We start from the raw sequence: 72,089 nt of genomic DNA, 5'->3' as shown, positions 1-72,089 counted from the left end.
ATACGACAATCTGACAAGGGAGGGTCGGTGGTTGTCCTAGACAGGGACCTTTATGTATGGGAGGTTCTCACTATCCTGGGTGACACCTCCACATATAGGTCTCTTCCCTCGGACCCCACCAATATAGTTAGGACAAAACTACAGGACATCTTGGACACAGGACAGGAGGGAGGTTTTCTGACCACCAAACAATGCAAACACATGTTGCCCCCTTTTCCTAAAACTCCTGTATTTCATGCCCTACCAAAAACTCATAAGGGGGTGTTCCCTCCACCCCTTCGCCCGATAGTCTCGGGCATTGGCTCTCTACTGGAACCCCTATGCACTTGGCTGGATACTCTGCTACAGCCTTTGGCTACACGTAGCATAGGATTCATCCGTGATAGTAAGAGTCTCCTCTCTGCTCTGGACAAATTGCCACCCATACAAGATGCCACTTGGCTATCGTGTGATGTGGTGGCACTTTACCCCTCTTTGCCACACGACCTTTCCATCACAGCATTATCCTACCATCTGCATAAGTATGGGAACTATAGTAATGCTCTCTGTACGTTTATCCTGGAAGTCACACATTTCCTATTATCTAATAACTTTTTTCAATTTGGAGATGCTTTTTTCTTGCAGATTAGGGGCTGCCCCATGGGGGCTGCTTTCTCACCGTCGCTCGCCAACATCTACATGGCTTACTGGGAGGAGGTCGTCCTGTACAACGTCCACAACCCATACCGAGGATTTATCCTCTGGTATGGCAGGTACATCGACGACCTCCTCCTAGTGTGGGCGGGCGATGCTGAGAGAGCCAAGGATTTTGTTAACTACATCAATGGCAACACACTTAATCTTAAATTTACTTTTCAACACGAGACTCATTCCATTCCTTTCTTAGATGTGTTATTGTCCTGGGAGGGGGATAAAATCATTAGCACACTATATAGGAAACCTTCCGCAGGTAACGGGATACTTCATGCTCACAGCAGTCACCCGAAACACGTTACCAGAAATCTCCCCATTGGGGAATTCATAAGGACAATACGTAACTGCACCACTCAGCAAGCATATCTGGCTAGTGCCATGCAACTTACAGATAGACTACGTAACCGAGGTTATAGTGACCATAACATTAATCGAGCACGCAATATTGCCGAGAGCCACGACCGAACATACCATCTCACTGACAGATATAAAAAAACTGAACATGCAGCGGACGGCAAATCTCCACTAATCTTTTCCACCCCATTTAGCCCCCAGTTCAAGGACATACAGACTATCATCACTAAATATATACCCATTCTGTATCAAGATACACTGTGTGAACAAGCACTTATAGGAGGGGGTTAAATGTGTGGCTAAAAAGGGTCAAACCCTAGGAAATATCCTGTCACCATCCACACTTAAAACTGATCACCAGGTCGGAAAAAACAAGAATTGGCTTAATATGACCGGCTTTTTTAGATGTGCTGCCCCCAGATGTCCAATGTGTACATTCTCACTTAAAACCCATTCTTTTTCGTCACATACCACGGGAAGCTCTTATAACATCAAGAGCTTCATTAATTGTACTAGTACACACGTAGTGTATCTTGCGGAATGTTCTTCTTGCCATGTCCAATATGTAGGGTCCACCATCAGAAAACTAAAGGTTCGATTCTCTAAACATATGCGAGACATTCGCTCCACAACCGTGCCTTGGGGGACCAAATCCATGTCTGGTTTGTCCAGACACTTCCACCAATGTCACATGGGCGACACTAGTACCCTTAAAATAATAGCCATAGAAAAAGTGAATAAACCCACAAGAGGTGGAGATTGGGCCAAGCTCCTTAGAAAACGGGAAGCATACTGGATCCTAAACCTGGCCACACGTTTTCCCCAGGGTATGAATCTCAAAACGGATTTGTTTTATATTTTTTGATTTCCAGATACTTATTCTCTGACATCATCATCATGATCACAGTCATCTCCCCTTTTCTCCTTTTTATTCTCACTTTTTGGTCATTTTTTGTTACTCCTGTTATTTTTTCCATAGTACATTATAACGGATTGTTATGTATCTGCTTCTGTTACTATACAGCAATTATTTATATGTTACTTACTATTTACTCATTATTATGCATTCATACCTCTCCGGCGTTGACCTGTGAGGCGTTCTTCTCCCCTCCTCCCCCCTCCCCCTTTTCCTCTCTTTTTCCCTTCCCCCCCCCCCTCCTCCTTCTTCCCCCACCCGCCTTTTTCCTTTCCCCCGTCCATTTCCTCCCTTTCCCTTCCCCTCTCCCCTCCTCCCCCCCTCCCTTCCCTTCTCCCTTTGTGGGGGAGGAGCTAGTGGTACATGGTACATCCCACACACTATATAAGGTTTATCTTTGTAAACGGATATATTGCCATGATTAAGGAGGGTTGCCTCGACGCGTCGGCGCGATTTTAACTCTTTCTACGTTGGATTTGCATACACGGGACACGGCCCGCATCTATATCCACGTGCTCCATTCCTTTCCTGGAGACTCGTGTTTTTGCATGCACCTCTATTCAGGTGGGGTGAGCTGATTCCCATGTGTGTATTTCTATGGTGGGGGAAGGGCTGCTCCGTATTACCAGCGCTCTATGTGTGGCATCACTGGGTCAAAGAGCAGGGACAAGGACTTGGATAGCCCTGTAGTTCCTGACACAAATTTTGGTGGCAGAAGGCCCATGTCACCCCTTGTAAAATATGTAAAATTATATATTAATGAAAATGTCGGCACATCGTTTTTGGAAGCTATATTACAAAGTAATACAACTTTATTCATATAATGTGTTTAAAATATTGTTCTTTTTCTTTGTTCTTGACAAAATGTATTTCATGCTAGTATATTAACCCTTTTTTGTGAAAAATTATAACACTTCATAAAAAAAATTTAAATTGTACAAAACAAACAAACAAAATGATGATAATTAATAATAATAATAATAATAATAATAATAATAATATTTATTTGTATAGCGCCAACAGATTCCGCAGCGCTTATTTAAATATATAAATACAATACAGGTTATATTTTTATTAAATTATACAATGAATAAATTAAAATAAAATTAAAAATACAGAATTAGAGACCTGCTCTCAAGAGCGTACAGACTAGGATGACTGAGGGTGAGACAAGATGCAGCAAGGGCTTTATTTGTCAGTGTTCCAGTCATTGTACATAGAATCTCTAAGTGCCTATAGGAGATTGGGCGAGCCACTCAGACGCCACTTTCTGAGCTAAGGTAGCAGGTACAAAGTAGATGGTACCGGAGAGGTTATAGAGAGGATTCAGAAGGGACAGCCGAGAGGAAGACGAGATTAGGAAATGTTGTAAACGCTCCTGAAGAGATGAGTCTTCAGGGCACGCTGGAAACTGGGGATGTTGGAAATTAGTCTGAGCTCTTTGGGTAGGGAGTTCCAAAGAACTGGTGCAGCACGAGAGAAGTCTTGGACGCGGGAATGAGAGGTTCTGATTATGGAAGGTTAGTGTAAGGTCATTAGCAGAACGCAGAGCACGGGAAGGATGGTAGGTGGAGATGAGGGAGGAGATGTATGGAGGGGCCGAGTTGTGGAGAGCTTTATGGGTGAGGGTGAGGAGTTTGAACTGGGTTCTATATTTAATCGGTAACCAGTGCAGTGACTGGCACAGAGGGGAGACATCAGTATAACGGCTGGAGAGGAAGATGAGTCTGGCTGCTGCGTTCAGGATAGACTGGAGAGGGGAGAGCTTAGAGAGAGGAAGACCGATTAGTAGGGAGTTACAGTAGTCAAGACGGGAATGGATCAGGGCGACAGTCAGTGTCTGAGCGGTGTCAGTGGTGAGAAATGGGATGACAGGAGCATGCGAGAGCTTGGATATAGGGAGTAAAGGATAGATCGGAGTCTAGCATAACCCCTAGACAATGAGCCTGATGCACAGGAGTTATGCTAGTACCACAGACTGAGAGGGAGATGTCGGGTTTAAGTTTGTTAGAGGGAGGAAATACCAGAAGTTCAGTTTTAGAGAGATTAAGTTTGAGAAATAGAGAGGTCATAGTGTCAGAGAGAGCAGATAGGCAGTCACTAGTATTTTGCAGGAAGGCAGGAGTGATGTTACGGGAGGAGGTGTATAGCTGGGTGTCATCGGCATATAGATGGTATTGACGACCAAACCTGCTGATGGTCTGTCCGATGGGGGCTGTATAGAGGGAGAAGAGGAGGGGACCCAGGACTGATCCCTGGGGAACCCCAACAGTAAGAGGTAGGGGAAATGAAGTAGAGCCAGAGAAGGATACGCTGAAGGAGCGGTCAGAGAGGTAGGAAGAGAACCAGAAGAGAACAGAGTGCTTAAAAGTCCTGGTGGTCCACAGTGTCAAACGCTGCTGAGAGATCCAGGAGAATCAGCAAGGAGTAGTTTCCTTGTGACTTGGCCTTCAGGAGGTCGTTTGACACCTTGGTGAGAGCAGATTCGGTGGAGTGAAGGGGTCGGAAGCCGGACTGTAGAGGGTCAAGGAGAGCGTTAACAGAGAGATAGCGGGTTAGGTGAGAGTAGACAAGACGTTCCAGGAGTTTAGAGATGTAGGGGAGATTGGAGACAGGTCGATAGTTGGCTGCACAGGATGGATCTAGAGATCTTTTTTTTTTTGTAGCGGGGTGATTACAGAGTGTTTGAATGAGGAGGGAAAGATACCAGAGGAGTAGATATGATAACATATGTACTTTTTATCAGTATTTTTTTTTAATAAAAGTCTTTTTCCTTTTTAGGATGTTATAAAGCTTAGAAGTTTAGCAGCAAATTTTATCAATTTCACATAAAGTAGCAGTAGCCACAATAAGGTACACTAACAGGAGCAACAATCAGATAAACTAACAGTAGAGACGATTAGGTACTGCAACCGGTGACCACTATCAGATACACATACAGGTGACAATAGAAATAGAAATAGGGGACAGGGATGACAATCAGGTATAGCAATAGGGGGCAGAGGAGACAGAGGGGAAAGGGATGGCTATTAGATACAGCAATAGGAGACAGGGGGGACAATCCGCTAAAGCAACAGGAAAAAGGGGCAACAAGTAGATACAGCATAAGGGGGATAATTAGGGTAAGAGGGAGTTTATTTGCCTGACTGTGTGCTTACTTACTCTTCCATGGTCCCATATTCTAGAGCACAATGGAACCTTCCTACTAAAGAGTATGGCATGCACATAGGATGGATACACTATGATATTTCGTGTTTAATTGACCCCACTGTCAGGATTTTCTGAAAGGCTTCTTTCACTTCATTATTTCTCAGGCTATAGATCGCCGGATTTAGAATAGGAGTTAAAACTGCATAAATTAGAGAAACATATTTTATATGAGATAAAAAACTTTCTGTTTGTCCCATGTACATGGTCAAAAATGTAAGATAATATATCAGCACCACAGTGAGGTGGGAGGCGCAGGTGGAGAAAGCCTTGGACCTACCAGCAAGTGAACGGATTTTTAGTATAGAAATAATAATACAGACATAAGACACCACAATAAAGACAAATGGTGAAAATAATGTGAAAAATCCAATAGAAACTGTAGTTATCTTATAGAAGGAGAGGTCACCGCACGCCACCTCCAGAAGAGCCAAGATCTCACAGGCAAAATGGTTCAATGTGTTCTCTCTGCAGAATATAAGAGGTCTCACCATGGTCGGGACAGTAGATACAATGACACTTCCCGGCCACATAATAACAGTGATGGATCCACATAGCCTCCAACTCATAATGGTGGTGTAATGTAAGGGGGAGCATATAGCAATATACCGGTCATAGGCCATCACCGCCAGCAGGACGCATTCAGTTACTGCTAGAATTACACTAATATTCATCTGTATGAGACAACCGATGAGGGAAATCCTTCTAGTCTTTGATAATAGATCAAACAGCAACTTTGGTGTAGCGCAAGATGAACAACACAAATCCAGAAAAGAGAGATTACAGAGGAAATAATACATAGGAGTGTGTAACTTAGGGGTGAGGAGAACGGTGAAGATCAGGAAGCCGTTCCCCAGGATGGTCAGTATATAAAGGACAAAAATAATGAAAAACAGTAAAATACAAATCTGTAAGTTCTGAGAAAGCCCGATGAGGATGAAATAATTAAGAAGAGTTTGATTTTTTAACTCCATATTATAATACACAATATATTATCCGCAGGCCTGTCATATATACAAGAAATGGGATTGTTATAAAATGTACCTGGTGAAATTACTTACAAGTGAGTATTGTAAACCAAGCGTCTAGAATCAGACAAAGTAACATCGAAAAGATAAAAAAAAGAAATGCAAAGCCACTGGATCCTGGATTCGTGTTCCTCTCCTGTGCCTCACCACTGTCCTCTCTGCTCCTCTGCTGTAATCCATGCTGGTAATGGGTCTTCTCGTCTTTGTGTCTTCCGACAACTTCTTACTCCTTCTGGTTCCTACTGCAATGGTGCCACTAGAGTATGCACGTGGCCAACATATCTGGATTTATAGAGGCAGCTTGTCTCCACCTGCCCCTTCCTTGCCTGAGCATTGTTGCATTCTTGTATATCCTGACCTGTGCCTGTTCTCTGGATTGTGCTTTCTGCCTGACCCTTGTCTGCCACCTGCTTCTCCTGTTGCCAACCTGCATGGCCTCTGACTAGTTTTGAAGCCGTCTGCCCTGACCCTTTGCCCTTCTGACTCCGATTTCTATCTCGTCCCTTGTTCTGGGCTGACTCTCACGCTGACAACCTGGCCCACTGACCAGGATATATACAGTAGAGGTATTGGCAGTATTGCTGCACATTATACTGCTGTGGGATGATTGACACCTGAAGCCTTAACAACTCCGACCCCATCATCAAGTGGAGGAACAGAGAAGACTCAATCCATTGTCATCCTAACAATCATGAAGGTTGTCACAACGTCAATAAAAGCCTCCTGTGGTGTTCTATGATAATGCCCGTCATACCCCCCGTGTTCCCAAACAGATGAATCTTCTGCATTAGGATAAAAAAAATGTTTGAAAAGAATGTTTGACAAAAAACTTTTGAAGAAAGGTAATCCAACTAATATGTAAAAAAAAAAAGAAAAGACTTAACACTTTTAAAAGATGTGAATGGTGGTCGGTGGGTTACATGTTCATCTACTGTACGCAGCATTTATACTAGTTGGGTTCTATTAATTCATGAAGGTAACAACCGATCCCGACATGAGCGGCCAGAGAGCGGATCCTGCCTGCAGAGGAGGGTCGGTTCTGTCTTCCTTCTTTGTGTCTTTTATAAGATATTTTACCTGGTAAGAAATAACATTAGAGAGAAGTGCGGTTGTAATTTCCCCGGTGTCGAGGTCTCCAGGTGGACTCGGCCAACACTCCAGACACAACAATTATTACCGTATTAATAAACTAAGATCTACCTCTACATTTATCCAAATCATGTAGAATCTGACCACTGATCACTATAGTATAGAGAGAAGCGTCTGGCCCAGACTGTTTCCCGGCGAGATGTTTCAGCTCACAACACAAATGTCCCAGTGTTCACTTTCCAGGTTGAGTTGTGAAGATAAGTGGGATCTCCACCATAGAGGTAAAAGGTGCACGTGCACTGATCCCTATGACTAGAGATGAGCGAAGCTGCCGGAAGTTCGTTTTGCGAGTTTCACAAATTTTCATTTAAACTCATTAAGATTTGCGAATCAAGTCCTAGTGAATTTAATTTAAACAGCCAAACTATAGTAGCTACAGTGCTGGGACTATTACAGAAGGACTGATTTGTTAGAGCATGTTGTTGTAAAAGTGTAGAAAAGCAGAAAATAACAATAAAAAAAAAAAAAAGTCAATCAGCCAATTTCCGTCATTCCTTTCCTCTCTGTCCCTATATCACTCTGCTAGTCTCTCCCGGCTCTCTCCTCTTCTTCCTGGGCGGTGAAGTGTGACACCACTCCGCTGTGGTTGACCGAGATACAGCCAGACCTTAAGATGTTATATCGTGATGCCAGTGCCGGTTAGGCACACAGGGGTGCTGGCATTTCTGCTTTTATTTTGGAAGGCCGGTTGTACCTGTTTCCCCTGTGGACAGTGTCCTGCCGGGTTGCTACGGGGTCCCTTGGGATAAAATCACGGTTGACCAGAGCGTTGTAGTGACCCTCTTGGACTATCAGAACTGCCACCCACAGATAAGGGAAGTGTCTCAAGGCTGTAGTGTACAGTGTGTCTGTGTGGGGTGAAGAATCACAAAGTCTCTTTATCTTAAAGGGGTGCTCCAGCATGGGGGCACTTTCTGGGGGAACCGGGGAGGAGGTGGCTGAAATAAAAGACGTCCACTCACCTCCCCGGTTCCAGCGGCGGGTCACTCATCGCGGCGCTCCGGTCCCCAGTTCCCGTCCGCTTCCTGGTGTCTGACGCCGCCCGAGACGCTACGTCTCAGGGCCGCTCAGCCACTCAGTGAAGGAGGCGGGATCCGAGCGGACTTCAAACGGATCCCGCCTCCTTCACTGAGTGGCTGAGCGGCCCTGAGACGTAGCGTCTCGGGTGGCGTCAGATACCAGGAAGCGGCTGGGAACCGGGGACCGGAGCGCCGCGATGAGTGACCCGCCGTTGGAACCGGTGAGGTGAGTGGACGACTTTTATTTCAGCCACCTCCTCCCCGGTCGCTCCCTAAAAAGTGCCCCCACACTGGATAACCCCTTTAAATAAGCTTTATTTTACTTGAGAAGTACTTGTGTGCAGCAAGTTATACAGCTTTGTTTTGACAGTATAGGTTTCTCTTGAGAAAGCACTTGATAATACCTGCAGACGAATACTTGACAATACAGTAACCAGTAGTGATGAGCGAACGTGCTGGTCCGAGCTTGGTACTCGATCGAGTATTAGGGTACTCGATGGTACTCGTTACTCGGACGAGCATCTTGCGATACTCGAGAAAATCTCGTCATCCGTTTCCTGTAAGTTTGGGCGCTATTTCTCAGCCAATAAACATGCAGGAGACTCTTTGGTACATCCTGCGATCACGTGGGACCCATACATGTCGATAGCAGCGATTGGTTGGCCAGATCAGATGACTCTGCCATATAAAACTGGGCGGGGGCAGTGCTGGCTTCAGACGCATGCTGTGAGAGATCAGGGACAGAGCTGCTGCTGGTCAGGGAGAGCGTCAGTGTAGGATATAGCGTTCCAGTAGGCAGGGTATATACCAGCAATACAAACACACAGACCTTTTCAGGGCTTAAAAGCTTTTATTAATACTATTACTACAGACTGCTGGCTGGGAGTTGCAGTGCTGCTACCGCGATTTAACCAACACACTGTGGTGACCGGCTGCTGGCAGAAAGGGGACATTAGGTGTTGTATACACACCCCTAAAAAGTGCTAGTGGGTACTACACTGTATTGCTGTGATTTGTAGTACACCTGCATAGACCTTCACTGCTCATTGGACGGGGGTGTCAGAGAGTGTTTATAGGTCCAGCCACTACCACATTGTACTGTACAGCCCCCGCTAAACTAGTGGGTACTACACTGTATTGCTGTGATTTGTAGTACACCTGCATAGAACTTCACTGCTCATTGTAAGGGGGTGTCAGAGAGTGTTTATAGGTCCAGCCACTACCAGATTGTACCGTACAGCCCCCCAAAAAACTAGTGGGTCCTACACTGTATTGCTGGGATTTGTAGTACACCTGCATAGAACTTGAATAGAATGTTAACCCAACTGCTACAGTCAAATTGAAAGTCAAAATGGTGCTGGGGGTAGAAGGTTACTTGTTGGCTACTGCTGGGCCTTAACTGGCATCCATGTTGACTACTGGTGTGCCTGCCCTTGCCCCCTTGTTGCTGGGCCTTAACTGGCATCTATGTTGACTACTGGTGTGCCTGCCCTTGCCTCCATGTTGGCTGTCCACCAGGGGAAAGCAGCTCAACATGAAGATTCTTGTTATCTCCTCTCCTCCTCCTCTTCCTTCAATTCTCAGCCAACAGCCGAGTCTTCTTCCGCCATGCAGTGTCTGGCCTAATTATTGGGAGGCTCAATTGCTTCCTCACTCACTTTTAATGGTTCTCTGTGTGCTCAATGCCATGCAGTGTCTGGCCTAATTTTGGGGAGGCTCACTTCCTTCCTCACTCACTTTTAATTGTTCTCTGTGTGCTCACTGCCATGCTAGGTCTGGTATAATTTTTGGAAGGCTGACTGGCTACTACTTCTACCTTGTTCACTCTGTCCCCACCATCATGCTGTGTCAGGCTGAATTTTTGGGTGTTTCATGATATACTACCTCTGTTTTAATGGTTCCCTGTGTTCTCACTGCCATGCTGTATCAGGCTGAGTTTTTGGGTGGTCCCTATGCCTACCTCTGTTTTAACCAGGCTGTTGCACAGAATTAGGCATAATGGTGCCATTAGGCAGCCTCAGAGGCATGCATACATGCTGCCCCTGCTGTTTCCTGTCCATTTCCGTTGTGTTTCAATCAATTTCCGAGGTTGACAGGTTTTCACACCACCTTCCCTCTACCGAACTTGGGTGCCCTGCAAATATGCTCAAGTCTCCCATTGACTTCAATGGGGTTCGTTACTCGAAATGAGCACTCGAGTATCGGGAGATATTCGTTTCGAGTAACGCGCACCCGAGCATTTTAGTACTCGCTCATCACTAGTAACCAGATCTTTGATAGGAATGTAGTAGAAAGTACAGTCGTGTGAACTGAGTACTGTGTTAAAGAGATACAAAAAATCAGAGAAGCAGAAAAGAGGATGCCGTGAGAGTCTCAGCCCAAGTAGTACTGTGCTCTGCTGGGATGTTGGAGGATGAGGTAGAAGAATACTTAGAAGAAGAAGAAGAGAATACTTGTGCCCGTGTATTGAACTTTGGGTCTTCACACCACCTAATGCCCTACCAGTGTTGGCTGAACCGTCCTATGAGGGTGACACAAGGCCCCAGACCTTGTTACCTAGGATGAGAGGAATGCTGAGGATTTCCTGCTGACAACCGTGCTGCGAGATAGAGTTCCTAGGCCTTAGCAACTTTGCTCTATCCGGATTTGTTCCTAGCTTACTGCTGTCTGTGGATACTGTCCTGCTCTGTGACTCTCCTAGTCCACTGTGTGGGTTGAGGTTGTCTCTGACTTGTCATCTCCTGAGAGGGTATAACACTGCATAGTGTTGTGTAGCGTTAATGAGTAGAAACTGTTAGCTGTGTCTTGTCTTGCTTCCTACCCATACAGGGTTCTGGCTAAGACTGACCTTCAAGGAAGGGGGACCTAGCAGAGGGCCAGGGCCCAGAGAGGACCACTGTAGAGAGCTGTCTCGCTTGTGTCTTTCCTCTACAATGTCCAACACAAAAAAAGATATGCACTTCCTCTACCCATGTGACTTTCTTCCTCAGCGTATCTAAGGTGCGCTGTGAGTGGGTGAAGAGTGCAATAGAAGAAGTTAAGAGAGAGATGATAGGAGAGAGGAAGAGAGGATTTCTATAGGTTGACGAATCCATGTGACACACAAATAAACACTTACCCTTTACATATTTAAGCCATGCAGCATCTAAGTACAGCAACATCTAGTGGCTATCATTACCTTCATCACCACAAGTATACAATAAGTACAGACTTACAAAGGGTGTAACCAATAGCAACACCTGTGTTGGGACACCACACTGTGTTAGTCTCTCCCTGCTCTGCTGTAACTGCCTGCTGTCATCCTGCTCTCTCCTCCATACACAGCCAACTGGCCATCTCCGTTACCAAACCACCTTATATAGAGGGGGAGGGGGTGTGCTGACATCACAATGGGGCCTACAGCTGATTGGACGGATGGTAGGGATTATGGTTAATCCCTTCCACCTGCCCAGTGGCGCTCCAGACAGCATGTACGACCGCTTTTTTTTTTGCTAATTTTCTTAAAGGGGTTATCCAGCGCTACAAATACATGGCCATTTACTTCCAGAGACAGCCCCACTGCTGCTCAGTTCCATTGAAGTGAATGGACTTTAATTGCAAACCGCACCTGAACTGGATACAAGATTCGTGTTGTCTCTGAAAGAAAGTGGCCATGTTTTTGTAGCACTGGATAACCCCTTTAATGAATCATCAGGAATTCGCTTTGCTCATCTCTACTTATGACTCAGGAGCTCTCAGCATCCAGCAGAACTGGATATCTGTCCCTAAGATGTCTTAAGTCTTATGTTACCAAAAAACCTCGAGAGGTCAATGTCCATCGTGAATGTATCAAAAGACTCAATCGGATCTGCATTGGTGTCCGGGACATAGAAAATAAATAGATCCTGTACATCTTACAGATGCACAAATGGTTGGACGATCCACCAGGTCATCCAGTCGTCCACAGATTCGATTTTTCAAATCATTCTCATTTCTTCAGGTTGTTTTGTACATTGTGCATAATTTACCAATATATGTTGATCACGTGATGTGATGTAATCATTGGAAGTCTTTAGTGAGTTTAGTCTGCCTTATTCACCTGTATCACCATGCTGTTGAGAAAAACCGCCGGGGCGGAACACGTGCAGAATTTTCTCTTTATGCTTAAATTGCACGATTTGCAGCAAGACGCGAGTTCCGAGATTATTATTATATACATAGATGCACAGAGGGCCTGACTACTATATGGGGGCACAGAAGGGTTTGACTACTATATGGAGACAGAGGGGTCTAACCACTGTCTAAGGGCATAGAGGGGGCAATATAGATGTGGAGGATGATGATGGTGCATGAGCGAGGAGCCCAAAATGTTTTTCTAGCAGATTCTATGGGGACGAGTTGTGGTTGAGAGAAGTTCTCATGATCACCATGTCTATATGGAGGAACAAAAGGAAAAATGGGCAACTGCAATTGGAGTGTGATTCAGTCAAAGAAGATGTCCCCTGTGAGTCATTGACTGGGCAGCATGGTGGCTCAGTGGTTAGCACTGTAACCTTGCAGCGCTGGAGTCCTGGGTTCAAATCCCACCAAGGGCAACATCTGCAAAGAGTTTATTCTCTCCGTGTTTGCGTGGATTTCCTCTGGGTACTCCGCTTTCCCCCCACACCCAAAAACACACAGATAGGTAAAGCGCTGCGGAATCTGTGTGCGCTATACAAATAAAGCATTATTAGTATTGACTGTTATTACTTATGGTGCACAGAGCCAGTGTAGAGCTGGTATCTGCTGTTATGTGGTCAATTTATGTGGTGATACTGTTCTTTGTTCCGTGGATTTTATCCAGTGGCAGTGGTGGCATTAGTCACTATGTGGTGGCATTAGTCACTATGTGGTGGCATTAGTCACTATGTGGTGGCATTAGTACTTGTGTTAGTAATATTTGTCCCTTGTACTGTTGGTATTATTCGTCTTAGTATACTGGATTTGTTCAGTAACAATAGAGTTGTAATATTATTGACCATGAGACTGACATGGTAGTAGGTTAGTGTAGGGACCCATGTGGACCAGGGGACCTGTACACGGGGCAATATGGTTTGATCAAATTATATACCAACATCCTGGCGTTGGTTTTTAAATATAGCCGATAGGCATTAGTGTCAGCCATAGGTGTGAGGTACAGCGCTTTTTTTTTCTCTCCTTGTCCGTATATTATTGACCATGATGTGGCAGATAGTGGCCCCTTGTATACTGGTATAATTAGTAATAAACAGTATACAGGAAATGGTCAGTAACAGTGTGACGGTGAGATGCATGGTAATAATTTTAATCCTTATATACTGGTTCTATAATACCATATACAGTGATGCCTTGGATTACGAGCATAATTCGTTCTGGGACGGCGCTTGTAATCCAAATCCACTTTTACACCAAAGCAAATTTTCTCATAAGAAATCACTGATCTGCAGACAATTGGTTCCACACCCCAAATATAATAATTATTATTCTGAATAACTTGTAGAACAGTTGAAACAAACAATTATAAACAGCTGGATATGTGATATATAGGTTACTGTACAGTATAGCAATCAGAATGTGGTGTATAATGTATAGTAACTGTATAACCCTGATAACACAGCAGCTGGATATGTGATATATAAGTTACTGTACAGTATAGCAGCATGTGGTATATAATGTATAGTAACTGTATAACCCTGATAACACAGCAGCTGGATATGTGGTATATAAGTTACTGTACAGTATAGCACTCAGCATGTGGTATATAATGTATAGTAACTGTTTAACCCTGATAACACTGCAGCTGGATATGTGATATATAAGTTACTGTACAGTATAGCACCATGTGGTGTATAATGTATAGTAACTGTATAACCCTGATAACACTGCAGCTGGATATGTGATATATAAGTTACTGTACAGTATAGCAGCATGTGGTATATAATGTATAGTAACTGTACAACCCTGATAACACAGCAGCTGGATATGTGATATATAAGTTACTGTACAGTATAGCAGCATGTGGTGTATAATGTATAGTAATTGTATAACCCTGATAACACTTCAGCAGCTGGATATGTGATATATAAGTTACTGTACAGTATAGCAGCATGTGGTGTATAATGTATAGTAACTGTATAACCCTGATAACACAGCAGCTGGATATGTGATATATAAGTTACTGTACAGTATAGCAGCATGTGGTGTATAATGTATAGTAACTGTATAACCCTGATAACACAGCAGCTGGATATGTGATATATAAGTTACTGTACAGTATAGCAATCACCATGTGGTGTATAATGTATAGTAACTGTATAACCCTGATAACACAGCAGCTGGATATGTGATATATAAGTTACTGTACAGTATAGCAGCATGTGGTATATAATGTATAGTAACTGTATAACCCTGATAACACAGCAGCTGGATATGTGATATATAAGTTACTGTACAGTATAGCAGCATGTGGTGTATAATGTATAGTAACTGTATAACCCTGATAACAGCAGCAGCTGGATATGTGATATATAAGTTACCGTACAGTATAGCAGCATGTGGTATATAATGTATAGTAACTGTATAACCCTGATAACACAGCAGCTGGATAGGTGATGTATAAGTTACTGTACAGTATAGCAGCATGTGGTATATAATGTATAGTAACTGTATAACCCTGATAACACAGCAGCTGGATATGTGATATATAAATTACTGTACAGTATAGTTATCAGCATGTGGTATATAATGTATAGTAACTGTATAACCCTGATAACACAGCAGCTGGATATGTGATATATAAGTTACCGTACAGTATAGCAGCATGTGGTATATAATGTATAGTAACTGTATAACCCTGATAACACAGCAGCTGGATATGTGATATATAAGTTACTGCACAGTATAGCAGCATGTGATGTATAATGTATAGTAACTGTATAACCCTGATAACACAGCAGCTGGATATGTGATATATAAGTTACTGTACAGTATAGCAGCATGTGGTGTATAATGTTTAATAACTGCATAACCCTGATAACACAGCAGCAGCAGCTTGTAGATACAGGATGGAGCTGCAGATCCCCATAATGCAGTAGTGTTGTACAACAGACTAGAATAGAGAAGCAGGGCTGCTGTCAGAGGTCTGTGTGGTCACATGACAGCAATGCGGAAGTGGGTGGGTTCAGCATGGACCAATCAGGACTGACAGAGACTGCAGGGAGCATGAAGGAATGAGCAGGGTATAGGGTGAGCACAGTATAGCAACACTCTCTTTCCGGGGAGAAAGGGGTTACAGCTATGACAAGATTACCTCCACAGTCCTGTCCCCTGATGTAAGCCCCAGCCTGAAGTGGATCTGCTATGATTTGGAAGGTGAGGGAGACTTCCTGGGCCAGAGTACAGGGCTGTAGACCCCGCTATGCAGACCCTGCCCCCCCACTCCCCCTCCCACCCAGTACAGGGAGCTCTTACACCAAAGCAATGCTCTTACACCAAGTCACTATTTAGAAAATCTGTGAACTCTTAAACCAAAACGCTCTTAAACCAAGTTACTCATTAATAATCTTTTCTATGGAGATTATTTTTGCCTTTGGATGCAACCACTAGCATCCTAGAGACATATATTTTACATTACATAAATTTGTTCAGAGCCTATATGATTGGATATGGGACTAAACAAGTTTCAGGAGGATTGGCACAGCGAGTGATTGAATATGTTTCAGATTCGACTGTTGATTCTGATTTGACCCTACAACTCAATGAACCTGATGCATAACACCCTCGGCCAGGAAGGGGCGATGTACAGAGACAGTAAGCAGTGATACAATGCACATCTCTGCTTACTATTGAGTAAGCAGGACTACTCTCAAAATGACAGGAGTCTCTGCTCAATTCTTTTTAATACATTGACTTAATTAAATAATTTTACTTTCAAATATAACTTCTTTAAAATAATTGTATATAATATTTTATTTATACGTCATTTATACACAGGGCTCTCTGCTGCCACCACTGTTCGTGGTAGGAACTAGAGGAATGTCCAAGCCCTGGTATCCGCTCCCCTGCTCCAGCACTTCCGCACAGGGTGCTATTTATACTGAGTGGCTCTGGCACAGAAAGCAGTGATAATAAGCACTGCTTGTTCTGCAAATGCTGCCATACACACAGCAATCCTGACAGCCAGCTTCCCCCATATATTGTACAGTATATTCCATGAAGAATATACAGTACATGGTGGAGGAAGGGCTGATCTGCATTAACAGCACTTTGTGTGCGGCAGCACTGGATGAAAGAGAGGGAGCTGGGACAAGGATTTGGGTAGCCCTGTAGTTCCTGACAAATATTTGGTGGCAGAATTAAGGCCCATGTCACCCCTTAGATGAAAAACTATATTACAAAGTAACAACTTTACTCAAATAATGTCTTTGAAACATTGAAAAAAATGACTGTTTGTTCTTGACAAAATTTGTACTTTGTGTTAGTAGTAAATTAACCCTTTTTTGGTTGAAATTATAACATTTCATAAAAAAAAAAAAAAAAACTAGAAAAAAATGAAAAATTGTAAAAGAAAAAAAAACATGATGATAATTAACATTTAAGATAATATCTCTTCTTTTCATCAGCATTATTTGGTAAAGGTCCTTTTTAGGAAGCTATAGGGCTTAGAAGTTTAGCAGCAAATTTTACACTAACAGGAGCAATAATCAGATGATAGAGGTACAGCAACCAGTGATAACTATCAGATACAATAACGGGTGTCAATAGGAATAGTGATAGGGGACAGGGACGACAATCAGGTACAGCAATAGGCGACAGGGATGACAATCAGGTACAGCAATGGGGGACAGGGATGACCATCAGGTATAGCAATAGGGGACAGGGATGACAATCACGTATAGCAATAGGGGGCAGGGATGACAATCACGTATAGGAATAGGGGACAGGGATGACAATCAGGTATAGCAATAGGGGAGAGGGATGACAATCAGGTATAGCAATGAGGGCAAGGATAACAATTAGGTACAGCAATGGGGATAGGGATGACAATCAGGTACAGCATTAGGGGAAAGAGCAGACTAACAGCAACAGCAATAGGAGACAGGGGTGACAATCAGGTAAAGCAACAGGGGGAAGGGGCATATGGTCCCATACTCTAGAGCACAATTGAACCTTCCTACTAAAGAGTATGGCATGCACATAGGATGGATACACTATGATATTTCAGGTGTTATTGACCCCACTGTCAGGATTTTCTGAAAGGCTTCTTTCACTTCATTATTTCTCAGGCTGTAGATCGCCGGATTTAGGATAGGAGTTAAAACTGCATAAATTAAAGAAACATATTTTATATGAGATAAAAAGTTTTTTGACTGTCCCATGTACATGGTTAAAAATGTAAGATAATATATCAGCACCACAGTGAGGTGGGAGGCGCAGGTGGAGAAAGCCTTGGACCTACCAGCAAGTGAACGGATTTTTAGTATAGAAATAATAATACAGACATAAGACACCACAATAAAGACAAACGGTGAAAATAATGTGAAAAATCCAATAGAAACTATAGTTATCTGATAGAAGGAGAGGTCACCGCACGCCACCTCCAGAAGAGCCAAGATCTCACAGGCAAAATGGTTCAGCATGTTCTCTCTGCAGAATATAAGAGGTCTCACCATGGTCGGGACAGTAGATACAATGAAACTACCCAACCACATAATACCAGTGATGGATCCACATAGCCTCCAACTCATAATGGTGGTGTAATGTAAGGGGGAGCATATAGCGATATACCGGTCATAGGCCATCACCGCCAGCAGGACGCTTTCAGTTGCTCCTAGAATTACACTAATATTCATCTGTATGAGACAACCGATGAGGGAAATCCTTCTATTCTCTGACAATAGATCAAACAGCAACTTTGGTGCAGAACACGATGAACAACACAAATCCAGAAAAGAGAGATTACAGAGGAAATAATACATAGGAGTGTGTAACTTAGGGGTGAGGAGAACGGTGACGATCAGGAAGCCGTTCCCCAGGATGATCAGTATATAAAGGACAAAAATAATAAAAAACAGTAAAATACAAATCTGTAAGTTCTGAGAAAACCCGATGAGGATGAAATAATTAATAAGAGTTTGGTTTTTAATCTCCATGTTATTATTCACATTATTTTATCCACAGGCCTATCATATATACAAGAGATGGGATTGTTATAAAATGTACCTGGTGAAATTACTTATACGTGAGTATTGTAAACCAAGCGTCTAGGATCAGACAAAGTAACATCGAAAGGTAAAAAAAAGAAATGTAAAGCCACTGGGTCCTGTAACCACCCGCAGTGCCATTTGCGTTCCTCTCCTGCTTCAATCCATGCTGGTAATCGGTCTAATCGTCTTTGTGTCTTCCCGAAAACTTCTTCCTCCTTCTGGTCTCTGCTACAATGGTGCCACAAGAGTATGCACGTGGCCAACTTCTCTGGTTTATAGAGGCAGCTTGTCTCCACCTGCCCCCTTCCTTGCCTGAAACATAAAACCTCCACTCCAACCACTGGGTAAAATCGGGCGCTGGTCCAAGATAGGAAAAAATTCCAAAATGGAGATAAAAAAGTATGTATATTTATTAAAACACAACGCGTTTCGAAGTCGTGCTGACTTCTTTCTCAAGTGTATCTTGCCTGAGCATTGTTGCATTCCAGCACACATAGCAAAGGTGTTTGTCCGCTCATCCTGACGAATTCCCGTGTATCCTGACTTGTGTCTGTTCTCTGCATTGTGCTTTCCACCTGGCCCTCATCTGTACCGCCTGCTTCTCCTTTGGTCAACTTGGATGGCCTCTGACTTGTCCTGAAGCCGTCTGCCCTGACCCTTTGCCTTTCTGACTCGAATTTCTATCTTGTCCCTGATTCTGTACTGACTCTCATGCAGACAACCCGGCCCACTGACCAGGATATATACAGTAGAAGTATTGGCAGTATTGCTTCATATTATACTACTGTGGGATGATTGACACCTGAAGCTCCAACAACTCTGACCCCATCATCAAGTAAAGGAACAGAGAAGACTCAATCCGTTGTCATCCTAATAATCATGAAGGTTGTTACAGCATCAATAAAAGCCTCCTGTGGTGTTCTATGATAATGCCCGTCATACCCCCGGTGTTCCCAAACAGATCAACTTTCTGCATTAGGATAAAGAAAATGTTTGAAAAGAATGTTTGACAAAAATATTTTGAAAAAAAAGTAATCAAACAGTTATAAAAAAAAAAGTCTGAAAACATTTCATTACATAAAATTATTGAAAAGGTACAAAAAATAAATAAAAATAAAGCAAAGACAACAACAGAACCGACATTTTGACATTTTTTGTAGAATATAAAAATAATCAAATTTCTATTAGGTCATGTGTGCGACAAAATGACACAGAAAAAAAAGATGCAGCAACTAAAATTTTAAAACAAAAAGTAAAGTCTGGATTTTGGAGAGGAAAAGCCGCCTATTGCTGAAGGGATTCAGGTACAATATAAAAGATGTGAATGGTGGTCGGTGGGTTACATGTTCATCTACTGTACGCAGCATTTATACTACTTGGGTTCTAATAATTCATGAAGGTAACAACCGATCCCGACATGAGCGGCCAGAGAGCGGATCCTGCCTGCAGAGGAGGGTCGGTTCTGTCTTCCTTCTTTGTGTCTTTTATAAGATATTTTACCTGGTAAGAAATAACATTAGGGAGAAGTGCGGCTGTAATTTCCCCGGTGTCGAGGTCTCCAGGTGGACGCGGCCAACACTCCAGACACAACAATTATTACCAGATTAATAGACTAAGATCTAACTCTAGATACATTTATCCAAATCATTTAGATCTATACTATCTGTACTATCTGATTACTATATTATAGAGAGTAGCATCTGCCCCAGGCTGTGTCCCCACCATTCTCCGTATCCGGCGAGATGCTTCGCAACACAAATGTTCCAGTGTTCACTTTCCAGGTTGGGATGTGAAGATAAGTGGGATTCCTGGCAGGGCTGTTTTGGCCATAGAGGTAAAAGTGACATGTACACTGATCCCTACGAATAAAGATCAGCGAAGCTGGCTGAAATTCGTTTTGCGAGCTTCACAAATCAAACTCGTTAAGATTCGTGAATCAAGTCTTAACTAATTCCATTTAAACAGCCAAACTATAGTAGCTACAGTACTGGGACTATTACAAAAGGACAGATTTGTTACAGCATTTTCTTGTAAAAGTATAAAAATTCTGAAAATTACAATTAAAAAATGTCGATCAGCCAGTCAATCATTCGATTTCCTCCATTCCTCTCCTATCTGACCCTATATCTCTCTGTTAGTCTCTCCCTGCTATGCTCTAACTGCCTGCTGCTATCCTGCTTTCACCTCCATGTGTGGCAAGACTCCACTGATGTGGTGGTTGGCCGAGGTACAGAGCCGCCCGTTGGTGTTATGTAGTCGTGACTAGAGATGATCGAACATCAGAAAATCTTAGGTTCTATAAAACTCGAACTTTCCACATTTGATTCCCGATGCCTTCACGGTACATGGGGAGGGAGGAGACAGCCTGGGTACCTCCTGGAATTCCGGGATTCTGCCTATTACCTAGGCTGAATCCCGGAATTCCAGGTGGTACCCGGGCTGTCTCCTCCTTCCCCACAGACCAGGAAGGCATCGGGAATCAAATGCGGAAGGTGGGACAAGGTTTGAGTTCTATAGAACCTAAGATTTTCCAATGTTCGATCATCCAGTGCTGGTTAGGCACACAGGTATTCTGGCACACCTGCTTTCATTTTAAGTGGGCTGGCTATACCTTTTCCCCTGTGGATGATAAGGTGAATTCTACCTTTTATTATCCACCTTAATCCCAAGTGACTATCCCTGTTCAAATTAAGTAAGCTGAGCGCTAGCAATGAGGACATGACACCAGGCAAAAAGATGGTATAACCTCCTCACTCAGCTGAGTACAGGTTTATTCCTTCCTCTGCATCAACACAATGGCAGATGCCTCATAACGGTTTATGTCTTCCTCTGGATCAACACGCAGGGTTGATCTTGGGTGAACTTGAGGGACTCTATGTTACTATATTATGAGTTAAATGCACATAAATTAGAGAAGCCTATCTTAGATGACATAAAAATTTCTCTTTTTCCCCTGTACAAGATGTTACCTTCCTCCTCTAAGCCCATCCTGCGCTGTTCTTTGGAGTAATCTTCGCTCCGGTTCACTGTTAGGAATATTGCTGCGTCATCCAGACCTCTATTGATTATCATTAGAAAGAGCAGGCCGATGATGTGGCAGTGCTCCTAACAGCGCACCAAAGCAAAGAGTACTCCAACTAACAGTGTGGGACCGGCGCATGGCAGGAAAGTAACACCCAGCAGCAGGACCTCTACCTCTGCCTTTGTGCAAGGAGGAAAAGGAGGAGCACCGCCAGAACCCTTCAAAATGACATATAGCAGGCCACAAATGTGCATGTGTCTGCAAAAACGGTTAAAAAACTGACTCCATGAGGATGGTATGAGGGTCCGACGTTCACAGATGGGGGTTGTGCTCACAGCCCAACACTGTGCAGGACGCTTGGCATTTGCCAGAGAACACCAGGATTTGCAGATTCACCACTGGCGCCCCCTGTGCTCCTCACAGATGAGAGCAGGTTCACACTGAACACATGTGACAGACGGGACAGAGTATGGAGATGCCGTGGAGAGCCATCTGCTGCCTGCAACGTCCTTCAGCATGAGCCATTAGGCAGTGGATCTGTAATGGTGTGTGTGTGTGTGTGGGGGGGGGGGCATTTCCTTAGAGGGCCGCACAGCCCTCCATGTGCTGCCAGAGATAACCTGACTGCCATTAGGTACCAAGATAAGACCCTCAGGGCCCTTGTGAGACCATATGCTGGTGCGGTTGGCCCTGGGTTCCTCCTAATGCAGGACAATGCTAGACCTCATGTGGCTGGAGTGTGTCAGCAGTTCCTGCAAGATGGAGACAGTGACGCTCTGGACTGGCCGCCCATTCCCTAGACCTGAGTCCCTTAGAGCACATCAGGGACATCATGTCTCGCTCCATCCACCAACATCACGTTGCAGCACAGACTGTCCAGGAGTTGGCCCCGGATTTACTCCAGGTGTGGGAGGAGATCCCTCAGGAGACCATCGGCCACTTCATCAGGAGCATGCCCGGGCCTTGTAGGGAGGTCATAAAGACACCTCATCAGGAGCATGTCCGGGCCTTGTAGAGGGGTCATACAGACACCTCATCAGGAGCATGCCTTGGCCTTGTAGGGAGGTCATACAGACACCTCATCAGGAGCATGCCTGGGCCTTGTAGGGAGGTCATACAGACACCTCATCAGGAGCATGCCCGGGCCTTGTAGGGAGGTCATACAGACACCTCATCAGGAGCATGCCCGGGCCTTGTAGGGAAGTCATACAGCCACCTCATCAGGAGCATGCCCGAGCCTTGTAGGGAGGTCATACACCTCATCAGGAGCATGCCTGGGCGTAGTACGGAGGTCATACAGACATCTCATCAGGAGCATGCCCGGGCCTTGTAGGGAGGTCATACAGCCTCCTCATCAGGAACATGCCCGGGCCTTGTAGGGAGGTCATACAGCCACCTCATCAGGAGCATGCCCGGGCCTTGTAGGGAGGTCATACAGCCACCTCATCAGGAGCATGCCCGGGTGTTGTACGGAGGTCATACAGCCACCTCATCAGGAGCATGCCCGGGCATTGTACGGAGGTCATACAGACACCTCATCAGGAGCATTCCCGGGCCTTGTAGGGAGGTCATACAGACACCTCATCAGGAGCATTCCCGGGCCTTGTAGGGAGGTCATACAGACACCTCATCAGGAGCATGCCCGGGCCTTGTAGGGAGGTCATACAGACACCTCATCAGGAGCATGCCCGGGCCTTGTAGGGAAGTCATACAGACACCTCATCAGGAGCATGCCCGGGCCTTGTAGGGAAGTCATACAGGCACCTCATCAGGAGCATGCCCGGTCTTTGTAGGGAGGTCATACCGCCACCTCATCAGGAGCATGCCCGGGTGTTGTAGGGAGGTCATACAGACACCTCATCAGGAGCATGCCTATGCGTTGTACGGAGGTCATACAGACACCTCATCAGGAGCATGCCCGGGACTTGTAGGGAGGTCGTACACCTCATCAGGAGCATGCCCGAGCCTTGTAGGGAGGTCATACACCTCATCCGGAGCATGCCTGGGCGTTGTACGGAGGTCATACAGACATCTTATCAGGAGCATGCCCGGGCCTTGTAGGGAGGTCATACAGCCTCCTCATCAGGAGCATGAACGGGCCTTGTAGGGAGGTCATACAGCCACCTCATCAGGAGCATGCCCGGGTGTTGTACTGAGGTCATACAGACACCTCTCCGGAGCATGCCTGGGCCTTGTAGGGAGGTCATACAGACACCTCATCAGGAGCATGCCCGGGCCTTGTAGGGAGGTCATACAGCCACCTCATCAGAAGCATGCCCAGGCCTTGTAGGGAGGTCATACAGACACCTCATCAGGGGCATGCCCGGGCCTTGTAGGGAGGTCATACAGACACCTCATCAGGAGAATGCCCGGGCCTTGTAGGGAAGTCATACAGGCACCTCATCAGGAGCATGCCCGGTCTTTGTAGGGAGGTCATACCGCCACCTCATCAGGAGCATGCCCGGGTGTTGTAGGGAGGTCATACAGACACCTCATCAGGAGCATGCCTGGGCGTTGTACGGAGGTCATACAGACACCTCATCAGGAGCATGCCCGGGCCTTGTAGGGAGGTCGTACACCTCATCAGGAGCATGCCCGGGCCTTGTAGGGAAGTCATACAGGCACTTCATCAGGAGCATGCCCGAGCCTTGTAGGGAGGTCATACACCTCATCAGTAGCATGCCCGGGCCTTGTAGGGAGGTCATACAGACAACTCATCATGAGCATGCCCGGGGCTTGTAGGGAGGTCGTACAGACACCTCATCAGGAGCATGCCCAGGCCTTGTAGGGAGGTCATACCGCCACCTTATCAGGAGCATGCCCGGGCCTTGTAGGGAGGTCATACAGACACCTCATCAGGAGCATGCCCGGGCCTTGTAGGGAGATCATACACCTCATCAGGAGCATGCTCGGGCCTTGTAGGGAGGTCATACAGACACCTCATCAGGAGCATGCCCGGGCCTTGTAGGGAGGTCATACAGACACCTCATCAGGAGCATGCTCGGGCCTTGTAGGGAGGTCATACAGCCACCTCATCAGAAGCATGCCCGGCCTTGTTGGGAGGTCATACAGACACCTCATCAGGAGCATGCCCGGACCTTGTGGGGAGGTCATACAGACACCTCATTAGGAACATGCCGGGGCCTTGTAGGGAGGTCATACACCTCATCAGGAGCATGCCCGGGCGGTGTAGGGAGGTCATACAGACACCTCATCAGGAGCATGCCTGGGCCTTGTAGGGAGGTCATATACCTCATCAGGAGCATGCCCGGGCCTTGTAGGGAGGTCTTACACACACCTCATCAGGAGCATGCCCGGGCCTTGTAGGGAGGTCATACAGACACCTCATCAGGAGCATGCCCGGGCCTTGTAGTAAGGTCATACAGACACCTCATCAGGAGCATGCCCGGCCCTTGTAGGGAGGTCATACAGACACCTCATCAGGAGCATGCCCGGGCCTTGTAGGGAGGTCGTACACCTCATCAGGAGCATGCCCGGGCCTTGTAGGGAGGTCATACAGACACCTCATCAGGAGCATGCCCGGGCCTTGTAGGGAGGTCATACAGACACCTCATCAGGAGCATGCCCGGGCCTTGTAGGGAGGTCATACAGACACCTCATCAGGAGCATGCCCGGGCCTTGTAGGGAGGTCATACTTACTAGAGATGCAGGGAGGTCATACTTACTAGAGATGAGCGACCCTGGAGCAGCTCGAGTCGATCCAAACCCGAACTTTTGGCATTTGATCAGCGGTGGCTGCTGAAGTTGGATAAAGCCCTAAGGCTATGTGGAAATCATGGATATAGTCATTGGCTGTATCCATGTTTTCCAGACAACCTTAGAGCTTTATCCAAGTTCAGCAGCCCCAGCTAATCAAATGCCGGACGTTCGGGTTCAGATCGACTCTAACCCAAAACTGGTTTTCTCATCTCTAGATAGTAAACTAACTTGGTTTGGTTGGTTTTTTGGTGCTTTCTATAATCTACACTTTACTCTAAATCCCTGCTCTGCTTTTCCCTACTACTCTTCCTTTCAGTTTGCATGCCTGCCCTGCTCCCGCCCACTGCTCCTCTTAGATGCCTGTATCCCACCTAGTTTCCTCCCACTCCTACTTCTAATAGCCTGCATCACTGCCCTGCTTCTGCCCACTCCTCTTCCTTGCAGCCTGCATTTCCACCCTGCACTTCCCCACTCCCCCTCCCTGCAGCCTTCATCCCTGCTCTGCGTCTCCCACTCATCCCCCTAGCAGTATGCATGTCAACCCTGCCCCTACCTACTGCTCCTTCCAGTAGCATCAATCCCCACCCTGCTGCTGCCCACTCCTCCTCCTAGCAGTCTGCACCCCCACATCCTCCTCCACTCCTCCTCCTAGCAGTCTGCACCCCCACATCCTCCTACACTCCTCCTCCTAGCAGTCTGCACCCCCACATCCTCCTACACTCCTCCTCCTAGCAGTCTGCACCCCCACATCCTCCTACACTCCTCCTCCTAGCTATCTGTTTCCCTGCCCTGTTCCCTCTATTTATACATCTGGTAGTGTGTATGCTCACCCTGCTTACTCCAATGCTCTTCCTAGCTGTCTGCGTCCCTTCACATTCCTCCAACTACATCTCCTAGCAGTCTGTATCCCTGCTCTCTGCCCTCCCACCTCGCAGTCTGTATCCCTGCTCTCTGCCCTCCCACCTCGCAGTCTGTATCCCTGCTCTCTGCCCTCCCACCTCGCAGTCTGTATCCCTGCTCTCTGCCCACCTAGCAGTCTGTATCCCTGCTCTCTGCCCTCCCACCTAGCAGTCTGTATCCCTGCTCTCTTCCCTCCCACCTCGCAGTCTGTATCCCTGCTCTCTGCCCTCCCACCTCGCAGTCTGTATCCCTGCTCTCTGCCCTCCCACCTAGCAGTCTGTATCCCTGCTCTCTTCCCTCCCACCTCGCAGTTTGCCTCCCCACCCAGCTTCCCCCCACTACTCCTCCTAGCACACTTCAACCCCACCTCTCTCATCCCATTTTTTTACATAACTACAACAAATATACTGTGATTTAAAAAAAATTGTTGTAAAAATAGGACATTACTGCAACAATGTCCTGGGGGGGGGGGGGGGGGGGGGGGGGGTTCAATATGACACAGGTGCAGCTCGGGCTGCCCACATGTTTATGGAGACTCCTTATCTGAGCCGCCTGTCAGCTGGATGTTTTATAACTGTGTTTGTGAGACTCTTCACATTCTCCCCCAATGAGAACATGATGCTGATCTACACTTGCCCAAAGTACGGGGGGGGGAGAGGGGGGGCTAAGGGCCTTGCTGGAGTGTTGGTCATCCTTAGTGTATAGATGCATGATACTCAGGGGACTATAAAAGCTGATACACACAAGCAGAGAGGGGGCCATTTTGGTGGAACAGCAGAAGAAGATGGTGTGTACGGTCATCTCTCCCGGGTGCCCAGAAGAACGGGCAGGGCCCTCACCTGGGAGAGCTAAGTATATTGTACTTTATTTGACTTAGCTTTGTATTTGTATCTTTAGCTTTGTATCTTGTATTATATTTTTCTTGCTTTTATCACTTAAGAAAACTTTATCCACTTCTTATTGTGTGTGGACATATTTATTCCCGCATCTTAGAACCTACTATAAAACAACTGTCTGTTTCAAAACATTCATAAGGTAACAAGCAGTGTTCTAGAAGGTATAAAGAAGAACAAGAAAAGTGCTCTGAAGATCAAACACGGTGGGAGTTAAAGAGGAAAACCCTTTAAGCTATTGCATTGTTCCAGACCCTGCAGCAAAGAGTTTCCTGACGGCTTCTTTCACTTCATTATTCCTCAGGCTGTAGATCACCGGATTTATTACAGGAATAAAAAATGCATAGATTAGAGAAACATATTTTAGATAAGACATAAAACTTTCTCTTTGTCCCATGTACATGGTCATAACTGCAACGTAATACATCAGCACCACCGTGAGGTGGGAGGTGCAGGTGGAGAAAGCCTTGGATCTTCCGTGGACTGAACGGATTTTCAATACGGACATAATAATACAGATATAAGACACCACAATGAAGACAAGAGGGGAAAATAACGTGAAAAATCCCACCGCCAGCAAAGTTATCTTATAGAAGGAGAGGTCACCGCACGCCACCTCCAGGAGAGCCAAGATGTCACAAACAAAATTTTTCAATGCGTTTTCTTTACAGAATATAAGAGGTCTCGACATGGTGGGAACAGTAGATACAATGAAGCTTCCCGACCACATAATAACAGTGATGGATCCACATACCCGCCAACTCATAATGGTGGTGTAATGTAAGGGGGAGCATATAGCGATATACCGGTCATAGGCCATCACCGCCAGCAGGACGCATTCAGTTCCCCCTAGAAATAGACTAAAGTTCATCTGTATGAGACAACCGACGAGGGAAATCCTTCTCATCTTAGAAAATAGATCCAACAGCAATTTCGGTGCGGAACACGATGAACAACACAAATCCAGAAAAGAGAGATTACAGAGGAAATAGTACATAGGAGTGTGTAACTTAGGGGTGAGGAGAACGGTGACGATCAGGAAGATGTTCCCCAGGATGATCAGTATATAAAGGACAAAAAACAGGACAAAAAGCAAAATACGAATCTCCAAGTTCTGGGAAAACCCAACAAGGATAAAATGGTTAATAAGAGTTTGATTTCTAAACTCCATGATGGAATTCACATTCTATTGTCCACAGAGCTGTGATGTATTAAAAAGGGGAATATTATAAAATGTTATAATTTAATATAATCCTTTGAAATACTATATTCAGGGGACGGCATAATATTAACCCAGAATACAACTGCATGTCGCAGGACGGGTAGGGGAGTTCAGAGGGCTGCATACTAGTAATAATAATTAGTGTTGAACAAACTGAATTCCGATTCAGTCTAAACTTTCAAAAAATAAATAAATAAATAAAATTGGCACAAACAAGAACCATAAGCAATGTGTTTTGGCCCAAACTTCTTCCACATAGTAAGTTACGGATGCTTAGATTCTCCAGGCTAGGCCACAGGACTACTGAACAGAGCTTGGTAAAGCCAAGCCTTGGCCATCAAAAATGACCGTCCAGCACTGAGCAGGCTGGCATTATTAAGCTGCAGCCAAAATAAATGGCCTTTACTGCTCTAGTAATGCCAGCCTGTTACTGCTTTGTTTGTATCTGCCTAGTTATGGATAGAGATGAGTGTAACAAGCAAAAAAAAAACTTTGTGAAAAGTTGGATTTGCGAAGAAACCAAATTTTTGAAAATTGCGAAAACAAGTTCTTAAGAAGGTGGACACACTTGTCACAGTACAGTAAAAAAGGTTGGTGCATGAGACGTATACATGAATAAACAAGACTTATAAAAGCCCTCATTAGTGTTTAGCCATAGTGTTCAGGCATTCCTGCGTTTTGTTTTGTTTTTTTAAATACAATACAATGAAAAAATCATTCAGTAAATAAAAAAAAGTGCACAAAGAAATTTGAAAGAAAAGTCTAAAAGTTTTTAAAAAAGCAAAACAAAAGTCCCCAAAACATTTAAATCAAAAACTGAAATACAAGATAGGGAACTTGCAAGAAAATGTAATGTGACCAGCAAAATTATATGACAAGGTTAAAAAAAAATAAAGAAAAAAAAAAAATAATATACAATAAAGAAGCGATCAATGTTTAGGCTCTGTCAGATGTTTTGTATCCGACACGGCGGTGCACAGTCTTCTTCCGTATCAGTCTCAGTTACATGACAATTGCATCTGAATAATCTGAGTTGCATGAAAATGAAAAGCACAATATGGCCGGAACATCTGACAGAGTCCTGAGAGGTGCGGCCTGTGAGTGCGGACAGTCAGCAATACTTTGTGTCTTTTATAAGATATTGTACCTGGTAAGAGAAGTGCGGCTGTTATTTCCCCGGTGTCGATGTCTCCAGGTGGACGCGGCCAACACTCCAGACACACTATTATTTCTTTAATAATGAAGGAAATTTTGAACTCTAAATAATTTATTGAAAAATATTTAGAATTGTATCTAATCTCTATACGTGCAAAATATCCAGTATAAGGCAAATTTATTAGCATTACAATATGCACTATCCAAGCTTATCTACACACTACAAAGTGGTTTCCATTGGTGACATGCAAAAGTCTAGGTGATAGTCCAGTCCGGACATGTGCCAATGTGTTTTGGGACATGGACACCACTGTGTCAGTAATGTGTTATTTCATGAGACTTTACAATGTACAACACGCCCTTAATGTAGAACTACAAAAAGAGGCCGCGGGATGTTAGTCCTGGTGATCGGTGGAAGCCAGCACAACATTAGTGAATTGTCATTCCCGATTTGGCCGATCCAATGTTCAGGTATGGTCATCCAAATGGAAGTGTGGTGAGCTCCAGCCTGATGAAGAGGGAATTGCACCCTCGAAACGTGTTACATCAAATAAAAGCCTGAATTTGACTTCACACCAGTGCCAGGAGTTCTCTTCATTCAGAGAAGGAACAGGGGAACGTGGCCGGTGTTCCAAAAAAAGGGGTGTTTGCACCAGACGAATCCCACCAACCTCTTCCTTTTACCACTATTGTGATTGACACCGAGGATCCACTTTGGAGAATCGGAAGGTGGAAGGCAGCATCCCTCGTTGATCCAGAGCACTTATTAGAGTCATGCCTAATTGTGTACGACCCACTCAGGTGAGCGTGCATTTGCACACATATGCCTGTTTCTCCAAAGTGTGTTTTGACCTGCACATGCAGGTGTTATTTTTTCTCTTTGCATATAAGTTTGGAGCTATGTTATAGCACCATGTACATGGGGACGTCGGGAGCATCACTGTGCAGGGAAAGGAAGACACTAATGTTCCAGACTATATACCATGATACGGCTATTGGGTACATTGGAGCCTGTGATACCCCATGTATTAGGGTCCTCATAATTATGTATCTCAGCTGATGAGGAGACAAAGATGCAGCCTGTGATACCCCATGTACTGTCTTAGGGCCCTCATAATTATATATTATACTGTGTTAGGGTCCCCATAGTTATATATTATACAGTGTTAGGGTCCTTATAATTATATATTATACTGTGTTAGGGTCCTCATAGTTATATATTATACTGTGTTAGGGTCCTTACAATTATATATTATACAGTGTTAGGGTCCTCATAGTTATATATTATACTGTGTTAGGGTCCTCATAGTTATATATTATACAGTGTTAGGGTCCTCATAGTTATATATTATACTGTGTGTTAGGGTCCTCATAGTTATATATTATACAGTGTTTGGGTCCTCATAGTTATATATTATACTGTGTTAGGGTCCTCATAGTTATATATTATACTGTGTTAGGGTCCTCATAGTTACATATTTCCACTGATGAGGAGACTTAGATACAGTACAGCCTGTGATACCTTGTGGATCCTCATAATTATGTATCTTCTCTGATGAGATACAGGGCAGCCTGGTTCCACTTTATAAGGTGTCAATCTCTATAACTTTATTGTCTGTATATCTGTATGTTATAAACCAGAGTTCTCCAGTGCAAAGTGTCAAGGAGGCGTTCCTCATCTCCGGGGGGCTGTAACATCTTGTCATTCCCCCTCCTATCCCTATCATTTCTGACAATCAGGAGGAAGCCCTAAGCAGGTAAAGAAAGAACTATAAAAATTTATTAAAACAACGACACAACGCGTTTCGAAGTCGTGCTGACTTCTTTCTCAAGTGTCTCAAGTGTTGAAGACACTTGAGTAAGAAGTCAGCACGACTTCGAAACGCGTTGTGTCGTTGTTTTAATAAATTTTTATAGTTCTATCTACTTTTATCTTGCCCATCTTGGATCTGCGCCTGAATATACCCAGGGTTTGGAGTGGAGGATCTGACTATTTGCTTACCGGTTTGGTTCCTGGGAGTGGCTGCGGTCCACACACATGCGTTACTGAGTGTTGTGCCTTCCATATGCACAACCATTACAGGTGAGAGTCTCCAATTACTCGCCTGTTCTTTTGCACATTTGCCATCAGACTTCACACCATGGAGCGCTGTCCACACTTCTTTTTTCTAAGCAGGTAAAGGGATTTAAGGTAACTCTCCACCTTGAAGGGGTACACTGGAAAGTAACAATTTTTAAGAAAAGTTAATATAAAAAAAAAGTTACCCATTAGAGCTCCCCTTTATAGAATAAATAAGTACTGTCGGACTGTGTGAGGAAGTTTGATTCCCAGAACACCAAGCTTCTGTCCTCATGAGGAAACGTGTGACACGTGAATCCCAAGCTCCCATATCTGATTGATCTTTTAGCAATGGAAAAATTGTCAGGATATGGTGGATTACTACTCCCCCCTCTATTATTTGGGGATCCTTTCTGAAGCCCTTTAAACCCTCCAACCACACTCGAAAAAGATCCTTTCAAGCAGTAAGAGTCTTCCTCTAGGAAAATCTTCCGATCCTCACGTTTTTTTCTATCCCTATTATAAACATTTTCAGAATATTCTTTCCCCATATCTTCTAATTTCTTTTAGGTATTAAATAATATAATGGAAAGAAAACTTATCATGAGCTCCCAAAGCCCAGATGTCTCCAAACATTTAAACCCATTTTACTTATTAACAAAGATTGGAAAAAATAGATCAAAATCTTGACCCTTTAATGTCTTCACTACACGCTCCATAAAACGGGTAGGCCATCCCAAGGTGAGACCCGGTCCCAGCTTCCACAACATTAATCCAGGGCGCAGGGAGATGTAGTGTCCCATAAATGTTAACATATGGCAGGCAATACGTAAGAGAGGTTACTTTTCTGGCAACCTGGCGCACAGTGCCAAAAAAATCCTGCAGCAATTTTTAAAGGCCACAGAAATTGAGACAACCATGGCGTACACAGTAGAATAAAAAAAAAAATGATGTGTGGCAACAGTCAATACGTAAGAGAGGTTACATTTTTGGCAACCTGGCAGATAGCACTATAAACTGTCCTCCAACAATTATTAAAGGCCACAGAAATTTGGATAACCCTGGTGTACACAGTGGGGGCACACTGGGGTTTAGGAGCTGGTACTCCATTAACGCTCTCTACTTCTCGCAAAACCCTGGCCAACACATAGTAGGTTGAGTTTCAGCGCGTGCTGGCATAGCACAACAGCCGGTGAGCTGGCAAATGTAAGTGCTGCTGCAGTTTCTTCAGACTAGCAGTGGCTACAGTTGACTTACGAAAGCGGGTGCACAAGCGTCACACTTTCACCAGATTTGGATACGTTTTTTAAAAAAAGCTGTACCACCAAGTTAAAAATGTGCACCAGGCATGGTACCTGTGGGAATTCGCCAAGCTCCAAGAGCTTACAGACTAGGATGACTGGGGGTGACACAAGAGGCAGTAAGTGCATTATTTGCCAATGTTCACTGTACATAATCGCAAAGTTCCTATGGGTAATTGGGCGAGCCAGTCTCACGCCATTGTCTGGGTTCAGGTAGAACCCAGTACATGGCACCAAGGAGGTTATAGAGAGGATGGAGAAGGGATAGTAGAGAGGAAGACAAAATTAGGAAATGTTTTAAACGCGCCCGAAGAGATGAGTCTTTGGGGCATGCTTGAAACTGTGGGAGTTGGAAATAAGTCTGAGTCTTTGGGTAAAGCGTTCAGAGTGGCTGTCTCTACTTGGTCGTGCACTCCACCTATCCTACCCAGGTGGTGCAATTATTTTTGCCGGTATAAGACCGATCTTGCATGCCCAGAGCATAGGCGTATTATACACCATGGAGAGGCCATAGTACAGTGTAGGGTCTGAGGGTAGCTTAATGTGGTGGGGTGGTTTACACTGTTTGCAAATGGTAACCAAGAGCCTCATTATTTTTGTGGGAATTTCTTTTGGCAGTTGGGGGGGGGGGCTGCTTTTAACTATTTTCATGTCTGTAGTGGGTCTTTATCTTGCCATTGCGGTGAGCTGTTGTGTTTTTCTGTTTTTGTGTTTACACTTTCAGCCATAGCAATGGGCTCCTGCCTAGTATCAATGGTGTTCTGGAGCTGAACAAACTTGTCTTGGAGGCAGGAGTGGGAGGTTCTGATTATAGAAGAGGTTAGTGTAAGGTCATTGGCAGAACGCAGAGCACGGGAAGGATGGTAGGTGGAGATGAGGGAGGAGATGTATGGAGGGGCCGAGTTGTGGAGGGCTTTATGGGTGAGGGCGAGGAGTTTGAATTGTGTTCTGTATTTAATCGGTAGCCAGTGAAGTGACTGGCACAGGGGGGAGACATCAGTATAACAGCTGGAGAGGAAGAGAAGTCTGCGTTCAGGATAGACTGGAGAGGGGAGATGTCAGTATAGCGGCTGGAGAGGAAGATAAGCCTGGCTGCTGCATTCAGGATAGACTGGAGAGGGGAGAGTTTAGAGAAGGGAAGACCGATTAGTAGGGAGTTACAATAGTCAAGACGGGAATGGATCAGGGTGACAGTCAGAGTCTGAGCGGTGTCAGTGGTGAGAAATGGACGGATTCTGAAGATGTTTTTGAGATGTAGATGACAGGAGCTGCAAGGGTTTAGATATAGGGAGTGAAGGATAGATTAGAGTCTAGCATAACCCCCAGACATCGAGCCCGGTGCACAGGAGTGATGTTAGTACCACAGACTTTGAGTGAGATGTCAGGTTTGGGTCGGTTAGAGGGGGGTAATATGAGAAGTTCAGTTTTAGAGAGATTAAGTTTGAGAAATAGAGAGGTCATAGTTTTAGAGACAGCCGATAGACAGTCGCTAGTGTTCTGTAGGAATGCAGGGGAGATGTCACGGAACGAGGTGTATAGCTGGGTGTCATCGTCAAGATGGTATTGAACGCCAAACTTGCTGATGGTCTGTCCGATGGTAGCTGTATAGAGGGAGAAGAGGAGGGGACCCAGGACTGATCCCTGGGGAACTCCAACAGTAAGAGGTAGGGGACAGGAAGTAGATCCAGAGAAGGATACGCTGAAGAAGCGGTCAGAGAGGTAGGAAGAGAACCAAGAGAGAACAGAGTCCTTAAGACCAGGAGAGCGGAGTGTGGAGAGGAGGAGCTGGTGGTCCACAGTGGCACATACTACAGATAGAGTGGAGCATGGAGAGGAGGAGGTGGTCTACAGTGTCACATACTTCAGATAGAGTGGAGCAGGGAGAGGAGGAGCTGGGGGTCTACAGTGTCACATACAGATAGAGCGGAGCATGGAGAGGAGGAGGAGGTGGTCCACAGTGTCACATACTACAGATAGAGTGGAGCATGGAGAGGAGGAGGTGGTCTACAGTGTCACATACAGATAGTGCGGAGCATGGAGAGGAGGAGGAGGTGGTCCACAGTGTCACATACTACAGATAGAGCGGAGCATGGAGAGGAGGAGCTGGGGGTCTACAGTGTTACATACAGATAGAGCGGAGCATGGAGAGGAGGAGCTGGGGGGCTACAGTGTCACATACAGATAGAGCGGAGCATGGAGAGGAGGAGCTGGGGGGCTACAGTGTCACATACTACAGATAGAGCGGAGCATGGAGAGGGGGAGCTGGGGGGCTACAGTGTCACATACAGATAGAGTGGAGCATGGAGAGGAGGAGGAGGTGGTCCACAGTGTCACATACTACAGATAGAGTGGAGCATGGAGAGGGGGAGCTGGGGGGCTACAGTGTCAGATACTACAGATAGAGCGGAGCATGGAGAGGAGGAGCTGGGGGTCTACAGTGTCACATACTACAGATAGAGCGTAGCATGGAGAGGAGGAGGTGGTCCACAGTGTCACATACAGATAGAGCGGATCATGGAGAGGAGGAGGTGGTCCACAGTGTCAACTGTTTGACACTTTGGTGAGTGCAGTTTCAATGGAGTGAAGAGATTGGGAGCCATACTGTAGATGGTTGAGAAGAGAGTTATCTAAGAGGATTACATAGAGGAGCGAGGGAATTACATAGAGGGAAGTGGTCATATAAGTCAATGTAATGACAAGGGGAAAACCAAGGCCAGATAACCATTCACATACAGCTGTTTGGGGGTGTTGCCCCTCATCAGTGGGAAGCAGGATTCTGGCTAGGTGTGAGCAATGCCTAGTAGAGCCATAAGAGAAACAGATTGCTGCACTCAGGGAGACCGGCCAAAGATAACACTGCCGGCTGCTAGTTAAAGAGCTAAATGCAGTGACATCCTAGGTGCATTGCCCCCTGGGAAACATGAATATGCAAAAGAAGAGTCTGTGGAGCCTTAATGAAGAGTCTTGAAACACAGGACTAGCCAGATATCCCTCCGGGGTGGCTCCTGTAAGAAAACCACTAAAACTGTATCGTTTGGCTGGTCTCCCTGAGTGCAGCTATCTGTTTCTCTTATGGCTCTACTAGGCATTGCTCCCACCTAGCCAGAATCCTGCTCCACACTGATGAGGGGCAACACCCCGAAACAGCTGTATGTGGATACCTGGCCTTGGTTTTTCCCTTGTCATTACACTGACTTATAGGGCCACTTAATATGGTGGTTTTGGTGGTTTCCCTACAGGAGCCGCCCCTTGGCTGGGTCCTTCCCGGAGGGATATCTGGCTAGTCCTGTGTTTCAAAACTCTTCAGTGAGGCTCCACAGGCTCTTCTATTGCATATTCATGTTTCCCAGGGGGCAATGCACCTAGGATTTCACTGCATTGAGCGCTTTCACTAGCAGCTGGTAGTGTTATCATTTGGCTGTTCTCCCTGAGATCAGTGATCTGTTTCTCTTATACTAGATTATAGCTCCACCAAAAACACAAGAAGGTCTAGTATATTAAAATTCTCCAATTCTATTCATCCATTACAATAATCCAGATATGTGCAGTATCTCGGTGTAGATCCTGATCAGGTTAGTTGTGATTTGGCTGTAATGTCATTACTCAGTGTCACCATTACTGTATCAGTAACCATATACTGTTTATACAAGATAACACTTTGAATTATGCTGCCACCTAGTGGCAAAACTCGATCAGTTCTTTTGAGTGAGGTCCCCTTTATAAAACACAAACGACATAGACATAACATTATGAGATGTTCTGGTGCAATGACCAATAGCTGGTTGATGTCGCCGCAACATCATTGCGGGTTAGGCGAGAGTAGAGGAAACGCTCCATGAGCTTAGGTTTTGAAATCGAGATCAGAGATTGGAGGTCCAGGAGGTCTAGTAGAGAGTGGTCGCCCTAAGGGTATGTTTACACTACGGAATTCAGCTTATAATTCCTTACCTTTTCTGTAGTGTGAACATGCCCATACATTTGGCAGACCAAAACCAGGGTTGAAACAGAAGAAGGTAAAACCGTGATTAGAATACTTGATATTGATGTGTCGGGGAAGACCAGTGGTGAGTACAAGGTTTCCCTGCCAGGAGATTGAATATGATGTCAATTCTTAAAGTTACTCTGTACCCACAATCTGACCCCCCAAACCACTTGTACCTTCGGAAAGCTGCTATTAATCCAAGATCTGTCCTGGGGTCCGTTCGGCAGGTGATGCAGTTATTGTCCTAAAAGACAACTTTTAAACTGACAGCCCTGTGCCCTACGGGCGTGGCCTAGATTGTGTATGCATTAGGCCCATCTCCTCATCATTAGGAATGCTCAAGGCAGATTGTCTCCTATTCCCCACCTGTGTCAGCTCGGCACATGAGCTGGATTGTTAAGGCACCTGTGCAATGTTCAGACAGGAGAAAACGTTCCAGTGGCATTCCTAATGATGAAGAGGGAGGGGAGGAGGGACGGTGCAAAGTTAGGGCACAGAGCTGCAAGTTTAAAAGTTGTTTTTTAGGACAATAACTGCATCACCTGCCGAACGGACCCCAGGACAGATCTTGGATGAAAAGCAGCTATCCGAAAGTACAAGTGGTTTGGGGGGGGGGGGGGGGTCAGATTGTGGGTACAGAGTCGCTTTATACAAGCAGGCAAGCCTCTGTAGGCCTCATATGACTGATCTAAGCCTCTCTGGAACACTAGATAGCGACAAAACTTCATATTAAGAATGTGGAGGACACAACAGGGGGCAGAAGATACTGTGTGTAGTAAAGTCATTTACATAGGAAATATTCTTGGATTAATTTATCTAGCGTTTCACCTTTCCTTTATTTATCCGGATAATAATAATAATAATTGTTGAATCTGGAGAGTTATCCGCGTCCACCTGGAGACATCGACACCGGGGAAATTACAGCCGCACTTCTCTCTAATGTTATTTCTTACCAAGTACAATCTCCTTTAAAAGAGGCCTAGAGATATAGACGGGAGGGGGAGACACAGGACGGAAGATGTGGGGCCATCGTATCGCCGATTTCACCATTTACACTCACAGGTAACACCTCTCGGTTTTCTTTCTTACTTCATGTTCTGCTTTTGTTCTCATTTCTCTTTCTTCTCATCAAACCTCTTACCATTAAAGAGGTTATCCAGCGCTACAAAAACATGGCCACTTTCTTTCAGAGACAACACGAATCTTGTCTCCAGCTTGGGCAGAGTTTTGCTGCTCAGTTTCATTGAAGTGAATGGAGCCAAATTGCAAACAAGCACCTGAACTGGAGACAAGAGCGGAAAGTGAAGGAAAGTGGCCATGTTTTTGTAGCACTGGATAACCCCTTTAATAGAGCCCAACTGTTATACGAGTCTGTGTATTATACAAATCCACCCATTATACAAGTCCACCAGTCCGTCTGTCACATGAGTCCACCTGTTATACAAGTCCACCTGTTATATGAGTCCACCTGTTATACAAGTCCACCTGTTATACAAGTCCACCTGTTATATGAGTCCACCTGTAAAATGAGTCCACCTGTTATATAAGTTTGTCTGTTATATGAGTCCACCTGTTATACAAGTCCACCTGTAAAATGAGTCCACCTGTTATATAAGTTTGTCTGTTATATGAGTCCACCTGTTATACAAGTCCACCTGTAAAATGAGTCCACCTGTTATACAAGTTTGTATATTATACAAGTCCACCGGTCTGTCTGTTATACGAGTCCACCTGTTATATGAGTCCACCTGTTATATGAGTCCACCTCCTCTCTCCGCGCTGAAGAATGAACATGAATTCTGCCAGTTTTACTCCGTGTGAACAGAGCCTTATATTATTATTTCCATTTTTTGTGGTGTAATGAATCCACTCTTTATGTAACATTATTTGGCGATGCAATCACTTATTTATTTATGTACTTTTGCTGTTTTTTAAACTTTTTTTTTTAACTTGATTGGGAGAAGTAAATTACAAATCTATATAACTTTCTGTTACTAGTTGATTTGAATATTTATTTTTACTTGAGTACCCCTTTAAGTGCCCTTCAAGACAAATGGGCTATCACATTCCATATGCCGCATTACTGATATAACAAGGCAGACTAGATGGACCCAGTGGTCTTTTTCTGCCTGCAATCTTCCATGTTTCTATCTTAAATATAGAGTTGAATCCGCAGGATGGCGTTGTTGTAGCTGCCGCTTTACATCAGCGCACAGCAGTACAATGTACAGCACAACTGGCGACACTTTTGCGGTATATTTCCCTTACTGTCCACTGATCAAGCCCTTAAGAGCCCCAAAAAACTCAAACATGAAAGAAACAAACCAGAAAAATCTAAACTTTGTTGTTGATCAGATGTTTTTAAATGAACAAGACAAAAAAAAGTGCCAGTTTTGAAACATAGATATATATTGCGACATGGAGAGAAAGGAGCTGCTGCACATCACACCTTATCACAATATATAATTCCCTTATGTTTCTTGCTTTGTGGTGTCCTACCACGGGTGTTGCTATTAGTTACACCCTTCTGAAAAGTTTGTACTTATTGTACTTGTGTGGTGGTGAAAGTACTACTAAAGTTTTGCCACTAGATGTTGCTGTATTTAATATGTGTATCAGGATGCTGCACAGCTGAAGTGTGTAACGGGTTATTGTTTATTTGTATCTCATATGGATCTGCGAACCAATAGGGATCTGTTCTTCTCTCCTATCATCTCTCTCTTTACTTCTACTGTTTGCACTCTTCACCCACTCACAGCGCACCTTAGATGCACTGAGGAAGGAAGTCACATGGGTGTAGGAGGTGCATAGGTCTTTTGTGTTGGACCTTGTGGAGGAAGGACGCAAGCTAGAAAGCTCTCTACAGTGGTCCTCACTGGGCCCTGGCCCTCTGTCAGGTCCCCTACTCTGGTCAGTCTTAGCTAGAACCCCATATGGGTAGGACGGCAGACAACACACAGTTTTTTTCTCAGTAACGCTACACAACACTATGCAGTGTTAGACACTTACAAGAGAGGACAAGTCAGAGACAACCTCAACCCACGATAAGGACAAGGAGAGTCACAGAGAAGGACAGTATCCACAGACAGCAGTAAGCTAGGCTAGGAACTGATCCAGATAGAGCAAAGTTTCACAAAGCCTAGGAACTCTATCTTGCAGCGCGGTTGTCAGCAGGGAACCCTTAGTATTTCGCTCATCCTGGGTAACAAGGTCTGGGCCTTCTCTCACTCCCTAGGACATTTCAGCCAAATCTAGTGGGCATCAGGTGGTGTGAAGACTTACAGGTAAATACATGGGCACAAGTGTTCTTCATCTTCTAAGTATTCTTCTACCTCATCCTCCAACATCCCGGCAGAGCACAGTACTACTTGGGTTGAGACTCTCACGACATCCTCCTCTCTGCTACTCTGTTTCTTTGTATGACTTAACATGCTATTAAGTCGGCACGACTGTATTATACTTTACATTCCTATCACAATAGTTGCTGTATTGTCAAGTATTTGTCTATAAGTTTTATCAAGTGTTTTATCAAGAGAAACATTATAATTGTGTAACCTGCTGCAGGCACATACTTTCTTAGTAAACCAGGCTTATTTATGATAAAAAGACTCTGTGATCCTTCGCCGTACACCGACACAGCACACACCGTATGCTTGGAACACTTCCCCTTTCTGTGGGATGCAGTTCCGATAGTCCGGGAGGGTCACTATACTGCTCTGGCCATCCGTCATTACACTATCCCAAGGGACCCCGTAGAAACCCATCAGGACACTGTCCACAGGGGGGAAAGGTTACAACCGGCCTCCTAAGCTAAAAGCAGGCGTGCCCCCACACCTGTGTGCCTACCCGGCACTGGCATCACGGGTTAACACCTCGAGGTCCGGCTGTATCTCGGCCATCCACCACCGGAGTGGCATCACACTTCACCAGGTGACCGGCCGATCCTCCGACACAACAACACCACCAGAGACTCACACCACATAATTTCTGGTTTTCTCCACAGACTTTGCTTATGTTATCAGGACAAAGCTATTCTGAAATTCATCAATTTTCCAGAACATTTACAATTTTCCACGGTGAGTCAACTTATGAAAAAGAAAGTCATTTATAGAACTCTCCAGATTTTTTCCTTTAGAAACTGTCCTGTAGTATACACAGCAGTATTAATACAGGTCTCGTCTAAGGTGGTCTAGTTGACCGAAGTAAAAACGTGTGGGCTGTTACTGTGAGGTTACCATGAACCATCAAGAGCCAAGAGGGAACAGGTAGGAATAGGCTGCACCTCAAAAAGTAATACGTAGAGGCCACACTGCAATATTTACCTTTTAAGGCTATGTTCACACTGCGTACAAATCCGTACGCATTTCTTCGGCGCCGTACATGTGCGGCTGAAACTACGGGCGTGCAAATATTCGATATGCGGCCGGATGTGTACACATTGCGAACGTATGCCCGTAGTCTACTTACGCTTCCCGAGCGCCCTACGTAGCGATCTGACAGCGGTCTTTTACTTGGAAAGCTTCGCCTAGCCCCGGACACCCCACAGAACCTTTTGGATCGGCACAAAAAGCTGCAAAAATGAAGAAATCACCACTACGTACGGGACCGCATGTAACGCTACGGGCGTAAGTTACGGCATTTCCATCCCAAAACAATGGTCTGGTTCATCTTTTACGGCGCCGTATACGATCCGGGCGTAAGTTCGTACGTAGTGGGAACTGTGCGGCCGTAGATGGTATACTTTCCATTGTACGCAAACTACGTAAGTTTCCGGCCGCTTATTCACTGAACGCGCTACGGCCGGAAACTTACGTAGTGTGAACATAGCCTAAAAAGTATCATAAAACCATCATCGGTCCTGATACGACTGAATGATCCCCACTCACACCAACAATAGTAACGTTGTATAATGCTAATAAAATCAAGTACAGCTATAGTAGTGCAATACCAAAGTAACCCAAACCAATGATTAGATAAGGTAAAACACTAGAACATCATGGGAAAAGGTCTGGATACTGTACTGCCTGCAGAGGTGAGAGGGGTCGGAAACCCCATGCGTTCCATGCAGAGGGGCTTCCTCAGGGGTAAATATAGTGGCCTCAAAACAGAGTTTATATACGGTGCAATAAGGCATCTTACATCATTGAGATCAGTGATTCGCTCATCTCTGGTTATGAGCAAATCAGATTCATTCTGAATTTTAAAGAAAAAAAAAAGAAAATTGGTTAAATTCATAGAATTTGTGATTCATTTCAGGATTCTGTGTGGCCGAGGGTCTGGCACAGTAAAGCATGGAGCGTCAAAAATAATGTTTTGGGTCTGTGGTGTCTTTAAACTCTTCATTATTATTATGGTGGGAAGGGCCGAACGTTCCTGTGTATGGTGAGGGGGGGGAACAGGTCAGGAGAGCAACACAGACCACTCCCCAATCTATTATATATACAAATAGTCGGAGCTCGACTGATCATGTGACACAGAGCCGGGACAAGGTCACGCTTAGCACTGTCTTCTCCCGCTCATTCTCCCAATCAGTGCGGGTCTGAACACTCAGACCTTGACTGATCAAAACTCCATCCAGCAGTGCATAAAGAGCGAGGATTTATTCAAGCAACATACACGACGATATTTCGACCTCTGTGGGTCTTTCTCAAGGGTCTTTATGAGAAAGACCCACAGGGGTTGAAACGTTGCAATTGTGTATGTTGCTTGAATAAATCCTTGCTCTTTTTGCACTACTGGATGCTGTCGGACAACTTTCTTTTTGGATGTCTTTTGGTCTTCACTTGGGATTGGAGACCCTCTGGCATGCATCCCACTTCTACTGGTGCTTTTGGAATACTCGTTTCATGGTATGTCTCTATGACATGTCATTTTTTTTTTAAATGACATTGACACATTTATTTATTTATTTTATTTATTTGGGGGGGGGGGGTTGTAAAAATAATGTTGCACACTGTAAATAAATATGTCGGAACACTAAAGCATCAGGGAAAATGGATAAACACTTTAGTAAATCAGCCCCATTACATGTGTTCCTCCACAGCAAGCAGTGATGTATATAGTGGCAAAACTAATACTGAGCAGTGACTCCTGTCATTTTGAAAGGAGTCCTGGCCTCTATCCAATACACAGCCATGAACTATGCACTAGGTTAGTCATATTAAAACTTCTTTTCCACTTCTTTTCTATATAACAGATGACTGAGGACAATATAATGTGAATTCTAACATGGAGCTTAGAAATCAAACCCTTGTGAATCATTTCATCCTCATCGGGTTTTCTCAGAACTTGCAGACCTGTATTTTACTGTTTGTCATTATTTTTGTCCTTTATATACTGATCATCCTGGGGAACGGCTTCCTGATCGTCACCGTTCTCCTCACCCCTAAGTTACACACTCCCATGTATTATTTCCTCTGTAATCTCTCTTTTTTGGATTTGTGTTGTTCATCGTGTTCTGCACCAAAGTTGCTGTTTGATCTATTGTCAGAGAATAGAAGGATTTCCCTCATCGGTTGTCTCATACAGATGAACTTTAGTCTGTTTCTAGGAGCAACTGAATGCGTCCTGCTGGCGGTGATGGCCTATGACCGGTATATCGCTATATGCTCCCCCTTACATTACACCACCATTATGAGCTGGAGGCTATGTGGATCCATCACTGTTATTATGTGGTCGGGAAGCTTCATTGTATCTACTGTCCCGACCATGGTGAGACCTCTTATATTCTGCAGAGAGAACACATTGAACCATTTTGTTTGTGAGATCTTGGCTCTTCTGGAGGTGGCGTGCGGTGACCTCTCCTTCTATAGGATATCTATGGTTGTTGTAGGTTTTTTCACTCTATTATCACCTCTTGCCTTCATTGTAGTGACTTATATCTGTATCATTATTTCTATACTTAAAATCCATTCAGTACAAGGAAGATCCAAGGCTTTCTCCACCTGCGCCTCCCACCTCACTGTGGTGCTGATGTATTACGTTACAATTATTATCATGTACATAGGGCAAAAAAAGAGTTTTTCATGTTATCTAAAGTATATTGCTCTAATTTATGCTGTTTTTACTCCTGTATTAAATCCTGTGATCTACAGCCTGAGGAATAATGATGTGAAGGAAGCCGTCAGGAAAGGGGTGATTGTGCCCATTGGCTGCTCCGACTGCTCCAACCATCACAGAAATACTTGAATTCAATAAAGCTCTTATTAGATCACATTACATTAAAAAAGATATTTTTCCAAAAGTGGCGTCCGTTCATAGAGAAATGGATCCCACACAATGGGATCGTCAAGATATTAGCGGTTCATTAGGCAATCTGAGATTTCCTTGGTGTTTGGTATTCCTGGCCAGCTGTAGATGTAGAACGTGTTTCTAGGACAAGGTTATTATCCCTGCTCAGGATCCCTATTTTTGGGCTATTGTTGCCTTCTTTCTTTTCTTCCTTCATGTTGAGGATTTGTGGAGGACTTTCATCTCCCATTTCCCTAATACTGTTCTGGATCCTGTTAATTGAAAATCTTCTACACATTTGAAGTTCTACAATTTTGCTGCATTGGCCGATTATTTTAGAACTCATTGAATGCGATTGGACACCTCCAACAGTTTTTATAGGACTATTCTAGGGACTTCCTCATTCATAGCTGGACTCACGGTTTATTTCCATGCTGCTCCGTAATCTTGTTTCCGTGCAGTTTGTAGTTACAATCATAGGCTAATAAGGCAGTTTGGAGAAAGTGAGAAGGAATCCCCCCCAGCAGATGGGGCACTGATCCCCCCCAGCAGATGGAGCACCAATCCGCCTGTCAGATGGAGCACTAATCCCCCCCAGCAGATGAGGCACCGATCCCCCCAGCAGATGTGGCACCGATCCCCCTGTCAGATGAAGCACCGATCCCCCCCAGCAGATGGAGCACCGATCCCCCCCAGCAGATGGAGCACTGATCCCCCCCAGCAGATGGGGCACCTATCCCCCCCAGCAGATGGGGAACCTATCCCCCCAGCAGATGGGGCACCGATCCCCCCCAGCAGATGGAGCACCGATCCCCCCCAGCAGATGGAGCACCGATCCCCCCCAGCAGATGGGGCACCGATCCCCCCCAGCAGATGGGGCACCTATCCCCCCCAGCAGATGGGGCACCTATCCCCCCCAGCAGATGGGGCACTAATCCCCCCCAGCAGATGGAGCACCGATCCCCCCCAGCAGATGGAGCACCGATCCCCCCCAGCAGATGGAGCACCGATCCCCCCCAGCAGATGGAGCACCGATCCCCCCCAGCAGATAGGGCACCGATCCCCCCCAGCAGATGGGGCACCGATCCCCCCCAGCAGATAGGGCACCGATCCCCCCCAGCAGATAGGGCACCGATCCCCCCCAGCAGATAGGGCACCGATCCCCCCCAGCAGATGGGGCACCGATCCCCCCCAGCAGATGGAGCACCTATCCCCCCCAGCAGATGGGGCACCGATCCCCCCCAGCAGATGGAGCACCGATCCCCCCCAGCAGATGGAGCACCGATCCCCCCCAGCAGATGGGGCACTGATCCCCCCCCAGCAGATGGAGCACCGATCCCCCCCAGCAGATGGGGCACTGATCCCCCCCAGCAGATAGGGCACCGATCCCCCCCCCCAGCAGATAGGGCACCGATCCCCCTGTCAGATGGAGCACTGTGGGTGGTATTCCTGCCTCCCGTGCCCCAGACCCCTTTTTTAGCCTATGAATGTACACACCCAAAATCGTCTAGCAAAAACTTCCCATATATTAAGGGGGAGATTTATCAAAGGTTGTAAAATTTAGACTGGTGCAAACTGCCCACAGCAACCAATCACAGCTCCTCTTTTCTTTCAGCACTGCCTAAAGCTGAGCTGTGATTGGCTGCTGTGGGCAGTTTGTACCAGTCTAAATTTTACTCCCTTTGATAAATCTCCCCCTAAGTGTTTATCAACAAAATTCAAAACCCCTAAATAATGATTAATATTACAACAACAATAGAAACATATCTTTATTGGTATATCAAAAATAAGCTGTAAAATACAATAAAATACAATAACCTTCACTGGAACATACACATATACTGATGGAGCTCACCCATTCTAATAGAGCCACAGGATAGAACACATCACACAAAAGCAATCATATCACTGTAATTACACATAACAATAGGGTGGACTTTCCCTTTAAGACACATTAGCTTTAGAGATAATGAAACCAGATACATAGAGTGCAAATGAAAGTGTCAGTAAGTGAAAGTGAAACTATCTCAGCCGTTCTTACCTCGGGCGTCCACGCTTCCTGTTGGCTCAGACCTCCGCAGGTTACCCACCACACTCTCTGCTCTCTACTCCCACAGTAACTGCTTCCCGGGACCCGGTAGTCCGGTAAGTGTAGATTTCTCCATCCTCCATAATGTGAGCCTGACTGGGAAGACAGCAGGAAGGGAAGCCCGAGCGACTCATGGTGTAATGTATACGATAGGATCACATTATTATCATCATATTTTTGATGATTTATATCATGATTTTTTTTAGGGTACACCACCTTGTGTGTACATGACGGGGAGCACTTTATCTTATATACAGCCTTCAAGAGAAACAGATGGCTGATCTCAGGGAGACCAGCCAAACGGTAACACTGCCGGCTGCTAGTGAAAGCGCTCAATGCAGTGAAGTTCTAGGTGCATTGCCCCCTGGGAAACATAAATAAGCAAAAGAAGAGCCAGTGGAGCCTCATCAAAGAGTCTCGAAACACAGGACTAGCCAGATATCCCTCCGGGAAGGACCCGTCCCACACTGATGAGGGGCAACACCCCGGAACAGCAGTCTGTGGATGGACACCTGGCCTTGGTTTTTCCCTTGTCATTACACTGACTTATAGGGCCAGTTAATATGGTGGATGTGGTGGTTTCCTTACAGAAGTCGCCCCTCGGCTGATTCCTTCCCGGAGGGGTATCTGGCTAGTTCTGTGTTTCAGGACTCTTTGATGAGGCTCCACAGGCTCCTCTTTTGCATATATATAGCCTTTGTCATTTTCACACAGAGGAGGAGATCCTGCACTGTCTCTGTACACAGCCTATAAAGCAGCAGCAACAGCAGCATGGCAGCCACAAGAAAGCTGTAGTGAACTGTGTACCACACCCTGGAGAGAGGTCTCATATCTGTCTCTTAGCTGTCTCTTCCTCTGTCTATGTAGAGAGGTTCTCCCCTTCCTACCCCCCCCCCCCCATAGACTAGCCTTCCTTGTAACCTAATCCCTAAATTGCTATACTGCGTCATAAACATAAAAAAGGCCGTAAGAAGTGATGTCCATAGGCACCCTGATCGGGAAAACACCCCAAAAATGCTGGACAAATAATTAAGAAAATGTATACACCACTTTATGGAATACAAAAAATCTAAACATGTAAAAAAAATTTCATGGTAAAAAGATAGAACAGTAAGTGCCCAGGAGGCGGGTGGAAATAAAGAGAAACCATAGAATAAATCCCCTGAGATTTACAATACTGGGCACTGGGCATAAAGGGCATGGTTACACTTCTATATGTATCGCTAAACTAGCCAAAGGGGCGCCCAATCTACGCCACAGAATGAGAAGAGCAGGGATAGCCAAGAGGTCAAACACTTATGGCAAAGGACGTTACCCATACACCGCGCCCTTAGCAGGGTACCGCCACACCACCCACCTGGTGCGCACGTCACATAGTGCTTGGTTGACCAAGGTGTCTTTTGTAGATGTGTAACCCCACACTGGGGTGTATTCCTGATTAGGCGTTCTATACAAGTAATAACCAGTAAACAAAGGGTTTTGCCCTTGATTGTGACCTTGTAATACGGGAAGTCCTCTCTCTTACATCAGCTGCCACTTCCTCATCTCACACCCAGTTCAGTGTTAGAGGAAGCCAGTTACTGATCCAGTTTCAGCAATAGTCGGGGAGGGGATCTCCTGACCAGTGCTGCCCTAGTAACCGAGCTCCTCATCTGTTGGGGTTTGGGTCTCCTTCTTCTCTATTAATAACCTTTTCTCTCTTTATAGATGAGGATGGGACCTGTGCTCCTGGCCGCCCTCTGCCTGTGGAGCTGTGTACTGACAGCGACTCCTCTAAGCCCAGAGCAAGTGGGAAAAATCACAAACTACATTGAGCAAAACATCTTCAGGTGAGAAGCCTTAACTTAGAATAGCCGGTAATAAGGCAGTGTTCACACAAGAGTCGCTGGTCCAGCTTTACTATTGCAAAATTTTTGACACAATTTTTACCAAATACCGCCTGACTTGCGTTACGTTTATTATACTTTATATTATATGTTTGAATAGTTTTCTGGGTAGATGCAGTCTATATGCCCCAACATGTTGGTCCACAATTTGAGTTTGAAGTAACCAACTAATACCTGGTAGAAAGGTAAAATCCACAGTCTCCAGGTCAGCTGGATTCATCCATCAGCCGGAGACACTTGGGTCAATCTGGGGAAGACTGTCTAGTTTAAAGTGTTTCTATCATTAGAAAAACTTTAACATGTTACACACTTCAAAAAATGTGACTGGTCAGGGTCAGTGTCAGGGTTGGGGTCTGGGTCATGATCTGGGTCAGGGTCGGGGTCAGGGTCTGGGTCAGCATCTGGGTCTGGGTCTGGGTCAGGGTCTGGGTCGGGGTCAGGGTCTGGGTCAGGGTCTGGGTCAGCATCTGGGTCTGGGTCAAGGTCAGGGTCTGGATCTACAGCTGATCGTTAAGGTCTTTTTACAGGGGCCGATTATCAGGCAGGGAATACTACTGGAAATGTTTCTGCAGCCAATAATCGGCCTGTTTAAAGGTGACAGCGATCAGCAGAGGATTATTGGCTGATCCCATCTTTTGAGTTGGCTTTTAAACTTATTTTTATCAGCCGCACATCTTCCTGTGTAAATAAGGGTTTGTGTGTCCGAGAAAGGCAAATGGAGACCGACAGCAATGGAGATTACTATATACTGTATATATAGTGTGGTCTGGGATATGTATACACTGCTTAAAAAAAATAAAAGGAATACATAAACAACACAATATGACTCCAAGTAAATCAAATTTATGTGAAATCAAGCAGTCCACTTAGGAAGCAGCACTGACTGACAATCACTGTCACCTGCAACTAGCAAGACCCCCTCAATAACAGAGGGTTCTGCAGGTGGGGCCCACAGACCACTTACCAGTATCTAGGCTTTCTGGCTGATGGTTTGGTCACTTTTGAATGTTGGTGCTTTCACACTGATGGTAGCATGAGACAAACTCTACAACCCACACAAGTGGCTCAGGTAGTGCAGCCCATCCAGGATGGCACCTCAAAATGAGCTGTGGCAAGAAGTTTTTCTGTGTCTGTCAGCGTAGTGTCCAGAGGCTGGAGGCTACCAGGAGACAGGCCAGCAAACCGGGAGACAGGCCAGTACACCAGGAGACGTGGAGGAGGCCTTAGGAGGGCAACAACCCAGCAGCAGGACCGCTACCTCTGCCTTTGTGAAAGGAGGACCAGGAGGAGCACTGCCAGAGCCCTGTAAAATGACCTCCAGCAGCCACAAATGTGCATGTGTCTGCACAAACGGTTAGACGCCAACTCCATGGTATGAGGGTCCTATGTCCACAGATGGGGGTTGTGCTCACAGCCCAGCACCGTGCAGGACACTTGGCATTTACCAGAGAACATCAGGATTGGCAGATTCAACACTGGCGCCCCCTGTGCTCCTCACAGATGAGAGCAGGTTCACACTGAGCACATGTGACAGAGGTGACAGAGTCTGGAGACGCCGTGGAGAGCGATCTGCTGCCTGCAATGTCCTTTTGCATGAGCGGTCTGGCAGGGGGTCAATAATGGTGTGGGGGGGGGCATCTCTTTGGGGGTCTGCACAGCCCTCATGTGCTTTCAGAGGTAGCCTGACTGCCATTAGGTAGCGAGACCCTCAGAGCCCTTGTGAGACCATATGCTGGTGCGGTTGGGGTTCCTCCTAATGCAGGACAATGCTAGACCTCATGTGGCTGGAGGGTGGCAGCAGTTCCTGCAAAATGGAGGCAGTGAAGCTATGGACTGGCCGCCCGTTCTCCTGAATCCCATTGAGCACATCTGTGACATCATGTCTACTCTATCCACCAATGTCACGTTGCAGCACAGACTGTCCACGAGTTGGCGGCTGCTTTAGTCCAGGTCTGGGAGGAGATCCCTCAGGAGAACATCCGCCACCTCATCAGGAGCATGCCCGGGCCTTGTAGGGAGGTCATACACCTCATCAGGAGCATGCCCGGGCCTTGTAGGGAGGTTATACACCTCATCAGGAGCATGCCCGGGCCTTGTAGGGAGGTTATACACCTCATCAGGAGCATGCCCGGGCCTTGTAGGGAGGTTATACACCTCATCAGGAGCATGCCCGGGCCTTGTAGGGAGGTCATACACCTCATCAGAAGCATGTCCGGGCCTTGTAAGTAGATCATACAGCCACCTCATCATGGGCATGCCCAGGCCTTGTAGGGAGGTCATACAGACACCTCATCAGGAGCATGCCCAGGCCTTGTAGGGAGGTCATACAGACACCTCATCAGGAGCATGCCCGGGCCTTGTAGGGAGGTCATACAGACACCTCATCAGGAGCATGCCCGGGCCTTGTAGGGAGATCATACAGCCACCTCATCAGGAGCATGCCCGGGCCTTGTAGGGAGGTCATACAGACACCTCATCAGGAGCATGCCTGGGCCTTGTAGGGAGGTCATACACCCTTATCAGGAGCATGTCTGGGCCTTGTAGGGAGGTCATACACCTCATCAGGAGCATGCCTGGGCCTTGTCGGGAGGTCATACACCTCATCAGTAGCATGCCCAGGCCTTGTAGGGAGGTCATGCAGACATCTCATCAGGAGCATGCCCGGGCCTTGTAGGGAGGTCATACATCCACCTCATCAGGAGAATGCCCGGGCCTTGTAGGGAGGTCATACAGACACCTCATCAGGAGCATGCCCGGACCTTGTAGGGAGGTCATACAGACACCTCATCAGGAGCATGCCCGGGCCTCGTAGGGAGGTCATACACCTCATCAGGAGCATGCCCGGGCCTTGTAGGGAGGTCATACACCTCATCAGGAGCATGCCCGGGCCTTGTAGGGAGGTCATACACCTCATCAGGAGCATGCCCGGGCCTTGTAGGGAGGTCATACATCCACCTCATCCGGAGTATGCCCGGGCCTTGTTGGGAGGTCATACAGCCACCTCATCAGGAGCATGCCCGGGCCTTGTAGGGAGGTCATACACCCTTATCAGGAGCATGCCCGGGCCTTGTAGGGAGGTCATACAAGCATGTGGAGGCCACACATATATATATATAAATATATATATATAGACATTACAGCAAAGTTAGATCAGCTTTAATTCTGTGTGTGACGCCACCTCCAGGCTGCCATTGGGTAATACATGAAATTTCCAGGGATGGTGTGTGTGGGACGTTGGTGTCAGCTCATTCAGCTTTGTACAGAACAGAGTGTGACTGAGAAGATTTCATTCAGTCACAACTAGGAATATACCAGTACCAGTACCAGTACCAGCCAGTAAAAACCCGTCTGATGACTTAATAATGAACCATAGAACAGAGAGGCCGGTGAGCATAGCATAAAGGTCATCAGTTTGTAAAATGAAAAAGGTGTCAAGGCCCAAGGGGGCAAAGAGACAGAGCGAGTGGGCCCTAAGGTTAGCACCTCCCACTCTGTCCTCGACTACTCGCAGAGCAGGTCCTAACCAACCGTCCACAACACGGACAGACAAATACAGACAAAACACAGGCCAAGACAGGACACGGAATAGAATGGTCAGACCGGCCGAGTCAGCAACAGAGAGGGTGAGCAAGGTACAATAATGGCAGACAGAGGCCTAGTCAGAAAGAGGCAAAAGTGGGTTAGGGCCCTATGACACCAACAGATTATCTGACAGATTTTTTTCAGCCAAAGCCAGAAACAGACTATAAACAGAGAACAGATCATAAAGGAAAGACTGAGATTTCTCCTCTTTTCAAACCCAGTCCTGGCTTTGGCTGAAAAAATCTGTCAGATAATCTGTTGGTGTAATAGGGCCCTTAAACTAGTTGTGATTGACAGTCCCTTCACCTCGCATTACTTCCTTACCAGTCTGGGATCTGTGTTGTCTGGGTGTCAGAGGACTAGACCAATCATGCCCTGGACCCGAACTCTGACATCACATAAGAATACCACCAGCCCTCTGCTCTCTTTTGGATTTGATTGCCATTAATTGCTATTTTGCCATTCATGTATGACTATTCTTTTGTGTTTTGTTTGTCTTGTTTTGTCTCTGTGTGCACTTTTGCATTAGTAGGAACTGCCGACCAGTAGTCACTGACCACCTAGGGTCAGACCGCTAAGTAAGAGACAGCCAGGGTTCCAGCTTCCCTAGTCGTAATTTTTAACACCCCATTTTTAAAGAATTAGGACCTGTTGTTCCCCAAAATAAGTAATGGTTGTAGGTTTGCAGCTCTAAAACAGCACACGTCAATGGTATACTGCACCTTGGTAGTAAATGGGTCATTACAGTCATGGCCAAAAGTTTTGAGAATGACACAAATCTTCTATTTTCCCATGATCCCCTGTCCTCTGGTTTTTCTGTGTGTTTGTCAGATGTTTTTATCACATACAGAAATAGAATTGCAATCATATTATGAGTAACAGAAGCTTATACTGACAGGTAGATGAGTTACTGCAGCAAGTCTATAATATTTGCAGTGTTGCGGCTTCTTCTTCAGGACCTCTGCAATTCTCCCCGGCTGCTCTCATACAACTTCTGGACCAAATCCTGACTGATAGTCGTCCATTCTTGCACAATCAATGCTTGCAATTTGTCAGAATTTGTTGGTTTTTGTTTGTCCACTCGTCTCTTGGTGATTGACCAAATGGGATTCTCAATGGGATTAAGTTCTCAATGGGATTAAGATCTGGGGAGTTTCCAGGCCATGAACCCAAATCCTCTATGTTTTGTTCCCTGAGCCATTTAGCTACCACCTTTGCTTTATGACAAGGGGCTCCATCATGCTGGAAAAGGCATTGTTGGTGGCCAAACTGCTCTTGGACGGTTGGGAGAAGTTGCTCTTGGAGGACGTTCTGGTCCCATTCTTTATTCATGGCTGCGTTTTTAGGCTGTGAGACTGTGAGAGAGCCGATTCCCTTGGCTAAGAAGCACCCCCACACATGAATGGTTTCAGGATGCTTTACAGTTGGCATGAGACAAGACTGGTGGTAGCGCTCACCTCATCTTCTCCCAATAAGCTGTTTTCCAGATGTCCCAAACAATCAGATAGGGGATTCATCAGAGACAATGACTTTCCCCCAGTCCTCAGCAGTCCACTCCCTGGACCTTTCCCCCAGTCCTCAGCAGTCCACTCCCTGGACCTTTCCCCCAGTCCTCAGCAGTCCACTCCCTGTACCTTTCCCCCAGTCCTCAGCAGTCCTCTCCCTGGACCTTTCCCCCAGTCCTCAGCAGGCCACTCCCTGGACCTTTTGCAGAATATCAGTCTGTCCCTGATGTTTTTCTGGAGAGAAGTGGCTTCTTTGCCGCCCTCCCTGAGACCAGGCCTTGCTCCAAGAGTCTCCGCAGTCTCACAGTGCACAGTGCAGATGCCCTCACACCTGCCTGCTGCCATTCCTGAGCAAGCTCTGCACTGCCGGTAGCCCCATCCCGCAGCTGACCACACTTTTAAGAGACAGTCCTGGCTCTTGCTGGTCTTTCTTGGGCGCCCTGGAGCCTTTTTGGCAACAATGGAACCTCTCTCCTTGAAGTTCTTGATGATGCGATAGATTGCTGACTGAGGTGCAATCTTTCTAGCTGCGATACTCTTCCCTGTTCGGCCATTTTTGTGCAGTGCAATGATGACTGCACGTGTATCTTTAGAGAGAACCATGGTTAACAGAAGAGAAACAGTGCTATACAGAAATACAAGTACTAAAGTGGCACGCATGCTAGACTGTATTACAGAAAATACTGTTCTCATCTACCAAGTGTAGAAATCAGAATTTTAATATAAAGTCATGGCACAGCGGCAGCAGGAAACCTCACAAAGCATTTCAGGCAGAGGGCAGGGCATAGAGTCTGGCTCCAGGGGCAGAAGAGGAAGTAGCAAGGAAGAGGGTCCAGTGGCAGGCCTGAGCTTCCTTTGTCACACCAGAGTCGTGTTCACACGTCTAATTCCACAGTCCTGGAGTGGCTGGCTCACACTTTGACGTCCACAAGGATGAGTAGTGAGACAGCCAGCCAGGTATCTGTGGGTACCTCGGACACGACCCTGACTTGGCACGGGTACGCAGCAATTCCCCCACGTCCTCCATCTGTCATCATCAGCAACATCCCGCTAACTTTTGATCCACCGCCTGCAAGGGAACTGTTGGCGTGTATGAGCAGCCAACTGCTCTTTGATGATGATGAGCACGTGGGGGAAGAGACAGGGGACAATCAAGTGCAGGGCATAGCTGTGTCGGAGGCGATATCAGAGCAGGCCCATGTTAGGCCTGGCAGGAGAGCAGTAGTCAGTAGACGAGAGAGGGCTGATGAGGATGATAGCATCATTCTGGAACAGGATGATGCTACATAGGATGTTACATGGGATCCACGGCAGGATTTGGCTTATTCGACGGATTCATCAACAGGGAATCCGTCCGCCAGCAGGCCCACCACAACTAAGAAGCAGACAGGCAGCAGTAGTCAGCAAACAAGTCGGAAGCGTGGCCGGGACAAGTAGATGACCACGGGGGAAACCTCCTCCACTGTAGGTCCTATTATCGGCAGCGCCCGCCCATCCTCGGAGCCTGTCGATACTAGACTCTACACCTCGCCTGTATGGCAGTTTTTTAAAAAGTGCCCAGAGGATACTTATGTGGTCATCTGTCGCCTGTGCGACAGGCGCATTAAAAGAGGCAAGAATTGCCATCCTGGCACCAGCGCCATGGCTGCCCATATGAAGCGCCACCATAGGAAAAATGAGGTGATAGTGGGTCACAGCAGGCCCAGGAAGACCCACGGTCAACAGCAGCAGGAAACTGCAGACCTCCTCTGTGAAAGGGAGTGTGGCTTTACTCCCTTCTTCGGCTGGTGGCCCCTGTGTTGCTAGCAGTAGGCAGCCTGTCATCATGGAATCCCTATACTGGAGGCAGACATATGCACCCAGCAATTCCAAAGCAGTCAAGCTGAACGCCCACCTGGCCAAGTTGCTGGTGCTCCAGGCTCTGCCGTTTAAAGTTGTTGACTCGTCACCTTTCTGTGAACTGATGTCGTGTGCGGAGCCACAGTGGAAGGTGCCGAGTCCACACTACTTTTCTAACACAGATATCCCGGCCATGTATAGCTATGTTCACAAAAAGGTTGCTGACTCGCTGAGCCATTCAGTGAGCAGACATGTACATTTAACGACAGACATCTGGAGCTGTAATTATGGCAAGGGCAGTATATGTCCATTACTGCTCAGTGGGAAAATGTAATATGGCCGGCGGACCCCCAGCAACTTGGCCAGGGAAGGGCGATGACACCACCCCGTTCTCACAGCAGGGTTCCTGTGTTGTGGTCCTCCTCCACTTCTTCTAGTGGGTCCAAAGCCTCCTCAACCGCCAGTATTTCTCCCTTGTACCACTTGGGTGTAGCATGGAGGTGTCACGCTGTGCTGCATCTAGCCTGCCTGGGTGAAAGGAGACACACAGGGGAAGAGCTGCACCGCCTGCTCGAGATGGAAATCCACTCGTGGCTGACTCCACGCCATCTTAAAGTTGGGACGGTGGTGAGTGACAATGGGAGCAACATTCTCTCCGTGCTGCGTCGAGGAGGTATGGGGCACGCCACTGTGTATGGCACATGTTTTACACCTAATAGTTACACACTTTCTAAAGTCTTCATCCCATTTACACACTGTGCTGTCAATGGCTCGAAAGCTGTCTAACCATTTCAGCCATTCAAGTCGCTCTCACCACATCCTCCTCGACCTGCAGCGGAGGAACCGTCTTCCCAACCATCGTCTCATTTGCGATGTAGCCACGCAGTGGAACTCCAACCTCCACATGCTGGACCGGCTCTATGAGCAGAGGAAGGCCTTGACTGATTTCCTCTTGATGCAGGCGGACATGGCGACCCCCCTGTGTAACCTGGAGCTTGGGCAGTGGCAGCTCATGTGTGACACCTGCCGCTTGCTACGACCCTTTGAGGAGGCCACCTTTCTGGTCAGTGGGCAAGACACAGGACTGAGCGCCATCATACCCATGCTTCATGTACTGGAGCTGATGCTGATGTGACTCTGTGGCGAGGGAAAACAGGTCTTGCCACTGTCGCAGCCTGGGTCGCTGGAGGAAGGCTTGGTGGAGGTGGAGGCAGAGAAAGTTGAGGAGGAGGAGGACCTGTACGCACAGAAACTCTTAGGGGAGATGGGTTAAGGAGAAGGAGATGAGCCTTCCTGCCAGACAAGAGGGGGGCCAGAGGAGGATATGCAGGGCTATGAGGAGGATGAGGAGGATGGAGGCAGTACCCATTGGCAGTATGCTGTGGAGATGGAGGTGGGGATTCCTTCCCACTCCCTGGTTGAAATGGCTAGGTGCATGTTGATATGCTTTCAAGCTGACCCACGCTTGCAACGGATTCATTAATGGGACGACTTCTGGCTGGTCACACTACTGGACCCATGGTATCTCAACAAGCTGCGTGAATCCATTCACCCTTCCCAACGGGAGGAAAAAATGAATTAGTATAGAGAGGAGCTGGGTGCACATTTAGTGGCAGCCTTTGGAACACTCCGCTCTCATTCACGCCATTCCCACCAGGGCCACACCAGCAGCGCTGCCTCCTCCACATCCTCCTCTAGCACCTTGGGTGGCATGAGCAGCGGCACCAGTCTGAGCCTGATTTCCATGATGCACGCTTTCATGCAGCCATAGACTCTACGTTGCCACCTAACGTGCCGGAACCCCTGGACTACTGGGTGGGAGAATTAGATGTCTGGCCACAACTCATTGAATTTGCTTTGGACATACTCTCCTATCCGGCCAGCAGTGTGATAGTATCACTATGTGTCATCCGAACGAGTTTTCAGCGCAGCAGGTCATATTGTCAGTCCCAGGAGAAGGAGATTGTCCTGTGATAGTGTGGAGCGTCTGACTTTCATCAAAATGAACGCCACCTGGATAGATAAGGACTTTGTGACACCTGCTCCTGATACCACAGAGTAGGATTTGGTCCTGTTGTCACCAAGATGTAGGACCTTTTCTGCTTCTATTATGGCCTATATGTGAACTAAACCTTACTGGTCATTCCACCATTCATTCCACCATTCCTGCTGCTGCCCTGCTACCTCTCTCCTGTCCATGGACCTCATTATTCTGCTTCCGTTGCTTGTGTCACCCCATTACAACTGCTACTCCTGCCCTGGCCTCCATGTTGGCTACTGCCGCTCCTGCCCTGGCCACCAAGTTGACTACTGCTGGGCCTTCACTGGCCTCTATGTTGACTACTGCTGGGCCTTCACTGGCCTCTATGTTGACTACTGACGCTCCTGTACTGGCTTCTATGTTGACTACTGCTTTTCCATCCCTGGCCTCCATGTTGGCTACTGCTGGGCCTTAACTGGCATCCATGTTGACTACTGCTGGGCGTTAACTGGCATCCATGTTTTCTACTGCTTGGCCTGCCCTTGCCTTCATGTTGGCTACTGCTGGGCCTTAACTGGCATCCATGTTGACCACTGCTGGGCCTTAACTGGCATCCATGTTTCTACTGCTGGGCTTGCCCTTGCCTCCATGTTGGCTACTGCTGGGCCTTAACTGGCATCCATATTGACTACTGCTGGACCTTAACTGGCATCCATGTTGACTACTGCTGTGTCTGCCCTTGCCTCCATGTTGGCTACTGCTGGGCCTTAACTGGCATCCATGTTGACTACTACTGGGCCTTAACTGGCATCCATGTTGGCTACTGCTGGGCCTCAACTGGCATCCATGTTGATTACTGCTGGGCCTTATCTGGCATCCATGTTGACTAATGCTGTGCCTGCCCTTGCCTCCATGTTGGCTACTGTTGCTCCTGCCTGACCTTCATGTTGGCTACTGTTGCTCCTGCCTGCGCTCCATGTTGGCTACTGTTTCTCCTGCCTGGCCTCCATGTTGGCTACTGCTGCTCCTGCCTGGCCTCCATGTTGGCTACTGCTGATCTGGCCTGGCCTCCATGTTGGCTACTGCTGATCCGGCCTGGCCTCCATGTTGACTACTGCTGCTCCTTTACTGCATTTGTGACCTTTTTCCTGCATAGACCCAGTAATGGTGAGTTTCCTGCATAGACCGTGTAATGGTGAGTTTCCTGCATAGACCCTGTAATGGTGAGTTTCCTGCATAGACCCTGTAATGGTGAATATTGAAGTAAAAAAAACTGGCATCCATATTGACTACTGCTGTGCCTGCCCTTGCCTCCATGTTGGCTACTGCTGGGCCTTAACTGGCATCCATATTGACTACTGACGCTCCTGTACTGGCTTCTATGTTGACTACTGCTTTTCCTGCCCTGGCCTCTATGTTGGCTACTGCTGGGCCTTAACTGGCATCCATGTTGACTACTGCTGGGCGTTAACTGGCATCCATGTTTTCTACTGCTTGGCCTGCCCTTGCCTTAATGTTGGCTACTGCTGGGCCTTAACTGGCATGCATGTTGATTATTGCTGGGCCTTATCTGGCATCCATGTAGACTACTGCTGTGCCTGCCCTTGCCTCCATGTTGACTACTGCTGGGCCTTAACTGGCATCCATGTTGACTACTGCTGTGCCTGCCCTTGCCTCTATGTTGGCTACTGTTGCTTCTGCCTGGCCTCTATGTTGGCTACAGCTGCTCCTGCCTGGCCTCCATGTTGGCTACTGCTGATCCGGCCTGGCCTCGATGTTGACTACTGTTGCTCCTGCCTGGCCTCCATGTTGGCTACTGATGCTCCTGCCTGACCTACATGTTGGCTACTGATGCTCCTGCCTGGCCTCCATGTTGGCTACTGATGCTCCTGCCTGGCCCTCATGTTGGCTACTGCTGCTCCTGCCTGGCCTCTATGGTGGCTACTGCTGCTCCCACCTGGCCTCCATGTTGGCTACTGCTGATCCTGCCTGCCCTCCATATTGGCTACTGTTGCTCCTGCCTGGCCTCCATGTTGGCTACTGCTGCTCCTGCCTGGCCTCCATGTTCGCTACTGCTGCTCCTGCCTGGCCTCCATGTTGGCTACTGCTGCTCCTGTACTGGCCTCAAATGACTATCGCTGGACCTCCACTGGCCTCCAATGACTACTGCTGCTCTTGTACTGGCCTCAAATGACTATTTCTGGACCTCCACTGGCCTCCAGTGACTACTGCTGCTCCTTCACTGCATTTGTGACCTTTTTCCTGCATAGACCCTGTAATGGTGAGTTTCCTGCATAGACACTGTAATGGTTAGTTTCCTGCATAGACCCTGTAATGGTGAGTTTCCTGCATAGACCATGTAATGGTGAGTTTCCTGCATAGACCCTGTAATGGTGAGTTTCCTGCATAGACCCTGTAATGGTGAGTTTCCTGCATAGACCCTGTAATGGTGAGTTTCCCGCATAGACCCTGTAATGGTGAGTTTCCCGCATAGACCCTGTAATGGTGAGTTTCCCCCATAGACCCTGTAATGGTGAGTTTCCTGTATAGACCCTGTAATGGTGAGTTTCCTGCATAGACTCTGTAATGGTGAGTTCCCCCCATAGACCCTGTAATGGTGAGTTTCCTGCATAGACACTGTAATGGTGAATTTCCTGCATAGACCCTGTAATGGTTAGTTTCCTGCATAGACCCTGTAATGGTGAGTTTCCTGCATAGACCATGTAATGGTGAGTTTCCTGCATAGACCCTGTAATGGTGAGTTTCCTGCATAGACCCTGTAATGGTGAGTTTCCTGCATAGACCCTGTAATGGTGAGTTTCCCGCATAGACCCTGTAATGGTGAGTTTCCCGCATAGACCCTGTAATGGTGAGTTTCCCCCATAGACCCTGTAATGGTGAGTTTCCCCCATAGACCCTGTAATGGTGAGTTTCCTGCATAGACTCTGTAATGGTGAGTTCCCCCCATAGACCCTGTAATGGTGAGTTTCCTGCATAGACACTGTAATGGTGAATTTCCTGCATAGACCCTGTAATGGTGAATATTGAAGTAAAAAAAAAATGACTTTAAGATATTGAAAAGATAATAATGTTACTGACATGTAGAGCCCTAAATTCAACCAAATACACTACCCCCCCCTATCATATAGATGCTTTAAACTATGAAATCCGAAGAAATCTAAAAATCAGTGGAACCGAACTTTTCAAAAAAATCCGGAAGTCCGGTCGGAACGAACTTTTGAAAAGTTCGCTCATCTCTACTGGTCACTCAGTGTTTATAGCACCAGTACTACTAATTTTTGGATAAAGGCAAAAGTTTATCTTGGGCCCCCCTTTTTACTGACAGTGGCTTTGGACTGTCCAGACTTTCAGCTACATTACTGGCAATGGTCCCTCTAAGCCTTTATGGCCTATGAGCAGGACAGTAAGGAACCTGACATTGAGGAAGACAGAGCATCCCGGCAGATGGTATCAAACAGCATCCAGGTCTACACAAATAAAATTAGGTAGAATAAATGAAAGCTTTAATGTCTGGGCAGAGAAGGATTAAAGTCAGAATCACTGATGATCTACAGAATGAGAGAATGAATTCACAGACCACTTATTCCACTTATGTGCCCCCTATTTCCATTATTTCTCTATGTAAAGCATTTGGCTCTGTTTGGCAGCTCCATTCAGATGGGACTTCAGGGTCCCCATTCTGAAGATTGGGGAGGCCCCAACAGTCTTCCCCCACAATCTTACGCATGTCCTATCTTGTGCATACTGTGGATAGGGCATAGCCTCCCTTTAATAATGTTTGTTTCCACAGAGTGAAGTTCTCTTCTGTCTTGCAGGGGTTTGCAGGAACAGTATGCCTATTTTGTGAAGTTTACTGATCAAGAATGCAACAAAGATTTACAAACCGGCGACTTTGATGAAGCTCTGAACGTGGAGAAGTCTGCCGGCATCCCTGACAAAGTGGTCAAGAAAGAAATCTACATTGGAAATCGAATGGTGGCTGCATCCTACAAAAAAGAGAAGAGATATGAAGTTCACGCCGAATCCCGCCTCCTAAACCCCCTCTCCGATACTGGTAAATCCCCCATCAGCACCCTCCTGGAGAAGAACCCCGCAGCTGGCTGTGTGGTGTTCTTCTCCCTGAACTCCCCTTGTGTACAGACCTGTACTGATCCTAAGGGGAAGTACAACATCATCGACAAACTCAACAGAGTCAACCTTCCCGGGAACCGAGTCTTCGCCTACACCAAAGTGTTTGAGAAGGATAAGAAGAGGCCGGAGAATGAAGTCTGGAAAAACTGGGGAGAGCTGGATGCAAAGATGTCTTTACTTCGCTGTAGTGGCAATAATTGCATTAAATGCTTCAACAATGGCGCCAAAGACGAGAAGTGCTACAAGGGTTAATCCCCCTCAGATGTTGCTGCTTTGCATGTTTAGAGTAAAAAAAAAAATTATAATTAAAAAGCCATGAAAAAAAACAATACCATTTACAGTAGCAGATAAATGTGGATTTGCTTTGCTTATTAATACACTAATGCAATGAAGGGTAAAGTGCACTCATTCCTGACATCACATAAATGTATACATCTAATAGGTGGTAGCATTGAGCGAGCATTCTCTATTAAGCATACGGCTGCTCGATGCGAGATTGAGCGCCTCATGGGGCTCTGGTCAAAGTGGAGGTCTCCTCCCTGCATGTTTGCCATCTTAAATGATCCAATAAACATGCGGGGAAGTTCTGGCACATCCTTTTATACTGTAGGAATGTTGGCTACTGGCATAGAAGTTCTTGGCCAGCCACATCAGGTGACCAGGGTCTATATAGGCTTGGGTCACCTTATGCTCGGCTCATATACATGCAGTATGGTTACCCGACAGGAGCAGGCATACAGTAGAACTGTTTAAATCTCATAGGGCCGGCATTACGCTCATATTAGAATAAGAATAAATCTATGCTCCCTGTGATGTAGACATCATGGGAGGTATATCCCTAAATGAAAAAAGTGAGTTACAAAATGAATATGTTAAAACATTGGTTATTTGGCACATTAGAATTTTGTTGGGTAAGAAATACAATAAATGGTGGGATGCAGTCCGTAACAATACATTCATGATATGCAAAGTGCTGTGAGCGCTAACTTTTGATGTTTCCTCAGGCCAATAGTCTAGTAGAAAACTGTGGGGAGAGAGTGCATGTGAATGCCGGGATGCTGTAACAGTTCAGTCACAAAATCCTGCAAAAGCCTACTAGAGCCAATGCAATGGTATTTATTCCCACGCCAATTATGTTTCCTATGGATCAAATGGAACCCTGTGGAGAGAATGAGTATAAGGGCCATATTACACCAACAGACTATCTGACAGATTATTTTAAGCCAAAGCCAGGAATGGATATGAAAAGAGGAGAAATCTCAGTCTTTCCTTTATTACCTTTAGTTCCTGGCTTTGGCTGAAAAAAATCTGTCAGATAATCTGTTTGTGTAACAGGGCCCTAAGTTAGAACGTACAGTAATAGTAATTGACTTTCCACTGGACATCTAACTAACATTCATTCACTCCACAGAGTTCCATTTGATCAATAGGAAACCTAATTGGCGTGGGAACATATAGTCGTGTAAGCTCTTACAGGACTATGCATGTTGTGAATGACCTGTCACAGCATCCCGGCATTTACAAGTACTCTCTCCCCACAGTGTCCTGATTATTGACCTTAATTAGTGTGGGAAAACAGCTGTGCAGAGTTAATGCTCACAGCTCTATTCATATATAATTGTATTGTTATAGACGGCATCCCGGCATTTACTGTATCTCTTTCCCGAAAGAGCTGTAATGTGCTTATTATGCAATGTACTACTATATTTGTTTAGTAACACACATTTTTTGTTTAGGAATACAGTATATCTCCCATAATGTCTATATGGCAGGAAGCATACGTCTGCGCATCGAACCAGATACCCTCCCCTCTGCCCAGCAGGGGGCACCTGGCTAAATGCTCTAGTCTCTTACTGACTTTAATGGGGTTCTTTACTCGATTCGAGAACATTTTAGTGCTCGCTCATCACTAATAGATAGATTGGACAGCTTATATATTATGGTCATCTGCTATTTACATTTTTACAGAGCCTAATAAATATAATCACTGCAAATGAAATTTACGAATATTCTTGTTTTCTTTATTTCTACCATATCTAGTCCCATAATTCCCAATATCTGCTGTAATACATGTAAGACCAGTGTCTTGAGAAGCTATGGCGAGGAAATACTGTAGATTGGCCTTCCCTTCACCCTCTTTAGAATAACTGATCTATATTTACTAGAAATGATAAATCTGGAGACGGTCATAAGAGGTTGGACTGGTGCGCTTTGGTCCACTAGAGACTTAATCTACGCAAAACATTTATGGACTGGAGATGAGAGTGCAGCGAGCCGGGGTAACGGGAAGAGAGGGAGGGGAGTGAGGAGAGGATGATGGTGATGGTAGTCTCTCCTGATAGTGTGGCGCTGAGCTCCTCTGTGAGGGGATGCACTGAGGGCTGCAGGGGGAGAGTGTGCTATACCTGCAGGATGGCTGGAACTTGTCACGGTCACAGGTGGGCACGAGGGCTTCTGCAGGTACAGGGGGACTCTCTGGCGCTTCCCGGGTATCCCTCTCTCTTCTGTGGCTGCTGCAGCGGTTTCTGTAGGGGGGCTGCACCCGTGTGTAAGGTGGTCGGTGGTGTGGACCTGTAGTTCCCCCGGGGCCAACCCCAAAATACTGCTGCCTGGTAATATGGCCCTTGATGGTGGTGTGGTGCAGGTGGACCAGACAACAGGGAGACAAGGAGGGAGGCAGGGTAACAACAACTCCTTTACTGTAAGACTTGCAGATGTTGTACAGTCCTTTGGTACACAGCAGTGACTACTGGCGGCTTTGACTGAGCTACTGTGCTTGTGAGAGCCTGGTGGTGTGTAGAGAGACGACCTGCCTTAGGTCCTGGTCTGCCAGTACGTGTGGGACGCTGGTGAGCACGGTGATCCTGTGGACTTCTCCCAATGGCGCTAGGGTCTGCTTCTCCCCTCCCTGTCTGCCAGGGAGCTTCCTGCAAAGTTACTGGGCCGGGCCTTAGGCCACAACTTTCGGTTCCCAGAGGATCCAGGGGTCCTAGTCAATCCTACCCCCCGAATGTCAGGAAGATGGGTGCCGAGGCTAAGTTAACTCGGCTCCCTCCTACAGCCAAGTCTCTCCACTGGGTGTCTGTCTTTAGGATTCCCACTGACTGTATATGTGCTGGCCCTTTCCTGAGGGGGCACCTGACAAACTGTCTCTCAAGGTCTCTCTTTCTCTCACCTCCAGCTGTCTGTTCTCTTGCTGCTCTGTGTAAGATCTTTCTCCTTGTTCCCCTCAGCAGCTTCTCTCTCTGTGGTGATCTCCTGAGGTGATGTTATCCCCTCTACAGCTGGTCACTTGTCTCACTAGTCTCTTGTCTCAGCTTGTCTCACTTGTCTCAGCTAAGCTCTGCAACAGCCAGCCTTATATAGGGGGCCTATCTGCATAACCACACCCCCTTCTAGCAACTTCCAAGCTTACCACACTACCTAGAGCAGTTCCCACTAAGGTCAGTAGATGTCGCTGTTGTGTAGTGTGCAGTGTAAGCATGTAACCCATCTCTGCCTGCCAGTTACTGGTACAGAGAAATACAAATAACAGTTTAGACAATAAAACACTTGTTTACAGGTGCCATCCTCAGCCCAGCCACAGGAACCATGCTCTGGTATACTACAAGAGGCTCCCATGTTAGTCTTCGTTTCGTCATCTGATTCATTCTTGGTTTTTGTCGTAATCCTTAATTTTAATTATCAATCAAACCATCCAACTATCATCTCTGCTCATCAAATGCCTTCTCTTCACCTTCCGATATTGAAAAGTTTTTCCTATCGACTACCTGCTCTACTTAAAGTCTTTAGGGTATATGAGTCTTCAGACCTACTGTTAGAACCCAGGAAAAACAACTGCTAAAGATGCCTAGTTCTACATTATAGTGACCAGCCACCATAGCTGTAGGCTTAGACAAAAATGTTAATGTTTTACGTGAACCGATTACAAAAACCTCAACTACTTGTATTGGATGGAGATTATCAGTGGATTTGATGGACATTTTGTCACAGAACAAGCACCTAAATCAGGGATGGGGAACCTTTGGCCCTCCAGCTGTTGCAAAACTACAATTCAAATCAGGCTTTAGCTTTGGCTGTCCAGGCATGATGGGAATTGACCTAAATCCTCTTAAATTGTAAAGATTTCAATGAGCCTCAATATTATATGAATTGCCAGTTCATGTCAATGACCACTTTGTAATGCCTATGGAGTGTAGCACCCAGAACCTTCCGGGGCTCCTGAGGTCCCTCCATCCTTCCCCATTGTATAGACTTGCTTTACATGCACAGCAGATGTCCATAATTATTAAAGACAACAAGTGACATCAGATGTGATGTAGAGGTTACTGCGGCTCTATGGTCTCCGGGAGACTTTCTCTTCATCTACATCAGGGAAATACCTAATAGCAATTCCTTAATGTCCTGTTAGCTGATGAAAGGGCGGCCATTACACAGATTACACTCTGGAGCCTGATAACATGGCTGTAAGTGGTATATAGGTAACAGGGCTGATGGCACCATCAACTGTGTGACTCCATCTCCGTATCCTATACATCTAGGAAAACTCAAGATCTTTTCTTTCAAGAATGAAGAAATAATTTTTGCTTTAATCACTATACAATCACCACGTAAAGTACAGAAAACGTGTCTGATGGAAGCTGTGAGGGACGGACACCAGCAGTGACTGGCGGATCAGCTACACTGGCTCCATCATAGGGTCTGTCATCTGTGCTGTTCCTCCATCAGATGTGACGGACGTTGTAACCTGACGGAAATGTAGAGGATCAGATTTAGAGGATATTTTATAACATTCGGACAAGTTTTGACTGTAAGTTCTATAATTAGAATTGTGGAATTATCAGTTTTTTAGGAATTGACTTTTAGTAACTTTCATTTTTGTGCTTCAACAAAATCTTTGTGGTTTTAGAAAATTGTTTCCTTATAATCTGTGAATCTCCAAAATGTATACACATCCCAGCAGACTTGGAGCTGGCCCTACAGCTAGTGATGAGCGAACTTGTCAAAGATTCGGGTTCTGTGACGTTCGTCTCATCCCATACTCTTAGTATTTCATTCCAGTTGGAGTCAAATGCCAAATTTTGGGGTTCGGCAAGTTTGCTCATTGCTACAGGCTGGCCCCAACCTGAAGACTAGTCGCTACAATAGATATTGTGAAACACATAGACAGAGACAAGTCAAACGCAATGACTACAAGGTCCACAAGGCAGGTCAGTAACTAGCGGTCGTCGCAGTACAAGTCAGAACCAGAAGGGAAAGTCAGGGAGTCACGCCAAGAATCCCAAACCAGAGAATTCACAAACAGGATAAGAATAGCTAGCTTAGGCACACACAAAGAGCCACCTATGGATGATAGGGGTAGTGGTTTATAGGGACTGGAGTCCCAGCCCCAGGACCTATAGGGACTGCAGTCTCCAGCCCCCTGAAATACACAGAGAGCTGACTGGCAGTCAGCCAAAATACAATGCAGACCAGCTGCCCTGTCTAAACACGTGCGGCGTGGCCACGGTCACGGCAATTGAAACTAGGGACATCGTTGGCGCGCCCCTAGCAACCATTCGCCAGTTGTCAGGGATGTTGTCATCGTTTCTAGGTGGCCTGCCACACGCTCTGGTGGTCCCAGAAGCCAAACGCACCGCCCGGCTCTTGACACAGGTACTATATATATATTTTTTTTTTTCAGTAATAACATTTAATAAGTCTTTTAGACTGAAAAATATATCTTCTGTAGGTTCTGCGTACATGACATGGATTACGGCAACCAGACCTTGCTGAATGAGTTGCTATTGACCGGATTTTGTCAGAATTTCCAGGCTTGTCTTATACAGTTTGTCGTCTTTTTAGCGATGTATATACTGACCATCACGGGGAACAGCTTCCTGGTCTTCATCGTCATCCTCAGCCCCCAGTTACACACTCCTATGTATTATTTCCTCTGTAATTTGTCTTTTATCGATCTGTGCTTCACATCCAGCTCTTTACCAAAAATGCTGTATGATACATTTTCTAACCCAAGGAGAATTTCCGTCACCGGATGTTTGGCCCAAATGAACATTAGTCTTCTTCTGGGTATAGCTGAGTGTCTGTTACTGGCGGTGATGGCCTATGACCGGTATGTTGCTATATGCTCCCCCTTACGTTACACCACCATTATAAGCTGGAGGCTATGTAGATCCATCACTGTTATTATGTGGGTAGTAAGTTTTAATTTGTCACTTATCCCGACCTTCATAAAACCTCTTGTGTTCTGCCGAGGAAACAAGCTGGACCATGTAGCTTGTGAGATTTTGGTGGTTCTTGAGCTGGCGTGTGGGGATCTCTCTGCTACTAAGTTCTTCATGTTTGTTCAGAGTTTTTATATTCTGTTATTACCTCTTATATTCATTGTGGTGACTTATATTTGTATCATTAACTCCATATTACACATCCATTCGGCTCAGGGTAGATGTAAAGTCTTCTCCACCTGCACCTCCCACCTCACCGTGGTGATCATGTTCTATGGGACAAGTCTGACTATGTACACGGGACAAGCGAGATTCTCTTCTTACCTGAAATATATTTCTGTAAGTTATGGGATTGTTACTCCTGTGCTGAATCCTTTGATCTACAGCCTGAGGAATAGTGAAGTGAAAGGCGCCTTTAAGAAAACATTGACCAATTATTCAGAGACCTTTGGAGATAGAGGATAGACCTTTAGGGCCCTATTACACGGGACGATGTGTAATTGCAGGGAACGATCGAAAAATCCTTCGCGTGTCGTTGATCGTTGATTTAGATCTGAGCCCAAAATTATCGTTAATATCTATAGAGTTCTAATTTTTCTTTTAGTTTTGCAATGGTTAAATGGTTATGGTGTGAATTATAATGGCTATTATATTGGGAGGAAATGCATCTGCGTTGAGATTTAATAGAACTAGTTCTAGGCGAATATGATTGGTGAGGCAAATTCTAGATAAAAAGTTGCCCAGTTTCATCCAGAAATTTTTATTCGGTTGAGACTCCCTCCAAATGTGTAGAAAAGAACCTACTGCATCACACCTCCAACATTTATTAGGTGAGCCGTTTATTAAAGATAAAGGAACTAGATACCAGATTCTGTACTGAATTTGTTCCCATATTGCCACATGATCAGAACAATGTGAGACACTAGATACAATAGGGTTCGCTTGTTTCCATAATCAGTCATTGATATAGATAGACTTTCCTCCCATTTAGATTTATAAGGGTACATGGAAGATACATAGGAAGAAAGGAGAATTATATAAGCACTAGAAATTAGAGATGAGCAAATAGTGAAATATTTGAAAATACGAAACTCGTTTCGAATAGCCCCCCCGATATTCAACTCTTTGATCGAATATTAAATCCTATTATAGTGTATGGGAGAAAAATACTCGGGACTTGGAAATCAATATTCGACCACTTGGAGGTCACCAAGTCCACAACGACACCTTAGATAATGATACCAAAACCTCTGGATGCATCTGGTACAGCAGGGGAAGCATGTCTGGGTACATCTATCACACCGCAGTATTATGCCACTGTTAAGAGTTTATTCTCTGTATAGCAATACAGTAGCCATTTTGTATCCTCATATATATATATATATATATATATATATATATATATATATATATAAAATAGTATATAGATATATTAACTTGTTTTCTACATTTCTGTTAAGACTTCGTCCAGTTACCAGCTAGCACTGGAATGTTTAAACATAAGTTAGTCCAGTGGCGTAGCTACCATAGAGGCAGGGAAGGTGGTTGCTATGGGGCCCCTGGAGGGAGGGGGCCCAGGGAAGATAAGAGCCTCCTGTGTCCTTTTGCTTAACCCCTTATGTACTGCAGTGTGTAAGAGACCCAGTGTTCTCTTACATGCTGCAACACAAAAAAGGGTTAATATAAGCTCAAGACAATTAGCTCTCTGATAACCTCTGACCTCTGAGCTCCTGCAGAGGTTAGGGGTTATCAGTGCAGGAGTAGCAAAGGGTAGAGCTAATTGTTTCCTGCATTAACCCTGTGTTTGTGTTACAGCATGTAAGAGAACACTGCGTCACTTACACATTGCAGTACATAAAGGGTTAAGCAAAAGGTAGTCTGCTCCTGCACCTATGTATATAACCATGAGGCTCCTAATACGCTCTTATAGTCAAATACAGTGGATGGACAGAACAAGCAGACATTGGCTTTCTCCTCTGCCAGTCACTGTTGTGGCTGCACGCAGGATTCTGACTGGCCACAAGAGAATTTTTTTTTGCCACATCACCGAGTATATATATATATATATATATATATATATATATATATATATATATATATGGGAGGGGGGGCCCATACAGTTTCTTGCTATGGGGCCCCATGAATCCTAGCTAGTCCCCTGAGCTAGTCCTATCTCTTGCGTAAAAGAGCTCAGCTCTTCTTGAGAATGTCCACCTGGTATCTATACATACTTCTGTCATATATGTTGATGTAACCAATAACTATTCATCTTGTGATATTTGGGCATGTAGCCCAAGTAAAAACAAGTTGAAATGTAATTAAACCTCAGAGAAGAAATCCTGATACACAAGTGTTGTGTGTTAATGGGTCGACCGAAATAACATCAAATCAGAATCTCTGCAACATACTGAGGGGAAGCTTTTGACCCTAACACCACTATCACAGCCTGTCTACAATACACTCCAATAACCTCTATGTATAATGGAAAAAATACATGGAAACATCTGACTTCTACATAAGCGTGGACAGAAAGCCAAATATTAAGCAAAAGAAACGTTATCTTGCACCCTTTTAAATGACGCTGCCCATGACAACCACAGATGGCATAGACAAGAGGGAAATATAACAGCACCCACCCTAAATTGTCTGTCATGAATGTGCCTGGGATGAACTCCGTGCGCCCCTTAGCTCGTGCTGCGCGGCTGAGATGGCGCTGAGATTCAGTGTTTTGTATGTCTTGTGCAGTAACCTGAACCCTGTCTGAACACTGGCCTATTTCTAGTATTGTGTTCAGCCCCACCCGTCTGCTGTGTGCTCTGGCTATTAAGGAGTTACACTGCTGCCAGTTCTGATCCGCAGGTGATTCTGTTTGGAACCAGGAGCCTTGTCCAATAGGGGGCTGGAACTGTTTCCTTGTTCCCTATAAGTATTTGGCTGAGGCTCATTCTAGTGCCGGATATTGAGCGCGTCTCTGCCTGGTTCTGTTTCTGCTACTCTTGCTATATTTATTCTGACCCTTTACCTGTATTTGTGACCATCCCTGCTAGCCGCCTGCCCCTGACCATACTGCCTGTTTATTGACCTTGCTTTTTGGATTGTGTTTTGGCACTGCGCTGCCCGATTGTTGTGACCCGGACTGTCGACCATTCTTTATTGTGTTTTGTTTGTCTGTCTTGTCTTTGTGTCCCACCAAGCCAGTACAGGGACCGCCGCCAAGTTGCCCGCCGCCATCTTAGGGCGGATTGCGGCAAGCAGGTAGGGACAGTGGGCGTTGTTCAGCGTCAGGGCTCACTGTCTTGTATTGTCCTGCTGTCCGGTTCCTGACATTGTCATTGTGCCTGTCTGAACACACTGCCTGTCTCAGAACAGCTTCTAAATGTCTGGTGTTTATACTTTTAGTTCTAACAAGGGCTTTTGGGGACCCCTTCCTACCTAACTTCACCTAAAAGCTTCCTCTCCCTGGTACACAGTCTGTCCCTCTCTAGCTCCTAGCAGCAAGTGACATGAGTATGAAATCCACTTTTTAATAAAACAGAAAGTCACATGGTTTAGCCAGCCAATCACAAAGCTTTTTTTTTTTTTTTTTAAATGTCTTGCCTATTCATAGTGCCTGTCCCTCCACCTGCATGTTTATCGCCTGAAAAAAGTGCCGGGGGGGGGGGGGGGAGTAGGTAAGAAGGCAAATCTAATTTTGATTTTGTTTGCGACTCAATATTCGATTGAAAATGAATAGTTCAAATGGTGTAGTATTCAGTCGAATAGTTATTCGATTGAATACTACTCGCTCATCACTACTAGAGATGAGCGAGTAGTGATATATTAGAATTTTCGAATATTGAGTCGAGTAGACCCTGATATTCGACTATTCGATCGAAAATTGAATCCCATTAAAGGACAACTTTGGCCAAAAGTATTTTTTAATATGTTATTACTTATGAAAAGTTAGACAAATTTCTAACGTACATTAATTATGGGAAATGCACATATAGGGCTATTTCCCTTAATTTAGTGGATCATGGAGACTTCAAATTTTGTCAAAAAACTGTGACGTCACAAATCAATTGTAATTCCTATGGAGTGACCAGCAGGGGGCGCGCTATATATAGAAGTCAATGAGTACCGCTGGACACTCTATGGATTCAATGGATGTCTATGTAAAAACGTAATGTAATGTACATGATGTTTTATCGATTGAATATATTTATGGAATACTTTGGGGAGCAAGTGTCCTTGTTCCCCAAAGTATTCCATAAATGTATTCAATCAATACATTTGGAGGGCACCGAGTAGGGAAGGAGAGGTGCCTGTGCATCTAACTATCTTTCCCCTCCCTTCCTGCTTGGTGCTGGACACATATACACTGTACTACTCCCCCCATCATCTGCCCCAGCCTCCTGACGATTTGTTCCCTGATGTCACCCCCGGCAGCTAGGTTGACATCACTAAACTAGTCAGCAGGAGACTGGGGCACAGTGAGGTCACGAATCAGTTGCAATTCCTATGGAGTGTCCAGCAGGGGGCGCACTATATATAGAAATCAGTGGTACTCATTGACTTTTATATATAGTGCGCCCCCTGCTGGACACATAGGAATTACAACTGATGTGTGGCATCATGATTTTTTGAAGCCTGCCTGATCTACTAAATTAAGGGAAATAGCCATATATGTGCATTTATCATAATTAATGTACATTAGAAATTTGTCTAACTTTCCATAAGTAATAACATATTAAAAAATACTTTTGGCCGGAGTTGTCCTTTAAAGTCTATGGGAGAAAA

The 72,089-nt window shown here is 45.8% G+C and overlaps 4 protein-coding genes across 4 annotated transcripts; 3 read left to right on the top strand and 1 right to left on the bottom strand.

Annotated features, from left to right (window-relative positions):
* Positions 1-17,572: 17,572 nt before the first annotated feature.
* Positions 17,573-18,514, bottom strand: LOC138795348 (olfactory receptor 13C9-like). The gene has a single exon (XM_069974336.1). The coding sequence runs from the start codon at positions 18,512-18,514 to the stop codon at positions 17,573-17,575; it is 942 nt and encodes a 313-aa protein (XP_069830437.1).
* A 24,536-nt stretch (positions 18,515-43,050) lies between these two features.
* LOC138795347 (olfactory receptor 13C9-like) lies at positions 43,051-44,010 on the top strand. The gene has a single exon (XM_069974335.1). The coding sequence runs from the start codon at positions 43,051-43,053 to the stop codon at positions 44,008-44,010; it is 960 nt and encodes a 319-aa protein (XP_069830436.1).
* Positions 44,011-46,068: 2,058 nt separating this feature from the next.
* LOC138795154 (uncharacterized) lies at positions 46,069-63,089 on the top strand. The gene is made up of 3 exons (XM_069974136.1): positions 46,069-46,197; positions 47,849-47,970; positions 60,771-63,089. The coding sequence occupies exons 2-3, from the start codon at positions 47,849-47,851 to the stop codon at positions 61,336-61,338; spliced, it is 690 nt and encodes a 229-aa protein (XP_069830237.1). The 5' UTR covers positions 46,069-46,197; the 3' UTR covers positions 61,339-63,089.
* A 3,843-nt stretch (positions 63,090-66,932) lies between these two features.
* LOC138795346 (olfactory receptor 13C9-like) lies at positions 66,933-67,775 on the top strand. Its single transcript, XM_069974334.1, has one exon. The coding sequence runs from the start codon at positions 66,933-66,935 to the stop codon at positions 67,773-67,775; it is 843 nt and encodes a 280-aa protein (XP_069830435.1).
* The last annotated feature ends 4,314 nt before the right edge of the window (positions 67,776-72,089 follow it).

Source organism: Dendropsophus ebraccatus, chromosome 6 (genome assembly GCF_027789765.1).
Source record: "Dendropsophus ebraccatus isolate aDenEbr1 chromosome 6, aDenEbr1.pat, whole genome shotgun sequence".
In the NCBI taxonomy this organism is placed as follows: domain Eukaryota; kingdom Metazoa; phylum Chordata; class Amphibia; order Anura; family Hylidae; genus Dendropsophus; species Dendropsophus ebraccatus.
This window is presented reverse-complemented; position numbering and strand designations above follow the sequence as displayed.

Bases quoted from the DNA above. Each gene is read 5' to 3' on its own strand.
- LOC138795348 (XM_069974336.1), bottom strand. From the start codon at position 18,514: ATGGAGATTAAAAACCAAACTCTTATTAATTATTTCATCCTCATCGGG.
- LOC138795154 (XM_069974136.1), top strand. From the start codon at position 47,849: ATGAGGATGGGACCTGTGCTCCTGGCCGCCCTCTGCCTGTGGAGCTGT. The intron at 47,971-60,770 runs GTGAGAAGCCTT...TCTGTCTTGCAG, and splicing joins ATTGAGCAAAACATCTTCAG to GGGTTTGCAGGAACAGTATG.
- LOC138795346 (XM_069974334.1), top strand. From the start codon at position 66,933: ATGTATATACTGACCATCACGGGGAACAGCTTCCTGGTCTTCATCGTC.
- LOC138795347 (XM_069974335.1), top strand. From the start codon at position 43,051: ATGGAGCTTAGAAATCAAACCCTTGTGAATCATTTCATCCTCATCGGG.